General features: G+C 44.7%; 1 protein-coding gene across 4 annotated transcripts; it reads left to right on the plus strand.

The window, feature by feature from the left end:
- The first annotated feature begins 3,606 nt into the window (after nt 1–3,606).
- On the plus strand, nt 3,607–58,819 carry SNPH (syntaphilin). 4 transcript variants are annotated; one of them, XM_067468265.1, is made up of 7 exons: nt 3,607–3,756; nt 3,877–3,984; nt 38,182–38,272; nt 44,217–44,423; nt 51,208–51,357; nt 54,048–54,907; nt 56,038–58,819. In XM_067468265.1, the coding sequence occupies exons 3-7, from the start codon at nt 38,229–38,231 to the stop codon at nt 56,415–56,417; spliced, it is 1,641 nt and encodes a 546-aa protein (XP_067324366.1). In that variant the 5' UTR covers nt 3,607–3,756; nt 3,877–3,984; nt 38,182–38,228; the 3' UTR covers nt 56,418–58,819. The 4 variants fall into 4 exon arrangements, with proteins under 4 accessions (XP_067324366.1, XP_060627851.2, XP_067324367.1 ...); XM_060771868.2 differs by having other exon boundaries at nt 56,041–58,819; XM_067468266.1 differs by having other exon boundaries at nt 44,316–44,423.
- Nucleotides 58,820–67,290: the final 8,471 nt, after the last annotated feature.

Consider the following 67,290-nt stretch of genomic DNA (forward strand, 5'->3'; position numbering starts at 1 on the left):
TGATAGAGGGAGCACATCTGCGCTCGCCCCCGATTTGAACCTGCGACCTCTCACAGTCAGGAAGTTCTTCCTCATGTTCAGATGGAATCTCCTTTCTTGTAGTTTGAAGCCATTGTTCCATATCATGCCTCTCTCTGTACATTATCAGCATGTGTTAGCTATAGTGCTGCTGCCATTGTCTTTGAGGGATCTTCTATTAGTTTCACCTTCCATTTCTGCTACTGCCCAGTTGCCATTTGGCACATTTAGTTTGGCTTCTCTGCAAAAGCCTATCAGACATGGGAGACCCTACAGTGAGCGACGGCATAGTTTCTCGCACACAATGAGCACACAGTGCCACCACCGCAAAAAAAGTCGTGCCACCAGGAATAGATAACTAACTAAAAATAATCCTCCAGCCCACAGTTGGGATAAGTCCTATATCTTTAGAGCAGGATCCACTCCTGCATATATTCCTGTGCAGAAGGCGTTCTGCATGCAGGAGAGGGAAAGGGGAATGAATGCAGCAAGAGGCTGTGAGTCATCCTCTTTGTCAAATCATTTTTCAAACAAGGGAAGCTTAACAACCAAGGTCTATGTGTTTGGATGCTGCCCAGTGCCCACTCCTTTTGGAAATGGCCTCACTCAACTCAAGAGAACATGCTACATACCTTGTTGGGTTGTGATTCTCTCCTAGGGTTTTCTTGGCAAGATTTGTTCAGAGGACATTTGCCACATCTTTCCTCTCAATCACTATGACTTTTTCAAGGTCACCCAGTGGGTTTTCGTGGATGAGCAGGGATTCAAAACTTGGCCTCAAGAGTCATAGCCCTGGACTTAAACCACCACACACTGGCTCTTCAAAAGAGCTTACTTCTGAGTAAATATGCACAGGATTGGACTATTCAGTGGCATTTAGCTGTCACAACTGTTGTTCAAAGAAAATGTAAGACAGCTAGGAATAAGTGTTCTGGGTTGTTGTGGGTTTTTCCGGGCTATATGGCCATGTTCTAGAGGCATTCTCTCCTGACGTTTCGCCTGCATCTATGACAAGCATCCTCAGAGGTAGTGAGGTCTGTTGGAAGTAGGAAAATGGGTTTATATATCTGTGGAATGACCAGGGTGGGACAAAGGACTCTTGTCTGCTGCAGCTAGGTGTGAATGTTTCAACTGACCACCTTGATTAGCATTTAATGGCTTGGAAGTGCCTGGGCAGAAGTGTTCTGTTGTTGTTTATTCATTCAGTCACTTTCAACTCTTCATGACCTCCTGGACCAGACCAGACCAGAGCTCCCTCTTGGCCATGGCCACCCCCAGCTCCTATTCAACTTGTATGCAGAACACATCATGCAACGTGCAAGGATTGGTGAATCCAAGGCTGGAGTTAAAATTGCTGGATGATACATGAACAACCTTAGATATGCAGATGACACCACTTTGATGGCTGGAGGAGCTGAGGAGTCTTCTAACCAAGATGAAGGAAGAGAAGGCAAAAGCTGGGTTGCAATTAAACATTAAAAAAAACCAAGATTCTGGCAACCGGACTGATTGACAACTGACAAATAGAGGGAGAAAACGTGGAGGCAGTGACAGACTTAGTATTTCTAGGTGCAAAGATTACCGCAGATGCAGACTGCAGTCAAGAAATCAGAAGACGTTTCCTTCTTGGGAGGAGAGCAAGGACCAATCTCGATAAGATAGTGAAGAGTAGAGACATCACACTGGCAACGAAGGTCTGCAGAGTAAAAGCAATGGTATTCCCCATAGTAACCTATGAATGTGAGAGCTGGACCAGAAGGAAGGCTAAGTGAAGGAAGATAGACGCTTTTGAACTGTGGTGTTGGAGGAAAATGCTGAGAGAGCCTTGGACCGCGAGAAGATCCAACCACTCCATACTTCAGGAAATAAAGCCCGACTGCTCATTGGAGGGAAGGATATTAGGGGCAAAGATGAAGTCGTTTGGCTACATCATGAGAAGACAGGAAAGCTCGGAGAAGACCATAATGCTGGGGAAAATTGAAGGAAAAAGGAAGAGGGGCCAACCAAGGGCAAGATGGATGAATGGATGGAATCCTTGAAGTGACTGGCTTGACTCTGAAGGAGCTGGGGGTGGTGACGGCTGACAGGGAGCACTGGCCTGGGCTGGGCCAGGAAGTCATGAAGAATTGGAAGTGACTGACTGAATGAATAAACAACAACAGAACACTTGTTCCTAGCTGTCTTACATTTTCAGTGAACACCAGTTGTGATGGTTAAATGCCACTGAACAGCCCAATCCTATGCATATTTACTTGAAAGTAAGTTCTGTTGGAGAGCCAGTATGTGGTGATTTAAGTGCTGAACTATGACTCTTGAGATCAAGACTCTTGAGGGCAAGCTGGATGGATGGTATCCTTGAAGTGATTGGCTTGATTCTGAAGGAACTGGGGGTGGTGACAGCTAACAAGGAGCTCTGGCCTGAGCTAGTTCATGAGGTCATGAAGAGTCGGAAATGACTAAACCAATAAACAACAACACAAAAGAACAGGCATGGGCCAACGTGTGCCCTCCAAGTGTTTTAGACTCCAACTCCCACAATTCCTAAAGTGGCTGAGAGGGAAAAGGAAAGGGACTGAGGCTGTTAGGAATTGTGGGAGTTGGAGTCCAAAACACTTGGAGGGCCCAAATTGGTCCTAGAACGACATAGAATCATGAAATCATAGAGTTGGAAGAGACCTCATGGGCCATCCAATCCAACCCCTGCCAAGAAGCAGGAATATTGCATTCAAATCACCCCTGACAGATGGCCATCCAGCCTCTGCTTAAAAGCTTCCAAAGAAGGAGCCTCCACCATGCTCTGGGGCAGAGAGTTCCACTGCTGAACTGCTCTCACAGTCAGGAAGTTCTTCCTCATGTTCAGATGGAATCTCCTCTCTTGTAGTTTGAAGCCATTATTTCGTGTCCTAGTCTCCAAGGAAGCAGAAAACAAGCTTGCTCCCTCCTCCCTGTGGCTTCCTCTCACATATTTATACATGGCTCTCATCATATCTCCTCTCAGCCTTCTCTTCTGAAGGCTAAACATGCCCAGCTCCTTAAGCCGCTCCTCATAGGGCTTGTTCTCCAGACCCTTGATCATTTTAGTCGCCCTCCTCTGGACACATTCCAGCTTGTCAATATCTCTCTTGAATTGTGGTGCCCAGAATTGGACACAATATTCCAGGTGTGGTCTGACCAAAGTGGAAAAAGCATGGGGAGCATGACTTCCCTAAATCTAGACACTATGCTCCTATTGATGCAGGCCAAAATTCCACTGGGTTTTTTTGCTGCTACATGACATTGTTGGCTCATTGTTGGTACATGCCAATTTAAAATGATTTGACTAGGTCTCCCTAATTCTGTTGTCAATCTTGACAGAGTAATGTGAATGGTCCCCAGGTTGCCACAGTTTAAAGCATCTCCACTCCTGTGCGTGCAAAGAATGACAGCAGGGATGTTGCCTGGTGTGGAAGACGAAGGCGTGCGAGAAACCCCTTTTATAAATATGTCTCAAAGCCGGTGATGAAGGCAGGATCTCTCCCAAGGAGAAGGGGAAGTGGTCCAGCTCCTGCCCAGGCCAATCCCTGTGCTCTGTCTCTTTAAGAAGGCAGCGCAGAGAGAGAGAGAACCGCAAAGTACGCAGCTGCTGCTGGCGCCTGGGCAGCCCTGTGCCCATCCCCTCCCATCAGCCCAGCCTCCTTTCCCACAAGGTTGCAGGGGAGCATCACCGGCTGAGCAATATGGAAGAAGACATTGGAGCAGGTGATGGGGATGGAGGCATGGATCTCTCCCTTCTCCTCTCCATCCTCAGCTGGGATGCTGGGCTCTTCTCTCTCTCTCCCTCTAATGCTATTTCCTCTGTCTTTCTTGGCTTGGTGACAGGACGCTGAAGAGAGACCGCAGACTCTGCTGCACCTTCGGCCATTGGCCCAAAGCATCGCCAAAGAGAGGAGGACACCGGAGGGCTTCTCGGCATCACCCTTGTTCCAGGTGAGGAGGACCAAAGAGGGGGAAATACATCCTGCATCCCTCCTTGGAGGCAGGGATGCAGCTCTGGAGCAAATCAATGTGCTGAGTGAGGAGGCTCAAGCTGTGAATCCAGGGCATCTGGCTCAAGGGTTAAATAAGCATGACTCATATGCATTCCCTCTTCAGCCTCTTTGGCTTGGGAACTCAAAAGGTGAGGCGTGAAAGCTGGGCACATTCTGTGCAAGAGGGTGGTTTGTGGTACATGGATGCACCGTGCGTCCCTCCCCTTTGGATGAAAGCAGCCCCTCTTTGGGGATCAGACACACCCGGCTGCTCAAATGGCAAGCCGGCTTCTCTCTCTGCACCGGGTAGAGCAATTTTCTGCCAGGGCGTGGGCATCATTGCCATCTTCTGAAGGGGAGGACGAAACACAGAAATTAGGCCGGCCGTAGAGGGTGTGGACTGCCTCTCTCTTTTCCTCCCTCTACCAAGGTCATTGCTAGATTTCCTTTAGAGTCTTTCCCTTTTTGGTGAAACGAGATGGGTATAACATTGCCTGGTGTCGCATTTTGCTCCAGTCTCCAGAATGCTCCATTTTGTGCAAAAGAGACTCCCCGTTCCAGCTGGGCCTTGCCTGGAGGCAAAGGGCTTTTCACCAGGTCAGACCCCACTCTGACTTCTTGTTGTTTTGCTGGAATGGACTATTAGGATTGTCTATCTCTGTTGGCAGCAGTTGATCATTTGGGTCTCTGATTTCTTTAAATGTTTGCTTCCTAACTCCTTGTCTGAATGGAATATAGCATCTTTCTCCCACATCATTTATTTATTATTTATTTATTTACTATATTTATATACCACCCTTCTCAGCTCGCAGACCACTCAAGGCAGTTCACAAGGCAACGATTCCATGCCTAACAACATCATAAAAACATTTAAAACACTGGCATCTATATAAATAAAAATGTAATGTTCGTTTGTGGGATTAACATAACTCAGAAACCACTGGACGAATTGACACGAAATTTTGACACAATACACCTAACAGTCCAACAAGTGCTCATCACCCCTAAAATACAAAAAACCCTCAGCAGAACAGACTTAAAACCCCCCAAAATACACCATACACACACACACATATATACATGCACACATACATACACATACATATATACATACCCAAGCACACACATACATCTACATACAAACCTAGAATCATAGAATCCAAGAGTTGGAAGAGACCTCATGGGCCATCCAGTCCAACCCCCTGCCAAGAAGCAGGAATATTGCATTCAAATCACCCCTGACAGGTGGCCATCCAGCCTCTGTTTAAAAGCTTCCAAAGAAGGAGCCTCCACCACACTCCAGGGCAGAGAGTTCCACTGCTGAACAGCTCTCAGGAAGTTCTTCTTCATGTTCAGGTGGTATCTCCTTTCTTGTAGTTCGAAGCCATTGTTCCATAGCATCCTAGTCTCCAAGGAAGCAGAAAACAAGCTTGCTTCCTCCTCCCTGTGGCTTCCTCTCACATATTTATACATGGCTATCATATCTTCTCTCAGCTAAACATGCCCAGCTCCCTAAGCCACTCCTCATAGGGCTTGTTCTCCAGACCCTTGATCATTTTAGTTGTTCTCCTCTGAACACATTCCAGCTTGTCAATATCTCTCTTGAATTGTGGTGCCCACAATTGGACACAATATTCCAGGTGTGGTCTAACCAAAGCAGAATAGAGGGGTAGCATGACTTCCCTAGATCTAGACACTAGGCTCCTCTTGATGCAGGCCAAAATCCCATTGGCTTTTTTTGCCGCCATATCACATTTTTGGCTCATGTTTAACTTCTTGTCCACATATATACATATACACATGCATACACAAATATGAGTTTACATACTCATATATAAACACAAATATGCATAAAGACAAGCACACACATATACACAATATACATATGCACTTATAAACACACAAATATATACACACATATATACACATCTACACACACATATGCACACACATATATACACCCACACATACCCCCCACACACATATCTATCTCTATCTATCTATCTATCTATCTATCTACATAAACAAACACACATATATACACAGATACTCAAATATATACACACATATAAACAAACACACACATATCTATATATACATACACACACACACAAAACACATATACAGACTGGGCCACAGCAACGCGTGGCAGGGGACAGCTAGTATAATATAAAACCATAAAATAATGCAACACAGACTTTGCTATATCCTATGGGGTTTGGTTCCAGGGCCTTAAGGATACTCAAATCCCATTATAGAGATAGCAGAAAGGTATTCCTTATATAGGTAAAGGTAAAGGTTTTCCCCTGACATTAAGTCCAGTCGTGTCCAATTCTGGGGGTTGGTGCTCATTTCCATTTCTAAACTGAAGAGCCAACTTTGTTATGTGGCCGGCATGACTGCATGGGGCACATTTCCCTTCCTGCTGGAGCGGTACCTATTGATATACTCACATTTGCATGTTTTCAAACTGCTAGGTTGGCAGAAGCTGAGGTTAACAGCGGGAGCTCACCCCGCTCCCTGGATTCAAATCACCAACCTTTTGGTCAGCAAGTTCAGCAGCTCAGCGGTTTAACCTACTGCGCCACCTAGGGGCTCTATATAAAATGGGAAAATCAAATTTTGCTTTTGAGGTTTTGCAAATATATATCTATTTCAAGTCATTTGCAAATTTATATATATATTCAAATCATTGGCAGAATCAAGGTTGGCTATTTAGACGTCCTTTTGAATATTATCAAAGCCTTGGATGACTTAATCTGTGGATGCAGAATCCGAGGATACAGAGAGCTGTCTGTCATCTGACCATGTCTTTGAGTTTTCGAACTTTATTGAATAAAAAAAAACACCATATTTAACAGAAAACATGTTAACATTTGGATTAAGAGACATTTTTCACATTCATATTGTCATTCCCTTTATAAAGCAAAGCAAAACTACATTAAGTGTATAGTTTCCACTTATTTATTTATTTATTTGCCTCATTTGCATACCGCTTTTCTAATCCCAGGGGGGACTCGAACACAATTAGGGAGGCCTATTCATAGAATTATAGAATCAAAAAGTTGGAAGAGACCTCATGGGCGATCCAGTCCAACCCCATTCTGCCAAGAAGCAGGAATATTGCATTCAAATCACCCCTAACAGATGGCCATCCAGCCTCTGCTTAAAAGCTTCCAAAGAAGGAGCCTCCACCACACTCCAGGGCAGAGAGTTCCACTGCTGAACGGCTCTCACAGTCAGGAAGTTCTTCCTCATGTTCAGATGGAATCTCCTCTCTTGAAGTTTGAAGCCATTATTCCGCATCCTAGTCTCTAGGGAAGCAGAAAACAAGCTTGCTCCCTCCTCCCTGTGGCTTCCTCTCACATATTTATACATAGCTATAATATCTCCTCTCAGCCTTCTCTTCTGAAGGCTAAACATGCCCAGCTCCTTAAGCCGCTCCTCATAGGGCTTGTTCTCCACATTGTCAATATCTCTCTTCAATTGTGGTGCCCAAAACTGGACACAATATTCCAGGTGTGGTCTAACCAAAGCGGAATAGAACATAGGGAGCATTACTTCCCTAGATCTAGACACTATGCTCCTATTGATGCAGGCCAAAATCCCATTGGCTTTTTTTGCCTCCACATCACATTGTTGGCTCATGTTTAACTTGTTGTCCACGAGGACTCCAAGATCTTTTTCACACGCACTGCTCTCGAGCCAGGCATCGTCCCCCATTCTGTATCTTTGCATTTTAAATTGGAATGGTGTTGTAGAACAGGCTTTTGCTGGAGTCTTTTTTTTATGGCCTCATAAATTAGTTAATTTAGCCTCCCCACACTTTAAGGTGGTACCTAATTTTCCTACTTGACAGATGCAACTGTCTTTTGGGTTGCAAAGGTCGACAACAGGCTACACAATTGGTTGGAATCATAGGATTTGTAGCTTGTTGAGGCACTGGCACTCTTTGGCAGAAAATGGTAAAGAGCTTGTAAAACTCCCAGGATTCCATAGCATTGATCCATGGCAATTCAAGTGGTGTCAAACTGCCTTGATTCTCCAGTGTAGCTGCACCCCAGTCTTTTCAGCTTTTATTGAAAGCCGGAACAAGTGCAAATCTTATTCCTTTACTGTGCATTCTCTATAACACTGTTATACAGTGTTATCTCACTACTTCACAGTTCAGTTTTCGCGGACTTGCTGCTTTGTGGGTTTTTGCCTCCCAGTTTATGAATAGTTGCCATTGCCCAGAGTTAGGAGCCCCCGGTGGCGCACTGGGTTAAACCCTTGTCCCGGCAGGACTGTAGACTGACAGGTTGCAGGTTCGAATCCAGGGAGAGTGTGGATGAGCTCCCTCTGTCAGCTCCAGCTCCTCATGTGGGGACATGAGAGAAGCCTCCAACTAGGATGGTAACACATCAAAACATCCGGGTGTCCCCTGGGTAATGTCCTTGCAGACGGCCAATTCTCTCACACCAGAAGTGACTTGTAGTTTCTCAAGTTGCTCCTGACATGACAAAAAAAATTGCCCAGAGTGGCATTCTAGTTCCGCCTCCTTGCAACGATGGAGTGTGGAAGAGGGTTTCACCCTCCCCTTGCCAATCAAGAGAGATTGCAAAGCAAATCAGAGATAGCTAGTAAAAAAAAAAGGTGCATGGTGCCTTTAAATCTTTCCTCGCTTCTGTCTCACCCTCGGAACGCGATATACATAGCATCCATACTTTGCGGATTTTCACTTTTCGCGGTGGTCCTGGAACATAACACCCACAATAAGTGAGGGCACTCTGTACTACTATTTATTCCACTTTATCTGCTAGACATTTGAGCTAAGAGGATGTAAGTGCACTCCTTCAGGTAGGAATACACAAGCACCCAAACTATCCATTAACTAATTTGTTTATGAAATTACCGTATATACTCAAGTATAAGCCGACCCGAATATAAACTGAGAAAATGTATTGACTCGACTATAAGCCGAGGGTGGGAAATCTATATAAATAAAAATGTAATGTGCGTTTGTGATACCATCAGAACTCAAAAACCACTGGGGGAATTGACACCAAATTTGGACCCAAGACACCTAACAATCCAATGTACGTTCTCCACTCAAAAAAATTGATTTTGTCATTTGGGAATTGTCGTTGCTGTGATTTATAGTTTACCTACAATCAAAGAGCATTCTGAACTCCACCAATGATGGAATTGGGCCAAACTTAGCACACAGGGCTCCCATGACCAACAGAAAAACTGGAAGGGTTTGGTGGACATTGACCTTGAGTTTGGGAATTGTAGTTCACCCACATCCAGAGAGCACTGTGGACTCAAACAATGATGGATCTGGAGCAAACTTGGCACGAATATTCCATATGCCCAAATATGAACACAGATGGAGTTTAAGGGAAATAGACCTTGACATTTGGGAGTTGTGGTTGCTGGGTTTTATAGTTCACCTACAATCAAAGAGCATTCTGAACTCCACCAATGATGGAATTGAACCAAACATGGCATACAGGACTTCCATGACCAACAGAACACACTGGAAGGGTTTGGTGGGCATTGACCTTGAGTGTGGGAGTTGTAGTTCACTTACATCCAGAGAGCACTGTGGACTCAAACGATGATGGATTTGGACCAAACTTGACACAAGCATTCCATATGTCCAAATATGAACACAGATGGAGTTTTGAGGAAATAGACCTTGACATTTGGATTAAACCCTTGTGCTGGCAAGACTGAAGACCAAAAGGCCACAGGTCCGAATCCGGGGAGAGTGCGGATGAGCTCCCTCTGTCAGCTCCAGCTCCCCATAAGGGGACATTAGAGAAGCCTCCCACAAGGATGGTAAAGCATCTAAACATCTAGGCATCCCCTGGGCAACATCCTTGCAGACGGCCAATTCTCTCACACCAGAAGCGACTTGCAATTTTTCAAGTCACTCCTGACACACACACACACACAAAAGTTTTCAACATCACAAAATAGCGAAAACCAGTGATGATTGGATTGGGAGAAGCCTCATCATGTAGATCTGCTGGATTCAGGCCAGTTCAGGATTAAAAGGTCGCCTGAACTGGGCTTTATGCCACAAAGGCGAGCGAATAGCAGCAAAGCTTGCATTGCATGAAGGTCAGTCCCTGTGAAACGGATCACTAGCTTTTGTATTTAAAAAATATGCTGGAAACGGGCACTAAATGAGCAGAATATAGCAAGAGGGAAGATGCTATGACACACAAGTCTCGTGTGTTTACATCAGGCCTGGGCAAACTTGGGCCCTCCAGGTGGTTTGGACTTCAAAAAGGCACTTTCCTTTTTCCCCTCAGCTGCTGAACAGAGAGCTCTACTTTATATCTAGCTCTCTAGCTGATAGAGATGTCTTATTTGGAAACCACCTGCTATGCTTTTTGGCTTCAGGCCTTTAGCTTGATCATGATTGGGCAGGCTCAGAAATCCCTGTTTCAGCAGATCTCAATGCAAAAGTTCACGCAGGCAGCTGAGCGTGACAGCAGAGCGCTCGGGTTACGTCTCGCCAAAGAGGCCAACTTGCCCATTAAAAGAGAGCCCTGTTATGAAAACTTGGCCCCAGATTGCTCTGTGCGAACTCTCCATCAGCTCCTGCAATGCTGGCTTCAGTCAGGAATTGCATGCCATTGAATAGTCCAAGGAACTGCTGTTCTGCTGACAAATGTGAATAAGTCTGGCGCGTACCAGTCAGGAAGAAAACTGAATGCTGTGGTTTTTGGCTTTCACAGAGGAGAGGCCCACAAAGTGCCCATCAGAGATGGAATGGCTAGTTATACTTAGAACTGGGTGATCTCACTTTATTTATGGAAATGGTTCTATAGACCAGCTTGGACACTGTGGGAATTGTAGGAGGCCCACCTCTCAGTCCCACCCCCGTCCCAAGCATGGCTGGTGGGAACGAGAGAAAAGGCCTTCTCTGTTGCTGCCCCCCCCCCCCCCCCACACACACACCTCTGGAACTCCCTTCCTAAGGAGTTAAAGATTGCACCCTCCCTCCCCGCTTTCAAGAAACAGCCGAAGACATACCTTTGCTCACTGGCTTACGAGGAGGAGGAATAGTAGTCGGTAATACTACCATTTTACCTCTGATTAATAGTTGCTGCCTGGAAGTTATTGCTGCTGGTCCGAATTGGCAATATTAGGTGAGATATACCAATGTTATGAATCAATTGAAGATGTTTTTCATATGCTTCTTTGAGCTTGCATGGTGGTGCATGGAACCCAATTGTGCTGGTATGGCTGTACCTGGAGTTTCAGCTTCATTTTCTTTCTATTGAGTGTTTGCATATATTCCAAGGTTCCATGCATTTTGCAGTAAGGTGGCTTCCCTTGGTTTGCAATTATAAGGCCAATGACCTGTCTATCATTGTTAAGTTTTGGTTCCGCCCCTTTTTCCAGGGTTCTGGGAGGGAAAGGGAACCATTTTTAGTTCAGTCTTATAGTGGAAAGCTTAGCTACAGGACGTGGATCAGCTCCATCTGTAGACAAGCTTCATTTCTCACAGCATCCGGGGGGAACAGAAGCATCCGGGCGAAATAGTTCCACATCTTTCGTGGAAAAGATCCAAAAGAACTCCAGCTGGAGAATCTACAAAGCCTTGGCTGGTAGGTCTAGTCGGGTAACCAGAAGCAATTGGAGCCAGGAGTAGAGTCCACACCAGCAAGTATAGAAAGTAGATTGCCTGGGAGAGGTTAAAAGGGGTTTTCCTTTTAAAGAAAAGAAACAGTTCACAAAGCCAGTTACCTGTCCATTTGGGCAAGTTAAGCATTTGTTTAACTTGTTAAAGATCTGAGAAGTGTTTGTTTAAATTGTTGAAGATCTAAGCAATAATAAAGGACTTTGTTAAACTTTTCAAGCATCTAAAGACTTTTGTATAGGAAAATCCTTAGGGCCTCTCAGCCAAGGCACCCTGGCTTCCCTCTGGGCACAAAGAGCATGTCCTGTTCAAAAGACAATTATTATAGACCCAGCGCATGACAGTACAAATCAATCAATCCCATTTCTTCAAGCAAGAGGAGCTAAATGTAAAAGGTGCTTAGAGGAGGATGAGGAAAAGATAATTGTTGCATCCTGGCTTGTTACCCTTCCAACAAGCCATAGTTTGAAGCTCAATTCTGGATCTGGGCTTCTTTAAAGGAGGACAGACATCGATCTAGATGTGTACACAATATTCACTGTGGGTAAGCTCTTGGCTCATGGAGTATATGCCTTAAAAGCACCAGCTCCAAGCCCTTGATTGTCTGGAAATAACACTTTGTCTTTTGCCTTACATGGAACTGGACTCTTGAGTTAATCAAAAACTCATCAGCATACCTGCACCATTGTTTCCTCATGAACTGTGCTCTCCCGGGTGGCATCCCTGCAGTGGATTAGTTGCTTGAATAGACCAATCCCCAACTGTCATTCTTCCCGCCTGTCTTATCTTGGAAGCTGAGCAAGGTCAGCCCTGGTTATTACTTGGATGGGATACCACTAACAAGTACCAAAGCTGTAAACTGTGTTTCAGAGCAAGGAACTGGTAAAACTTGAGTATTCTTTACCTAAGAAAATCCTGTGGAATTCATAGGGGTTGGTTTAAGTCAAGAGGCAACTTGACGTCACATGCAAACGTAAGAACTGATCCTGGATCAGTTCTTTCCTTCAACGGCTGCTTGACAAACTCCCACAATTTATGAGAAATATGTCTTTTTTGGACTGGCACTCCAGGATTCTGGAAGAGTCAGTCCAAAAAGGAAAACCCTTTCCAAACCAAGAAGACATGCATGGAATCCCAGTTGCTGCAGGCTGTATTTCAGACGAAGCAACTGGCAAAACTACCTTATGGGTATTCCATGCCAAAGAAAATGCTGTCAAATTCACGAGGTCGCCATAAATCAATGGTGGCTTTAACACAGAGGTGGGCAATGAAAAAAGGGGGCTTATCGACCCCATGGTTTTTACCCAAAAACCTCAGAGACTATACTTGTTTGCTGTACACTATACTCTATACTAGTGCTCTATGTAGACTTCTACTCTGGCTAGTTGTTGAAGTGGTTTGCAATTTATAATGTAGATTTCGAAGTATGTATGTTTAAAATGCAATAGCTTTGTGCCGAATGTATTCCTGTGTAGAAAGAGTTAACTGAACCATGGAGGGAACGGAAATCCTAGAAAGATCATAAATCAAGTGTATAGAACAAATGGATGCAGCTTCATGCGTCATACGTCATATGTCACTCTGGAATGCAGGAGGTGTGGACTAGTACTGATAACAGGAGTTTGTGTGTTCAGAATGTTACGATCAGACGGTATGGAAGCAAGTTTATGATGTGCTGAGTGTTAAGTAGCTTCTAATGTATATAGCTGTAAAATAAAGTAGATTATAGCCTAAGGTGGCTGTGATCGATTTGATCCGGCCTTGCTGTGTGGCTGATGCCACTGACACTAGTAACTTTGATTCTCCAAGTGATCAAAATGCTTTTTAAAGCAAAGATGCAAGGGATTGAACCTTCTTAATGCGAGGTAGGTGGTGGCTCCTTCAAATCCATCTTATTAATGTATGGCTTCTTGGAATGCATATCAGACCCAAAGAGTTACTTCTCTCTATGCCCATCCTTTGCCTGGGTATTTGAGTGAGTGGTTGATTTGAAACTAGGGATCAGTGGCTGAATTATTGCTTGACTTGGACCAAGTTGGGAATCTCATCTGGATAGGAAATCCCAGCCAAACATGGAGTGTGTGGTAGATATGCTGATATGGTGAGAAGCAGAAATGGTAAAATGCAACAGTTTTGAAACAGAGCTTGCACTTGTTAGTAAAATATTTCTGATTCATAATACAACGAAATAGCTTACACCTTAAATTGGTAGACACATAAAACTGGAAATGCAAGTTTGTCTAAAAGGAAAGAAGTCTTTAATTGATGCATGAATAGTGTTGTTTTATACTGAAAGTTGGAGCCCCATGGTGGCGCAGTGGGTTAAACTGCTGAACTGAGTGTCAGAGCTACGCCTACTAAAACTTGCTGATCGAAAGGTTGCAAGTTCAAATCCGGGGAATGGCGTGAGCTCCAGCTGTTAGCCCCAGCTTCTGCCAACCTAGCAGTTCAAAAACATGCAAATGTGAATAGATCAACAGGTACCACTCAGATGGGAAGGCAATGGCGCTCCATGCAGTCATGCTGGCCACATGACCTTGGGAGTGTCTATGGACAACGCCGGCTCTTCAGCTTAGAAATGGAAATGAGCAACAACCCCCAGAGTCGGACACGACTGGACTTAATGTCAGGGCAAAACCTTTAACCTATACTGAAAGTTGGATGGGGTGTTGTTAGACCACATCTCCTAGCATCCTAACCAGCATAGCTAAGAATTCTGGGAACTGAAGTCTAACACCATTCAAAGAGCCATAGATTTCTCACATTTATTGTGAGTATGTTACATTGCATATTGTGAGTACATTTATTGTGAGTATATTATATTACATAATTCAGAAGAGAATCCTAAATTATTTTACCCGATTCAAAGACTGGATATCATTCACCAAATATGTCCAATTTCTCCTATTTTCAGTTTTTCACTACTTTCTTTAAATATCTGTTTTAGTAGGCGTAGCTCTGACACTCTGCATAAGCAGCTTATTCAGTCCCTGGCCTCCCCTTATAATTAGGAAGTTTTTCTTAATCCTAAATCATCAGCTTGAAGTTCAGGCCCATTGCCTCTCCTCTGAGCGGAGTGAAAGCCATTGGCAGTGCTGCAGCAGTTTTAGTTTGTGCCATGATTGTTTTCTTTGGTGTAGAAACATCAGGTAAGAAGAAGCCCGCCAGAAAGGGGAGCCGGGTAGAAACCCCCTCCCCCCATAATGGGCTGATAGAAAACAGATCTTTCAGCACCCCAGAGCAAAAACAGATATCTGCCCTCCCGATTTCAGGAGGCTCCCAAAAAACAGATCAGGGGGTCCACCGAAAGCCGGGAGAGGAAATGGGCCAAGGTTTACCCCAAATGCACAACCCTGCTAAGAACTATTCAGTAGTGAAATATTCTGTCTAGAGGTTTTTCAACAGAGGCAGGATAGCCATCTGTCAGGAGGGCTTTAACTGTGCCTTCCTACCTGTCAGAGTGACCAGATGGCCCTGGAGAAGGTTGTTGTGAATCAGCCTGTGTTTGTGTTTCAGGATCCTGATGTGGGAAATCATGAGAGAAATGATGGTGCCAAGGCTGAGGTACAAGATGGAGATGTTTTGGTCAATGATTTTCATGCAGACAATGACAGAGAGGCCCCATTGCAAAGGGCAGTTTCTCATGAGAATATCCCTGCTAGGCCTAGCAATGATGGTTCACTCCCTCTTTCTGTGAGCTCTCAAGATTTAGGTTTGGAAAACAATCTGACACCTTATATCTCTGGTGTGGACATTGCTTTGTGTTACTTCCTGACTGTGAGAGCCATTCAGCAGTGGAACTCTCTGCCCTGGAGTGTGGTGGGGGCTCCTTCTTTGGAAGCTTTTAAACAGAGGCTGGATGGCCATCTGTCAGGGGTGATTTGAATGCAATATTCCTGCTTCTTGGCAGAATGAGGTTGGACTGGATGGCCCATGAGGTCTCTTCCAACTCTATGATTCTATGACCTGGGAATTTTAATGAGTAGCCAGATAGGGAGCTGAAGAATAGGTGGCTGGAGATTAGCCAGGATCGACAGCAAACTCAGTGTTTATGTCGCTCTGAAATGCTTCTGCTGATAAGGGGTAAATGTGGGGGAAAGCAAAACCAATTTCTGAGTTTTGGGATATAAGGCTTGCCCCAAGGAAACACCTGTTAGATCAGGCATCATTTGGAAATCAAGTTCATGGGGCATGGAAATCCTGTTCAAGGGATCTTGTTCCTGTGGAGTTTTTAAGCCTTTTGGATTGTCTTTGCATCTTGTTGATTCCTGTCTGGATAAATGTTGCCTTGGATTGCTTATATCTCTGGTGTGGACATTGCTTGGTGTTACTGCCTTTTATGGACATTACTTTTGGAGCTTTCTTATTTTCCTACAAGCATTTATTTCTTATGGCTACTTAAGTCAGAGGGCTCTTCCTGACCTGGAGTGCAACAAAGGTTTCTTCTAACATTAAGATGCTATGATACCAAGATAACAGAAGCATTTGAATATTTTTTTTAAAAAAAAAACAACCAAGAGCAAGCAACAAATGTCATAACCTCCTGATACATTCTGCCCTACGCAGAGGAGCCTTTGAAGACTGTGTGAAATCGTTCAAGACGCAAAGCAGGCACTGATGAAGCAAAAGAGGAGATTGCTCCAATTACAGACGGTGGCTTGTTTGCTTTAAAACAAATATAACAAGTGACCGCCTATTAGTAATTGGCACTATCCCCAATTTGCTTTCTGCTCTATCGGGGGTTGCCATAGATTTGGATCCCAAAGACCCTTTGCTTTGTTCCACCAACTGGAGCATGCTTCTCAATGCACATTTGCATTAAACCTGCCGTGTGCCTCAGCTGCATCCACTGAATATTTCTCTCTTGCCATTAGTCTTCAATGCATGCCCTTGGGTCAGAATTTCCTAATAGCTTCCATCTCTAATGTTTTTTCTCTCATACATGTGTAATATCCTGCCATTTCTTTTGTAGTCCTCAAGGATACATGTGTGATCTGCCTTCTGCTATATGGCATACATTAATGTTGAGTCTTAAATCATATACTTTGAGAGAATATACTTCTGGCCATATGCCTTTTTAAAAATAATTGACTAAGAATTGATATTTTAGTGAGAATCCTAGCGTTAAGCTTCATAGAATCAAAGAGTTGGAAGAGACCTCATGGGCCATCCAGTCCAACCCCATTCTGCCAAGAAGCAAGAATATTGCATTCAAATCACCCCTGACAGATGGCCATCCAGCCTCTGTTTAAAAGCTTCCAAAGAAGGAGTCTCCACCACACTCCAGGGCAGAGAGTTCCACTGCTGAACGGCTCTCACAGTCAGGAAGTTGGGTTGTTGTAGGTTTTGTCGGGCTATATGGCCATGGTCTAGAGGCATTCTCTCCTGACGTTTCGCCTGCATCTATGGCAAGCATCCTCAGAGGTAGTGAGGTCTGTTGGAACTAGGAAAAGGGGTTTATATATCTGTGGAATGACCAGGGTGGGACAAAGGACTCTTGTCTGCTGGAGCTAGGTGAGGCCATTATATGCTAATCAAGGTGGTGAGTTGAAACATTCACACCTAGCTCCAGCAGACAAGAGTCCTTTGTCCCACCCTGGTCATTCCACAGATATATAAACCCATTTTCCTAGTTCTAACAGACCTCACTACCTCTGAGGATGCTTGCCATAGATGCAGGCGAAACGTCAGGAGAGAATGCCTCTAGACCATTGCCATATAGCCCGAAAAAACCTACAACATCCCAGTGATTCCGGTCATGAAAGCCTTCGACAGTACATTAGTCAGGAAGTTCTTCCTCATGTTCAGATGGAATCTCCTCTCTTGTAGTTTGAAGCCATTGTTCCGCGTCCTAGTCTCCAAGGAAGCAGAAAACAAGCTTGCTCCCTCCTCCCTGTGGCTTCCTCTCACATATTTATACATGGCTATCATGTCTCCTCTCAGCCTTCTCTTCTTCAGGCTAAACCTGCCCAGCTCTTTAAGCTGCTCCTCATAGGGCTTGTTCTCTAGACTCTTGATCATTTTAGTCACCCTTCTCTGGACACATTCCAGCTTGTCAATATCTCTCTTCAATTGTGACCAATTGTTGTGCCCAGAATTGGACACAATATTCCAGGTGTGGTCTAACCAAGGCGGAATTGAGGGGTAGCATGGCTTCCCTGGATCTAGACACTATATTCCTATTGATGCAGGCCAAAATCCCATTGGCTTTTTTTGGGGGGGGGGGGGTCACACTCTCTCAGCTACAAGAACAACATATTGTCAAGAAAACACTAAGTCGTGCAGCATAATAATGTGAGTGTTAGATCACAGCAACTGTGACTCCCAAATGTCAATGTCTATTTTCCCCTAACTCCACCAGTTGGTCATATGGAGTATTTGTGCCATGTTTGATCCAGATCCACCATTGTTTGAGTCCACAGTGCTCTCTGAATGTAGGTGAACTACAACTCCAAAACTCAAGGTCAATGTCCCCCAAACCCTTATGTTAGTCATGGGAGTGCCAAGTTTGGTTCACTTCCATTATTGGTGGAGTTCGGAATACTCTTTGATTGTAGGTGAACTATAAATCCCAACAACTGCAAAATCAACACACACACCCAACCCCACCAGTATTCATATTTGGGTGTATTGGGTATTTGTGCCAGATTTGGTCCAGTGAATGAAAATACATCCTGCATATCAGATATATTTACATGACGATTCATAACAGTAGCAAAATGAAAGTGATGAAGAAGCAACAAAAATATTGTTATGGTTGGGGGTCACCACAACATGAGGAACTGAATTGAGGGTGTTAGAGACCCTAAACTGGGTCTTCTTAGGTCCACGTTGTGGGAGCACGAAAGGAAGGAGACAGTCCCAATGAAAGATAAAACTATTTTTAGTTTCTTCATTAAGAAGACGGACAGCCTGGCAACATACACAGATGCTACCCTTCAAGTGACTGCCGTGTCCCCTTGGCTTTTGACCACTGTTATATAACCTCAAGTAAACAAGAACATTTTTTTCATGGAAAGTACTCTTTTTCCAGCCCCTCTCCCTTGACCTTTTGATGGAAAGAACCTTCTTGTACATGCAGACTCTGTGCTTAACCACAACCTTTGAAGTCAACCACAACACAACATCCTGTGTAAGAAAGTACCTTCTTGTACCTCTACATGTCACATCTTGTTTCTTAAAAACATTTTCTTCCGTATTGCTGTTTTTCTACAGAGAAAGGGTATGTTTCTCTTTTGCTGTTAATTTCATTCAAAACCCCTTGCTTAATTTCACTCAAAGACCCTTTCAAGGGGTCATGGCATTAGGAAGGTTGAGAAACACTGCCTTAGGCCATATCACCTTATCGAACCAAACAACAAAGTTTGATACAACTTAATAAAATTATGTGTAGTAAGTTAAATAAGACACATAATAATACAGTAAATATGTATAATAAAACTGAATATATATCCTATCTCCCTATCACCTCCTACAATTTACCCTAATAAGCTACACATATTTGGCTGTCAGATGTATTGCTTTGCTTAAATACAGAGCTGTTTTATGTGTTATTTTTGGGTCTTGGCCACACATAAAATATGTTGCTCTGATGTGAGATTCCCAACTTTATAGTGTTTTCTTAGGCCAGTTATTTTTGCTATTCCCTTCCTCTGAAATATCACCTGCAGCAACTGGGATTCATTGGGGGTCTCCCACCCAAGTACCATCCAGGGCTGACCCTGCTTAGCTTCCAAAATCAGGTGGGATCTGCAGCCTTTTAGGGTATTCAGGCATACCTCAACCCTATTGACTATTGTTCTCGGGCGCATTTTGGAGGCTGCCACATTTCTCATGCAAATTCCATACAGAATCGAGCCCATCTAGGGGTGACAAAAGCAGTATAGAAATACTGTAAATAAATAAACTGTAAATAAATATTCCTGCCCCTGTGCATTGCATTCCTGCTGCATCCAAAACCATGACAAGACATCCCGGGCTGTTACAAAAGGGTTGCCACAGCAACACGGACCGGGATTAAGAAATTATCCCATGCTGCTGCGAATGGCCTAGCATTGGCAATTGCATTGTTTGGTGACTGCATTGTTTACATTTTCCATTCTGAGTTGTTGTAGGGTTTTTCGGGCTATATGGCCATGGTCTAGAGGCATTCTCTCCTGATGTTTCGCCTGCATCCATGGCAAGCATCCTCAGAGGTAGTGAGGTTGGTTGCCAGAATTCTCCATTCAATTTGGAGATTCTCTCTCTTTTTTTGGAAGAGATGTCCTCTAATTCATTCAAGTGTTCCTCTGCCTTGAAATATTGAGACTGGAAGCTTTTTTTCTCTCTCTCTTTTTCTCTCCTTTCTTTCTTCTTTTGAATCTCTAAAACTTGATAATTCCAGGATGGAAGCTGAGGTCCTCTAGCACAGCATTTCTCAACCTGGGGGTCAGGACCCTTGGGGGGTTGCAAGGGGGCTTCAGAGGGGTCACCAAAGACCATCAGAAAAATATATTTCAGATGGTCTTAGGAACCCCTTTGGCAGAGAAGGCTGATGATCTCTCCGCCTGTCCTCTTCATTTTTGGAAACAGACAGCTAATCCTACTACCAACAGCCCTCCTTTGCATTGATTGGCCAACCTCTCAGCCAAGGGGAGGGCTCTTTCTGAGACTCGAAGTGGGGAGGGGAGAGCAGGCGTGCTTGTTGCATGGAAGTATAGTGAACATGTGTGAGCAAGGGAGAGGACGCAAGGCTGGAGGAAGGCTTGCACCAGTGAGTCCCTTCAAGGCATGGGAGTTCTGTGTGCCAAGTTTGGTTCAATCCCATCGTTGGTGGAGTTCAGAATGCTCTTTGATTGTAAGTGAACTATAAATCCCAGCAACCACAACTCCCAAATGTCAAGGTCTATTTTCCCCAAACTCCCCCAGTGTTCACATTTGGGCATATTGAGTGTTCGTGCTAACTTTGATCCAGATCTATAAATGTTTGAGACCACAGTGCTCTCTGGATGTAGGTGAACTACAACTCCAAAACTCAAGGTCAATGCCCACCAAACCCTTCCAGTAGTTTCTGTTAGTCATTGGAGTTCTGTGTGCCAAGTTTGGCCCAATTCCATTGTTGGTGGAGTTCAGAATGCGCTTTGATTGTAAGTGAACTATAAATCCCAGTAACCACAACTCCAAAATATCAAGGTCTATTTCCCCAAACTCCACCAGTGTTCACATTTGGGCATATTGAGTGTTGGTGCCAAGTTTGGTCCGGATCCAGCATTGTTTGAGTCCACAGTGCTCTCTGGATGTAAGTGAACTACAACTCCAAAACTCAAGATCAATGCCCACCAAACTCTTCCAGTATTTTCTGTTGGTCATGGGATTTCTGTGTGCTAAGTTGGGTCCATGGAGTTCAGAATGGTCTTTGATTGAAGGTGAACTATAAATCCCAGCAACTACAACTCCCAAATGACAAAATTCATCCTCCCCAAACCCACCAGTATTCAAATTTGGGCGTATTGGGCATTTGTGCCAAATTTGGTCCAGTGAATTTGGTCCAGTGAAAATACATCCTGCAGATCAGATATTTACATTACGATTCATAACAATAGCAAAATTACAGTGGCGAAGTAGCAACGGAAATAATGTTATGGTTGGGGGTCACCACATCATGAGGAACTGTATTAAGGGGTCATGGCATTACGAAGGTTGAGAAACACTGTGCCAAATGCTTCCTCAACAGTTATTTTATAAACATTCACATTCGCAAGTGAAATAACCAATCTTTGGATGCTGTTGTCTGGTCAAATTATATAACAAACGAAAGAGACGCATCCGAGTGCAGATCTGATACTAATCTGTTTTGTTTCTCTAATTAATTAAAGTCTAGTCTGATCTATCTGCAGACACTCCAAAGGTGGACGTTTTAATTTGTAACTATGGCATCCTGACAAGATAAGACCCGTTGTCTCTGGGGCTGGCGTTCCCTTTAACTTAATTACGTCTTATACAGAAACGGCAATATGTTCGAACTCAAAAGGGCAGCTGGCTGAATCCAGAGCAGGCAAAACCAGCAGGGAGTCATGAGACTTTGGGAATTAGTTCCAAAACAACGGTCAGATATACAGTATATTCTGGCGTATAAGACTACTTTTTAACTCAAGAAAATCTTCTCAAAAGTCAGGGGTCGTCTTATACGCGGGTGTAGTCATATGCATGGGAGTCGTCTTAACTCTATATTTTAACTGGAAAAGTTGGGGGTCGTCTTATACGCCCAGTCGTCTTATATGCCAGAATATACGGTATATATTTGGCATACTGTCTCACATGTCCTTTCTCTTTCCCTGAAAGCCAGATTTAAAACAATCACAATAACGCAATGTATAATGTATTGTCGAAGGCTTTCATGGCTGGAATCATTGGGTTGTTGTAGGTTTTTTCGGGCTATATGGTCATGTTCTAGAGGCATTCTCTCCTGACGTTTAGCCTGCATCTATGGCAAGCATCCTCAGAGGTAGTGAGGTCTGTTGGAACTAGGAAAAAGGGTTTATATATCTGTGGAATGACCAGGGTGGGACAAAGGACTCTTGTCTGTTGGAGCTAGGTGTGAATGTTTCAACTGACCACCTTGATTAGCATTTGATTGCCTGGCAGTGCCTGGAGCAATCTTTTGTTGAGAGGTGATTAGATGTCCTTGTTTGTTTCCTCTCTGTTGTTGTGCTGTTGTAATTGATTAGCATTGAAATCCAAAAGCATGTGGACAATTTCAACAGAAAGGAGGAAACCATGAAAATGAACAAAATCTGGCTACCAGTATTAAAAAACTCTAAATTTACAACAGCACAACAGAGAGGAAACAAACAAGAACATCTAATCACCTCTCAACAAAAGATTGCTCCAGGCACTGCCAGGCAATTTAATGCTAATCAAGGTGGTCAGTTGAAACATTCACACCTAGCTCCAGCACACAAGAGTCCTTTGTCCCAACCTGGTCATTTCACAGATATATAAGCCCTTTTTTCCTAGTTCCAACAGACCTCACTACCTCTGAGGATGCTTGCCATAGATGCAGGCGAAATGTCAGGAGAAAAATTGCCTCCAGAACATGGCCATATAGCCCGGAAAAACCTACAACAACCCAGAGGCTGGATGGCTATCAGTCAGGGGTGATTTGAATGCAATATTCCTGCTTCTTGGCAGGGGGCTGGACTGGATGGCCCATGAGGTCTCTTCCAACTCTTTGATTCTATGATTCTATGACATGATAGCCATGTATAAATATGTGAGAGGAAGCCACAGGGAGGAGGAGGGAGCAAGCTTGTTTTCTGCTTCCCTGGAGACTAGGACGCGGAACAACTTCAAACTACAAGAGAGGAGATTCCATCTGAACATGAGGAAGAACTTCCTGACTGTGAGAGCCATTCAGCAGTGGAACTCTCTGCCCTGGAGTGTGGTGGAGGCTCCTTCTTTGGAAGCTTTTAAACAGAGGCTGAATGGCCATCTGTCAGGGGTGCTTTGAATGCAATATTCCTGCTTCTTGGCAGAATGGGGTTGGACTGGATGGTCCATGAGGTCTCTTCCAACTCTATGATTCTAAGGAAAAGAGATCCAACCTCAACATTTGGAAGACTGCCTGATGTTGAGAGCTCTTCTGCAAGGGAAGATTTCGGTGCAGTTCTCTGAAGGTTTTGAATTAGGAGCTAACTGGCTATCTCTTGGGAGTGCTTTAATTGTGTTTTCCTACACAGCAGGGCATAGGACTGGATGGTCTTTGAGGTCTGTTCCAACTTTGTGATTCTATGAATTGGACCCAACAATGAAATGGCTAGGGTGCGTGGCTGAATAAGTTAGAGGGTTTTCTTGGCAAAGACTTCTGATATATATTGGCAGTGTCTTGTCTAGATTTGTGGCCATATGTAACAGCCAGCCAGGGTACCGTCGTCTCCTATGGCTTCTGCAAATGCATCCTGACACCATTCCTTCTCTATCAATTTGCTTGCGGCTTCAGGGATGGAGGATTCAGAGAGCTGAGTCACGGCTCTGTCGGAGAGCTCTTCTTGCCCCGCAACACAGCCAAAATCCTTCCGGTGATTCCTTCCTTCTCCCTCCTTGATGTGTGACATTCATCTGTCTGGTTCTTGTTTTTTGAGGAAGCACAGGCAAAATGCTCAGCAGAATACAATATTTGGAAAAGTGGTAAAGGTAAAGATATCCTCTCTTGCTGGAGGTCATTCTGAGGAGAGAGAAAGCTAGTTTCCTGCTGCTCCAAATGAAGCAAAGCACAATTTTGGGGGCCCCTGCCTGAGCAGAGGCTGGCAAAGACCCAAAAGGAGGGTCTGCTATGCCTGGCGAGACAATAAGCACCAATAAAAGTTTCCCTATTTCATAGAATCATAGAATCAAAGAGTTGGAAGAGACCTCATGGGCCATCCAGTCCAACCCCATTCTGCCAAGAAGCAGGAATATTGCATTCAAATCACCCCTGACAGATGGACATCCAACCTCTGTTTAAAAGCTTCCAAAGAAGGAGCCTCCACCACACTCCGGGGGCAGAGAGTTCCACTGCTGAACGGCTCTCACAGTCAGGAAGTTCTTCCTCATCCTCCCTGTGGCTTCCTCTCACATATTTATACATGGTTCTCATATCTCCTCTCAGCCTTCTCTTCTTCAGGCTAAACATGCCAGCTCCTTAAGCCGCTCCTCATAGGGCTTTCCCAATAAATCTCAACAGGATGAAGCAAGGCCACCGAAGTTTATTTACTATTCCAGCTGGATCATTTTTGGTCACCTTGGTGGATGACCTCCACAGGGAACTGGACAGGGGGAGTGTGACCCTGCTCATTCTCTTGGACATCTCAGTGGCTTTCGATACCATTGACCATGGTATCCTTCTGGGTCGACTCTCCGGGATGGGACTTGGGGACACAGTTTTACTGTGGCCCTGGTCCTTTCTGGAGGGTCATTCCCCATTTACGAAGCTTGGCAACTCCTTCTCAGCCCTTGACATGTGGGGTCCCGCAAGATTCCATTCTGCCCCCCATGCTCCGTGGTCATCCGGAGTTTTGGAGTTGGGTGCCATCTCTATGCGGATGACGCCCAACTCCATTACTCCTTTCCACTGGAATCCAAGGAAGCCCCGAGGATACTGGGCCAGTGCCTGGCTGCTGTGATGATCTGGATGAGGGTGAATGGGCAAAGGTCCTCCAGGTCAGTCGTACATCTGACTGTGGTATTGGGTGGCAACCTGTGCTGGACGGGGTTGCACTCCCCCTGAAGTCACAAGTCTGCAGCTTGGGGTCCTCCTGGATTCAGTGCTGACGCTTGATGTCGTGTCGGCGCTGGCTGGGAGGGCCTTCGCACAATTAAAACTCGTGTGCCAGCTGCGACCATACCTCATGAAGTCTGATTTGGCCACGGTGGTCCACACCTTGGTTACCTCTAAACTTGAACTATTGCAATGCACTCTACGTGGGCTTCCCTTGAAGACGGCCCGGAAACTTCAATTGGTCCAACGTTCAACAGCCAGACTACTAATTGGGGCAAATTACAGGGAGCGATCTACCTTCCTGTTTAAGGAGCTCCATTGGCTGCCGTTCATTTTCTGGTCCCAATTCAAGGTGCAGGTCATCACCCATAAAGCCCTGAACCATTTGGGACCTGCCTACCTTTGCGACCACACCTCCTACCATGAACCTGAACGATCTCTTCGATCTTCTGGAAAGGCCCTCCTTTCGCCCCTTCCCCTATCACAGGCACGGCTAGTGGGTACAAGGGAGAGAGCCTTCTCTGCTGTGACCCCCCAACTTTGAAACTTACTACTAGATGAGATTAGCCAAGCCCCCACCCTAGCAGCTTTTAAGAAAGAGCTAAAAACTTGGCTTTTCCAATGTGCCTTCGGAGAGTGACCACCCAACTCATTTTTGTAAGTCTCCACCTACAGTTTGTTTACACGATGCACTTTCCCCTACCCCTAATGATGCCCAAGCCCCATTGCTCCCCATCTCGGGCTCCTCTGTTACAAATACACTTTTTTCTACTTCCTATCTCACCCAAGGTTTTGACGTTTTTAGCATTTTATCTTGCACATTTGGCCCACTCTTTGTGACTGATTTTATTATGTTATTTTGCATTATTTTATTTTGTTGTATTATGTATTTGTTGTGTTTATTTTCCATTGTCTTGTGTATTATTTTGTTGTATTATGTTTGGGCTCTGCCTCATGTTAGCCGCCCCAAGTCCCCATTGGGTAGATGGTGATGGGGTATAAATAAAATTTATTATTATTATTACTATTATTATTATTAGTTTCCATTGTTTCAGATTGTTATGATCTGCTTATATTGATATTTATATGGATCTAGACCAGTCATGGGCAAACTTCAGCCCTTCACTTGATTTAGTTTTGATTGAAGTTTAGGACATTAATTTAGAACCCATTGGAGATGGGCAGAAGTTTGTCATTTTATATATATTACTCTGTGATAGCTCCTTTGGGACGTATAAGTAGCCTTTTACAGCTTCATAGCAGGACCATATCGAATAGTTACCAAGGGCAACAATTTTGTCCTTGGCAGAGAACTCAAAGCACAACAGATGCGGAGAAATGAGCCGAATCGCAGATGGCAGTGCAAATTTTAGACATCAGTTTCTACAATATACAGCCTGCAAGTGTGGCAATCTCTCTCTCTCTCTAGAGGATTTTAAATATAACCTAGATGGCCATCTGTTGGGAGGGCTTGAATGGTGTCAGATGGGATGGTCTTGAGCAGTGGTTCTCAACTTTTTCCTCATGCTGCCACCCCTTAATACTGTTCCTCATGTTGTGGTGACCCTCAACCATAACATTATTTTCGTTGCTACTTCATAACTGTAATTTTGCTTCTGTTATGAATTGTACTATAAATATCTGATATGCAGGATGTATTTGCATTCACTGGACCAACTTTAGGACAAATACCTGATACGCCCAAATGTGAATACTGGTGGGGTTGGGGGTGGAGATTGATTTCGTCATTTGGGAGTTGTAGTTGCTGGCATTCTCAACTCCACCAATGCTGAAATTGAACCAGACTTGGCACACACAGAAGTCCCATGACCAACAAAAAATACTGGAGGGATTTAGTGGGCATTGACCTTGAGTTTTGGAGTTGTAGTTCACCTACATTCAGAGAGCACTGTGGAGTCAAAACAATGATAGTTCTGGACCAAACTTGGCACCAATACTCAATATGCCCAAATGTGAACACTGGTGGAGTTTGGGGGAAATAGACCTTGACATTTGGGAGTTGGCATTGCTGGGATTTATAGTTCACCTACAATCACAGAGCATTCTGAACTCCAACAGCGATAGAATTGGACCAAACTTCCCACACAGAACCCACATGATGAACAGAAAGTACTGGAAGGGTTTGGTGGGCATTGACCTTGAGTTTTGGAGTTGTAGTTCACCTACATCCAGAGAGCACTGTGGTGTCAAAACAATGATGGATTTGGACCAAACTTGGCACGAATCCTCAATATGCTCAATGTGAACACTGGTGGAGTTTGTGGAAAATAGACCTTGACATTTGGGAGTTGGAGTTGCTGGGATTTATAGTTCACCTATAATCAAAGAACATTCTGAACCCCACAAGCGATAGAATTGGGCCAGACTTCCCACACAGAACCCACATGATGAACAGAAAATACTGGAAGGGTTTGATGGGCATTGACCTTGAGTTTGGGAGTGTTAGTTCACCTATATCCAGAGAGGAGGAGGAGGGCTTTTGGTGGGAGGATTTGCTGTCTGTTTTCAAAAACGAAGAGAAGGACAGGCAGAAAGATCTTCAGCCTTCTCTTCCAAAATGATTCTTAAGACTATCAGAAATACATGTTTTCTTAAGGTCTTTGGTGACCCCTCTGAAACTCCCTTGCGACCCCCTCAGGGGTCCCGACCCCCAGGTTGAGAAACACTGGTCTTGAGGGTCCCTTCCAATTCTTAGATCCTATGTAATCAAAGAAACAAATTGTCTACAAAATGTGATAAAGAGGACCAAACAAGTCAGGAATCGCCTGGTTTCATCCATCAGTGCTCTCCAAACTGGGAGAAAGGCATCTGTTCTTATGGCACATGATTGCCATTGCTTTCGTATCTTGCGTTTGGTGTTGCTTTTGTTTTGAGATTGTTTTGGTGGAAGGGAAACATTGGGCTTTAATTGTGGGAGGAAAATGGGCTAATAATAAGAAGTATGCTTAATTTCTGAGAGAATAAAGGAAGCAGGTGAATCCATGGCACAGCAGTGAAGGGTAACAAAGCTTTAGAAAGGAAGCAAAATAGAGCAAAAAAGTAAGGCACTGGGTTGTTGTAGGTTTTTTTGGGCTATATGGCCATGGTCTAGAGGCATTCTCTCCTGACGTTTCGCCTGCATCTATGGCAAGCAGCCTCAGAGGTAGTGAGGTCTGTTGGAACTAGGAAAAAGGGTTTATGTATCTGTGGAATGACCAGGGTGGGACAAAGGACTCTTGTCTGCTGGAGCTAGGTGTGAATGTATCAACTGACCACCTTGATTAGCAGATAATGGCCTGACAGTGCCTGGAGCAATCTTTTGTTGAGAGGTGATTATATGTCCTTGTTTGTTTCCTCTCTGTTGTGCTGTTGTTAGTAAGGCACAGATTGTGTGTTTGCTCTCTCTCTTGCTTACACACATATGCCTTTCTTTCTCCCCCAAATATTTGAAAGAACTTCCAAGTATGCTTTAAAAAAAAGCCCTACAAATATAGAACAAACTATTTTTGGAAAAGACAGCAAGACAAAACAAAAGATTATCATACATTCTACATATATAAAATCTTGCTTCTGCAGCTACAAATTGCTGTCATACATTCCTTCTGAGAATCCAAACCTACTAAAAATCAAACACATGATGATATCATTGCCTTTTTTTGCAGTGAGTTCTCAATGCTCCGAAAATGTCTTCAATGACTCTTCTCTGATCAAAGAGAGTTTATTCATTTCACCTGACTTTCAGTTTTGACAACTTGTCTTCATTTGTTGGTGTTTATTGCATTCTTCCTATTACTAGTTACTACTACTTAGGCAATCCCTCATTGTCTGAGTAAGATTGTCCTCCAAGTTCATTGTTCTGGCGGTGGGTCCATAGGTGATAGTGGAGTGCTATTCTTGACCTTCATGTTCTCCCACAGTGAAGGCATCGGTTTCCAGGTGGAAGGCGGTCTCAGTTGGGGTTGGCTTGACACGGCTTCCTCTTGGCTCGTTTCTCTCTTTCACCCTCCATTCGTGCCTCTTCAAATTCTACAGCACTGCTGGTCACAGCTGACCTCCAGCTGGAGTGGTCAAGGGCCAGGGTTTCCCAGTTCTGGGTGTTTATGCCAGAGTTTTTAAGGTTGGCTTTGAGCCCATCTTTAAATCGCCTTTCCTGCCCACCAACATTATGTTTTTCATTCTTGTGTCCGGAGTAGAGCAACTGCTTTGGGAGACGGTGGTCGGGCATTCGGACAACATGGCCGGTCCAGCGGAGTTGATGACGGAGGACCATCACTCCAATGCTGGTGGTCTTTGCTTCTTCCAGCACACTGACATTTGTCCACTTGTCTTCCAAAGAGATTTGCAGGATTTTTCGGAGGCAGCGCTGATGGAATCGTTCCATGTGACATCTGTAGATAGTCCATATCTCGTAGGCATATAGCAGGGCTGGGAGGATAATAGCTTTATAAACAAGCACCTTGGTATCCCTACGGATGTCTCGGTCCTCAAACACTCTCAGCTTCATTTGGAAAAAAGCTGCACTCACAGAGCTCAGGTGGTGTTGTATTCCATTTTCCATTCTTGAGTTCGGAGTAGAGCAACTGCTTTGGGAGATGGTATTCAGACAATGTGGCCAGTCCAGTGGAGTTGAGTCCATCGCTTCAATGCTGGTGAATTAGCAACGAAAATAATTATATGGTGGGGTGGGGGTCACCACCACATGAGGAACTGTATTAAGGGGTCGCGGGATTAGGAAGGCTAAGAAACACTGATCTAGATGCTTATTTGATCCCAACTTATCCATCGAAACTCACTGGACAGTTTAGAGAAGATCACATTCTTTCAGTCTGAGAAGAAGGCAATGGCAACTCTCCTTTGAAGGTTTTAGTGTTTGTTCGTTGCCTCGAGTAACAGATTGTGGAAACGGAACAACATTATGGCTCTGATAACAACACCTTTTCCCTAGCAAATATCCATACAATATATGGATATTCTCATACCACCCAGTGTCCAAAGGAGAGAGTTGATACAATGTATTGTCGAAGGCTTTCATGGCCGGAATCACTGGGTTGTTGTAGGTTTTTTCGGGCTATATGGACATGTTCTACAGGCATTCTCTCCTGACGTTTCGCCTGCATCTATGGCAAGCATCCTCAGAGGTAGTGAGTTGATACATGTTGCAAAGTGGCGACAGGAAAGTCCATGTGAGTCCAAGCCTTCAGAGAAGTGTTGTCCTCTGCAAAACAACAACAGAAAGACAAAAAAATCAAACCAACCTCGAATCCTTCTGTGATACTAAGTGGCATTTAAAATAAAACAGCAAGAGTAAAAAGAGTATCGGAAGAGCTTCTCCATGGTAACAAACACCATGTAGGAGGACTGAAGAAAGAACTCAGTTGAGAGTCTAGCACGATTGTCACAACAAGGCGAAGTCAAGCGAACAAGGATAAAGAATTCAGGAAGAGGGAGAGCCCAGAGGGAAAGCCACCCCTTTGGAGGTCTCCAAATGCTAGATTTATGGACGTCTCCTAAATCATAGGCTTCTGGAAGATGATGTGAATGCAGCAGCACCTCTGAGATGAAGAGGGTTTATTTTAGCAAGAGCTTTCGTGGCTGTACACTTCCTAACAGCTTAAGTGACTGAGGGGTGAAAGGAATGGGCCTGAGGCTGTTAGGAATGGTGGGAGTTGAAGTCCAAAACACCTGGAGGGCGAAAGTTTGCCTATGCCTGGTATAGATGCACCCTGGGCACCTTGGAGATTTCTAAATAGTAGGATTGCTATGCTTCAATGATTCCTAAACTCCTCCCAGGTGTTTTGGACTCCAGCTCCCAGCTGTCTTGGCCAACAGTTGGGGATTCTGGGAGCTGAAGTCCAAATCACCTGAAAGACCAGACTCTGAGAAACAACTACTAGAAATAAAAGCTGACTTGAAGGCAAACACCATTAAATTGACAGATGCAAAAAACAAAACGCTTGAGCGGTGTCCTATTGGAAAGCAATAAAGATGAATCACACAGTGGATGTTGGATAGAGAGTTTATCAAGCTGGAAGCAAATGCTCAACACGCTTATTTTGAAAACTTCCAGAGAAGTAAGCACTGTAGTCTACTGCAGCAAAATCAATGAAGAAGAGCCTTGTATTGCGGAGAACTGACCCACTTTTGACTGGTACAGCTGGCTTCCACCTTTCGTGCCAACTAAGGAGAACTCAGATGGGAAAAGCAGATCACTGATAATTATTTTTGTTCTCTTTCATTTGTAAGGTTTCTTTTCTGTTTTGTGCAAGCCTGCAAAAGCTCCCAAAATGCAGCTGTCCTGCTGGTCACAAACTACTGCATACCCCATGGTCCTGGGTATGATGAGAGTCAAAGGACATTGACAGCTGTAAAAAAGATCAACGACACCTGGGCAAGGGGGACAAGCAATCCCACCACTGCCCACCAGTTTAAAGGGTTATCGTTCAGCTGGACACTACTTAAACGACGATAAATGACTATGACAAGGGGGAAAGACTCTCTTATCCCACCTCAATAATATTGTTGAGTGACCAACTGTATTAACGTTGTTAATGACTGATGTATTAGGTAGATTCGCCGCCACCACCTCAATTAATGTCTGAGGAAAACATAAGTGTGAATGTGAAATAGATAAAGTTTGTTCAAGCCCTTGGTTCTTCTTCAATGGCTGCTTTTTTCGCTGACTGGACTGAAATAGATTTATCTTTAGACTTGCTGAGATCTGGTGATTGTGGCAGACCGAGGCAGACACCAGTTTAAAGATGAAATACAAACAGGTTTATTTAAACTTGGTGAATATATCAACTCTTAATAAGAGTGGTACAAAAGCGTAATGTGGTTACTGAGGCTTAACTGGTTAGACAAGGCAGTCTTTTCTTAAGACTTTAACTTTTGTTTCTTGTGAGTCCCTTGCTTCACACTGTTCACCTCACTGACACATTGTGTCCCTGAGAACAGCCCACTGACTGCCTCACAGAGCAAACAGGCATTCCTTCACTGACCCTACTCTGTACAGTGAACCAGGAACCTTTGCCTTTCCTATGCTCTAACCCCAAGGCTCACTTCAAAAGTTTTCCCTCCCTGCCTAAAATCTTCTCAGCTCCCTCTTCCTAACTATCCTTCTACACTCTTCGATGTTTAAAGCTCTTCTCTCCAGCTTGTCAAAAGACACAGTCTTTTCCCTCTCAAACCTAACTCCTCCCCTGACTGCTCTAGCCAATCAGGAGTCAGCTGACTCCTCCCTCCTCCCTCTTAGCCTTCCTGCCTATCTCTCAACATGTCAGCTACTGACTTTCCAGGCTTCGGCCTTCCTGGCAAAAGGTTAGATTCATCACAGCAGCATATTAGATTTAGGTGCATCTGCACCCGTGTTTCCCAACCTTCCTAATGCTGTAGCCCCTTAATACAGTTCCTCATGTGGTGGTGACCCCCAACCAGAAAATTATTTTAATTGCTACTTCATAACTGCAATTTTGCTACTGTTATGAATTGTAATATAAATATCTGATATGCAGGATGTATTTTCATTCACTGGACTAAATTTGGCTCAAATACACAATACACAATACACCCAAATTTCGAATACTGGTGGGATTGGGGAGGATTGATTTTGTCATTTGGGAGTTGAAGTTGCTGGGATTTATAGTTAGCCTACAATCAGAGAGCATTCTGAACTCCACCAATGATGGAATTGAACCAAACTTGGCACACAGAACTCCCATGGAAGGATTTAGTGGGAATTGACTTTGAGTTTTGGAGTTGTAGTTCACCTACATCCAGAGAGCACTGTGGACTCAAACAATGATGGGTCTGGACCAAACTTGGCACAGATACTCAATATGCCCAAATGCGAACACTGGTGGAGTTTGGAGAAAATAGACCTTTGGGAGTTAGAGTTGCTGGGATTTATAGTTCACCTAGAATCAAAGAGAATTCTGAACCTCACCAAGGATAGAATTGGGCCAAACTTCCCACACAGAACCCCCAAGCCCAACAGAAAATACTGTGCTTTCTGATGGTCTTTGGCAACCCCTCTGACACCCCCTCGTGACCCCTCAGGGGTCCCAACTCCAAGGTAGAGAAACTCTGATGTAGATTAAGGCAGTCATAGTCTGTTGTGCTTTGGTCCAACCTCTCCTGGACTAACAACCCTATGTCCAGTTCTGGACAAAGTAATTCAAGAAGGAGATGGAGAAGATGGAAGAGGTCCAGAGAAGGGTGATCAAAATGACATTTGTTACTCAAGGCATTTTACAGTCATTAAGACCTTCAGAGGAGGTTTGCCATTGATTGAGGCTGAGAAAGTGTGACTTGCCTTGCCCAAACTCATCCAATGGTCTCTCTGACTACTTCATCACGCTAAAGAATGAATCCACTTGAAATCTGGTTTCTGCCTCCTGCAGAATTCTGGGATTTGTAGTTTAGTGAGACTGTTAAAGGCTCCTCGCTAAACTACAATTCCCAGAACTCTGCAGGAGGCAGAAACTGGATTTAAAGTGGATCCATTCTCTAGTGTGATGAGGTCCTGATTCCTATACTTCCTGCACCAGACTGGCTCTCATTAGAAATTGCACATTGCACAGCAGCTTAGGGTAATGTTATAGACAGAATGGGATGTTGGGATTTTCCTGCATTGTTTCACCTCTGCCTCTCCTGTGAGCTTTTGTGTGACCAAACTGCAACAACATGCATGCATTCCTATGCCATTGCCTTCTACGCTGACAGGGCAATAGGATCTTCCCTGTTCTATGCTGTAGTCAGCTGAGAGTTTGCTTTGGCGAGGACTCTCTCTGCATGCTGTGTGATGACTAATCTTTGCGCATTAGCCGAACCCCCTGTAGGTTTGCTTCTTGGGGAGGCAGACACCGCCGATTAGGGAGCTTTTATCTGGAATGGCACCCAGCTTTGCCGCTTTCAGGAAAGTGAAGGGGTGGGATTGAGATTTCTGCACAGAAGCATAAACTCTCTTTCTGCCCCTTCCCTGCACACTGCGAAGCTGGAGATCAACGCAGGGCAGTTATGCTGAGAGCTGCTTAAAATAAAAACAGATTGCATGCCTGCACATCCCGTATGCCAACCTGACTTGAAATGCAGAAACCTGGAGAGATTATCCTTTCCAAATCTCTCCAAATAGGAACTTGTTTGAATTTAAAGATCCGTCATTTCAGGAGGCAAGAGAGGGCCTTCTGGGTTGTTGTAGGTTTTTTCGGACTATGTGGCCATGGTCTAGAGGCATTCACTCCTGATGTTTCGCCTGCATCTATGGCAAGCATCCTCAGAGGTAGTGAGGTCTGTTGGAACTAGGAAAATAGGTTTATATATCTGTGGAAAGACCAGGGTGGGACAAAGGACTCTTGTCTGCTGGAGCTAGGTGTGAATGTTTCAACTGACCACCTTGATTAGCATATAATGGCCTGACAGTGTCTAAAGCAAACCTTTGTTGAGAGGTGATTAGATGCCCTTGTTTCCTCTCTGTTGTTGTACTGTTATAATTTTAGAGTTTTTTAATACTGATAGCCAGATTTTGTTCATGTTCATGGTTTCCTCCTTTCTGTTGAAATTGTCCACATGCTTCTTGTGTATTTCAGTGGCTTCTCTGTGTAGTCTGACATGGTGGTTGTTGGTGTGATCCAGCATTTCTGTGTTCTCAAATAAAATGCTGCGTCCAGGTTGGTTCATCAGGTGCTCTGCTATGGCTGACTTCTCTGGTTGAAGTAGTCTGCAGGGCCTTTCACTTCCACTTCTGGAGGAGTCTACCGTGTACCATGCAGCTGTGGACAAGTCTTCAGAGGGACCACCAAACCCAGCAGCATTGCCCAGACACGAATCAAGGAACATGAAAGGCTCTGCAGACTACTTCAATCAGAGAAGTCAGCCATAGCAGAGCACCTGATGAACCAACCTGGACACAGCATTTTATTTGAGAACACAGAAATGGTGGACAACTCCAACAACCACCATGTCAGACTACACAGAGAAGCCATTGAAATCCACAAGAAGCATGTATACAATGTCAACAGAAAGGAGGAAACCATGAAAATGAACAAAATCTAGCTACCAGTATTAAAAAACTCTAAAATTACAACAGCACAACAACAGAGAGGAAACAAACAAGGGCATCTAATCACCTCTCAACAAAAGTTTGCTCTAGGCACTGTCAGGCCATCAAATGCTAATCAAGGTGGTCAGTTGAAACATTCACATCTAGCTCCAGCAGACAAGAGTCCTTTGTCTCACCCTGGTCATTCCACAGATATATAAACCCATTTTCCTACTTCCAACAGACCTCACTACCTCTGAGGATGCTTGCCATAGATGCAGGCGAAACGTCAGGAGAGAATGCCTCTAGACCATGGCCCTATGGCCCAAAAAAAACCTACAACCCAGTGATTCCAGCCATGAAAGCCTTCGACAATACAGAGGGCCTTCTCTTTGGCTGCATCCAGGTTGAGAAATTCCTTCCTTTATGACAGTGCTTCTCAGCATTCTGAATACCGCAATCCCTTAATACAGTTCCTCATGTTGTGGTGACCCCCAACCATAAAAATACTTCATAACTATCATTTTGCTACTGTTATGAATCGCCATGTAAATATCTGATAGGCTGTATGTATTTTTATTCAGTGGACAAAATTTGGCACAAATACCCAATACGCCCACATTTGAATGCTGGTGGGGTTAGTGTGGATTGATTTTGTCATTTGGGAGTTGTAGTTGCTGGGATTTATAGTTCATTCTGAACCCCACCAACGATGGAGTTGAGCCAATCTTGACACACAGAACTCCCATGACCAACAGAAAATACTGGAAAGGTTTGCTGGGCATTGACCTCCAGTTTTGGAGTTGTAGTTCACCTACATCCAGAGAGCACTTTGGACTCCAACAATGATGGATCTGGAACAAACTTGGCACGGATACTCAATATGCCCAAATGTGAACGCTGGTGGGGTTTGGAGGAAATAGACCTTGTCATTTGCGAGCTGTAGTTGCTGGTATTTATAGCTCACCTACAATCAGAGCATTCTGGACTCCACCAATGATGAAATTGAACCAGATGTGGTGCACAGAACTCCCATGATCAACACTAAATACTGTGTTTTCTGATGTTCTTTGGCGACCCCTCTGGCTCCCCCCTTGTGACCCCCCAAGGGTCTCGACCCCCAGGTTGGGAAACACTGCTTTATGAGATGTTAACCTTATCACATTAAGAAATTTCCCAGTTGTAGGACACTTCAGGCTCTTTTCAAGCATGGAGAGGCATGGAGCTCATCACACATTCCAGAAGCAGAAATGTCCTGAAAGGAGGGAACTCTGAACACGGGCCAACAATCCTGTTTTAGCACCATTGTTCATTGACTCATTTTACTTTTGTATTGTGCCATTCTGTTTGCTGGGCTGCTCACTTCCCTGCCTCTTTTTACGTGCCGTTCCCTGGAGCACGAGTTAGTGTTAACCGATTGCCTATTGATTATTTAATGGTTGTGTCAATTGTCAACATTCTCTTTGTATTGGCTGGAGGGGGATGGGATATGGACTCTTCCATGTTGCAACGGGAAGAATATCGGGAGATATTCTTCCCACCATTAATCATAAAATATTTTGTTTCTCCAAGGATTGTGTATTTCTTTGCCTTCAAGTTATGTGTTGACTTACGTTGATACATGAATTTCATAGGACTTTCTTAGGGACCAGGATTCCATAGCAATGGCAATGGTAGCTAAAGTAGTATTGATGAAGTCGAATTTAGACTATGGACCACAGTTAAGGAGGGTCCTGCCTGGTGAGCTATGCTAACCACCAATGTATTGTTGAAGGCTTTCATGGCCAGAATCACTGGGTTGTTGTAGGTTTTTTTTCGGGCTATATGGCCATGTTCTAGAGGCATTCTCTCCTGACGTTTCGCCTGCATCTATGACAAGCATCCTCAGAGGTAGTGAGGTCTGTTGGAACTAGGAAAAGGGGTTTATATATCTGTGGAATGACCAGGGTGGGACAAAGGACTGTTGTCTGCTGGAGCTAGGTGTGAATTTATTTTGAGTATTTTTACCCCACCCTTCTCAACCCCCAAGGGGGGACTCAGGGCAGCTTACAAAAGGCACAATTCGATGCCTGCACAGTAATACACATACGTATAAAAACAGCAATTAAAACAATTATAACAGTTAAAACAATCAATATAAACACAATTAATAAAACTAATCTCATGCTCAGCATTCATCCTTTAGAGTTCCATAATTCCATTCCACTTTGTCAATTCTTGTCAATTGCCAAGTCCTTTACTTATCTGCCAGATCGTCCGAATGCCTGGTCCCAAATCCATGTTTTCAATTTTCTCCTAAAGGAAAGGAGGGGTGTCGCTGATCTAATTTCCCCGGGGAGTGAATTCCATAGGTGAGGGGCCACCACCGAGGAGGCCCTGCTCCTCGTCCCCACCAATCTCACTTGTGATAGAGGCGGGGTCGAGAGCAGGGCCTCCCCAGAAAACCTTAAACTCCGAGGTGGGACATAGAGGGAGATCCATTTGGACAGATACACTGGACCAGAACCTTATAGGGTTTTGTAGGTCAAAACCAGCACTTTGAATTGTGCTCGGAATTGGATCGGCAGCCAGTGGAGCTGATGTAACGGGGGGTGGTATGCTCCCTGTATGACGCTCCTGTAAGTACTCTGGCTGCCTCCCGCTGGACTAGTTGGAGTTTCCGAACAGTCTTCAAAGGCAACCCCACGTAGAGTGCATTGCAGTAATCTAATCAGGATGTAACAAGAGCGTGGACCACCGTGGCCAGATCCGACTTCCCAAGGTATGGGTGCAGCTGGCGCACAAGTTTTAATTGTGTTTCAACTGATTAAATGTTTCAACTGACCACCTTGATTATCATATAATGGCCTGACAGTGCCTAGAGCAAACTTTTGTTGAGAGGTGATTAGATGTCCTCTAGACCATGGCCATATAGCCCGGAAAAACCTACAACAACCCAGTGATTCCGGCCATGAAAGCCTTCGACAATACAAACCCACTAATCACCAATGTTTCCCAAATAGAGAGAGACCCACCAGGGTGAAGATAGGCGACCGAGGCTTTAATACGATCTGTAGAAAGGATTGCAAAAGGTGTCCAAAATGTACATACAAAAACATACAGAGAATTTACAGGATATCTTATACATTTCTGATAGCATTGCAAACTTGGAACTGCTGGTCATGGTTCTCACTACACCATCTCCTTCTCTCTTCCTTCCTTCCTGTCTTTCTTTCCTTTCTCTTTCTCTCTCTTTGCCTCCTAGTTGGAGTTGCCGTTGGCTCCACCACCAAGCCCTGTGGCTCCATTGCTATGTCCCTGCCTGGAAGCAGAAGACCCTCCACGGGATCCCGAAGGTAAACAGGATTTGAATGCTTCCTCCTCACTTATTATTTTGCCAGTGGGGCTTCCCCACGGCCTTTCTGCCAGTCTGCAGCAAAGGCCCTTCCTTTGTGCACTCCTTCAACGCCTTGCTCGTGTCAAGCCCGGCAAAAAGAGCAAGAGAGCTTCCCACCAGCCACAACAGGACAGGAGGTCTCTTCCCGTGTGCTTCGTGACAAACGCAAAGCCCTACACAGTGCCTTTTGGGGAACCATAGGTACCTGACCCTCTCTCTGAAAAAGAAGGGGAAGGTGGCTTCTCATGGCTTCCGCAAAGCTGCATGTCTGTTGTTTACACGCCTGTCCAGTCCTTGTGCATGTACTAACGGCTCACGCTAGCCTTCCATTGCAATGACTGAGGTTGCAATTCACACTTCCCTTCTGCAACATCAAAGGCAGATGTTGGGGGTCAACAGCAGGGGGTTTCTATTAATCTTTAAGGTTTTTTGGGAAGGTTGCTATTTTCCTTATTGTTTTTTTGCCAGGGATGTGTTTGACTACTCTCAGTCTTCTGTATTTGCAGGAGAATATGTAACACTATGTAACAAAATTTGGAAACTTTTATGTTCCTGGTTTGAAAGTGTTATTTCCTCCGCAATACCTACTTATTGTTGGAATTCAGCACCACACAGCTCAAGTACGCAGTCCTCAATGAGGAACAGTTTAATGTATTGTCGAAGGCTTTCGTGGCTGGAATCACTCAGTTCTTGTGGGTTTTTTCGGGCTATATGGCCATGTTCTAGAAGCATTTCTCCTGACGTTTCGCCTGCATCTATGGCAAGCTTGCCATAGATGCAGGCGAAACGTCAGGAGAAATGCTTCTAGAACATGGCCATATAGCCCGAAAAAACCCACAAGAACTGAGGAACAGTTTAGTTAGTTTAGTATAGACTGTGCTGGTGCGGCTGTACCAGGAGCTCCAACTTTATTTTCTTTCTGTTATCTGTTTGCAGTCATAGGGCAGGCCTCCTGTCCATCATAATTAAGCTTTGGTTCCACCCCTTGTTCAGGGCTCTGGGAGGGAAAGGGGCCATTTTTTGGGCAGACTCACACAAGGAAGCTAAACTATAGGATGTAGACCAACTCGTCCCCTAGAAAAGCTTCTTTTCTCAAGAGCTTCCAGGGAAAAGGAACATCCGGGGAAACAGAAACAGAAATTCCAGGGGAAAGGTCCCAAGGCTCTGGCTGAGAGCTCACAGCCTCTCAGCCTCACAGTAAACAGAGGGAAAACAGCCCTGAAGTTCTCAAAGAATTCTCTGAGGGAGGACAGCATTACAGATCCACAGAACTCCAGCTGAAATATCTTCAAGCCTCGGCTGGTAGGTCTACTCAATACCTAGACGCATTTGGAATTGGTAGTAGGACCCACACCAATGAGGCATAGATAGAAAACAGCCTGGGAGAGGTTAAATAGGGTTTTTTCCTACAGTTAATTATAGTCAGGTACCAGCCCATTGAGGACTAGACTAAGAAAGCCTTGAAGTGTTGTTTGAACCATCGAAGATTTGTTGTTTTTTTCATAATTAAGACTTTGTTGTATCATTAAAGACTCTAAAGACCATTACTTCAGAAAAATCCCTGAGAACCTCTCTTTGAGGCGCCCCTGACTTCCCGTTGGGCTTAAAGTATACGTCCTATAGAAAAGTACAGCTGTTACAGGCCCAGCGCATGACAGAACATAGACTAAGGGTTTCCCTTCCCTCATGTCTCCTATATGACAGCTTGGAAGGTATCTATTCTTTCTCTCCTCTCTGTTTCTGATCTCATTCTGATTGGTTGTGTAGAATGACTTCTGTTTCTTACATTGGAGTATGTGCTGTGTGCTTTGAGATCTCTCTCTGCGTATGTGACAGAGATGTAGTGATTGGTGTTTTTCCCCTTTCTTTGAAACATTAGAAGAGATGGGTGTTGGAGTAGCTCAGACCCAGTTCTTTACTATTAAGAAATGCAGTTACTGTTTATTATTGTAAATAAACCTTTTGGGATTTTTAAGATTGAACTCTTGGCCTGCCTAAGCTCCTAATTATTTCAGCCACAACCAACACCACTTCACACTTTGCTTGCTAGTGAGCTGTTGCTCAACTTTAAGTATCCTGTTTGATTTTGGATGCTCTGCTATATTTTAGGGTAGTTTTCCTTAACACTTTGAAAGTTTATTTATTTATTTACAGTATTTATATACCGCTTTTCCCACCCCTAGGGGGTCTCAAAGCAGTTGTTATACTCCATAAACATTTTCTTTGTGGCACGAACTATGTTGAGTTGGTTTATATGTCGTGTCAGGGTAACCAGTCAATTGTATTACATTTCTAACAGAACAAAACAAACAAACAGACAAACACAAAATTTGCAAGCTTGGTAGTTGATTAAATGTCCTTTGACCAGTATCTGGCCACTTAGAGTGCCTCTGGTGTTGCCGCAAGAAGGTCCTCCATTGTGCATGTGGCAGGGCTCAGGTTGCATTGCAGCAGGTGGTCAGTGGTTTGCTCTTCTCCACACTCGCATGTCGAGGATTCCACTTTGTAGCCCCATTTCTGAAGGTTCGCTCCGCATCTCATGGTGCCAGAGCGTAGTCTGTTCAGCGCCTTCCAAGTCGCCCAGTCCTCTGTGTGCCCAGGAGGGTGTCTCTCATTGGGTATCAGCCATTGGTTGTGGTTCTGGGTTTGAGCCTGCCACTTTTGGACTCTCACTTGCTGAGGTGTTCCAGCGAGTGTCTCTGTAGATCTTAGAAAACTATTTCTTGATTTAAGTCATTGACGTGCTGGCTGATACCCAAACAAGGGATGGGCTGGAGATTTCTCTGCCTTGGTCCTTTCACTATTGGCTGCTACTTCCCAGCGGAGGTCAGGTGTATTTTTTCCAGTGGTGTAGGGCGCAGACACCCTGTGATAATGCGGCATGTCTCATTAAGAGCCACATCCACTGTTTTAGTGTGGTGAGATGTGTTCCACACTGGGCATGCATACTCAGCAGCAGAGTAGCACAGCGCAAGGGCAGATGTCTTCACTGTATCTGGTTGTGATCCCCAGGTTGTGCCAGTCAGCTTTCGTATCATATTGTTTCTAGCACCCACTTTTTGCTTGATGTTCAGGCAGTGCTTCTTGTATGTCAGAGCACGGTCCAGAGGGACTCCCAGGTATTTGGGTGCGCTGCAATGTTCAAGTGGGATTCCTTCCCAGGTGATCCTCAGAGCTTGGGATGCTTGTCTGTTCTTGAGATGAAAAACACATTATTGTGTATTAGATGGGTTGGGGATCAGCTGGTTTTCCCTGTAATAGGCAGTAAGAGCACCTAGAGCTTCAGAGAGCTTCAGTTCAACCATCTCAAAGCTCCCTGCTTGAGCAGTAATGGCACGATCATCAGCATAGATGAAACTCTCTGTCCCTTCTGGCAGTGGCTGGTCATTTGTGTAGATGTTGAACATGGATGGAGCAAGCACGCTTGAATTGGTTGAGACTTGATGAAATAGTCATTTAAAAATTATTGCAAAATATGCTGGATGCCCCAAAGGGTTTTTTATGTTGTTGTGATAGAACCAATTAGGAAAGGGCATTTATAACCCAGGAACAAAAATGGTGTTACATAGTGTTGCTATTATTATGATTATTATTAATCTGCATTATAATTATAATGCTGGACCAGCATAACTAGAGGTCAACTCAAGAGTTGGATGGCAGCCATATTGCTGAGTGGTGCTGGAACTAGTTTGGCACTGCTTGACCATAATCATATCGTGTCTCTGTCGGTTTGGCATTTGCAGTGCCCACTGGGCACAAAAAGGGCACTGGACGCTGTTCGTTGCAGTGAAAGGGAAAGGAGGAAAGGAGAATCACTCCCCTCTTTCTCTTCTGCAATTGCCTCATCACTTTGGGTATCATAGAATCATAGAATCATAGAGTTAGAAGAGATCTCATGGGTCATCCAGTCCAACCCCATTCTGCCAAGAAGCAGGAATATTGCATTCAAATCACCCCTGACAGATGGCCTTCCAGCCCCTGTTTAAAAGCTTCCAAAGAAGGAGCCTCCACCACACTCCGGGGCAGAGAGTTCCACTGCTGAATGGCTCTCACAGTCAGGAAGTTCTTCCTCATGTTCAGATGGAATCTCCTCTCTTGTAGTTTGCAGCCATTGTTCCATGTCCTAGTCTCCAGGGAAGCAGAAAACAAGCTTCCTCCCTCCTCCTCCCTGTGGCTTCCTCTCACATATTTATACATTGCTATCATATCTCCTCTCAGCCTTCTCTTCTTCAGGCTAAACATGCCCAGCTACTTAAGCTGCTCCTCATAGGGCTTGTTCTCCAGACCCTTGATCATTTGAGTCACCCTCCTCTGGACACATTCCAGCTTGTCAGTATCTCTCTTGAATTGTGGTGCCCAGAATTGGACACAATATTCCAGGTGTGGTCTAACCAGAGCAGAATAGAGGGGTAGCATGACTTCCCTAGATCTAGACCCTAGGCTGCTATTGATGCAGGCCAAAATCCCATTGGCTTATCATCAGTAAAGACACCGCACAATGTCCAGTGCCATTTTTGTGCCCAGTGGGCATCTCAAACACCAGATCTATGGGGCAAGATAAGTGTCATTCCCTGTTGGGGTGGTGATGCCAATGGCAGCGGCCACTTCCCAAATAGGAAACGGCACAGCTGTTTGCATGGTCCCAAAACTCATACTTTTTCTGGATTTGAGGGAAACCTACAGAGGATCCTGCAAATTCTGTTAATGCAGTTCAAAGTTCAATTAAATGGTCTTTGTCCAAATTATGCAACTGCTATGGAGCTGTTTCAGCCTCCTTTCAGGATAAGTGCCAATGAAAATGCACCCACTATAAGTTTAAATCTGCATGAAGTCAAGCCAATCTTGACAGATTAGAGAGATGGGCCAAAATTAACAAAATGAAGTTCAACAGTGACAAATGCAAGATACTCCACTTTGGCAGGAAAAACAAAATGCAAAGATACAGAATGGGGGACAATGCCTGGCTCGAGAGCAGTACGTGTGAAAAACATCTTGGAGTCCTCGTGGACAACAAGTTAAACATGAGCCAACAATGTGATGTGGCGGCAAAAAAAGCCAATGGGATTTTGGCCTGCATCAAGAGGAGCCTAGTGTCTAGATCTAGGGAAGTCATGCTACCCCTCTATTCTGCTTTGGTTAGACCACACCTGAAATATTGTGTGCAATTCTGGGCACCACAGTTCAAGAGAGATATTGACAAGCTGGAATGTGTCCAGAGGAGAGCGACTAAAATGATCAAGGGTCTGGAGAACAAGCCCTATGAGGAGCGGCTTCCCTGGAGACTAGGACGCGGAACAATGGCTTCAAACTACAAGAGAGGAGATTCCATATGAACATGAGGAAGAACTTCCTGACTGTGAGAGCTGTTCAGCAGTGGAACTCTCTGCCCCGGAGTGTGGTGGAGGCTCCTTCTTTGGAAGCTTTTAAGCAGAGGCTGGATGGCCATCTGTTAGGGGTGATTTGAATGCAATATTCCTGCTTCTTGGCAGAATGGGGTTGGACTGGATGGCCCATGAGGTCTCTTCCAACTCTTTGATTCTATGATTCTATGATTCATTGTTATATAGTATGTCCTGCCAGCATAATGGGTTGCATTTGCTGATTGCCATGGCTCCTAACCAAGAAAGTGTATCTCAACAGAGTGTACTCCCCATTATACAATATATTATATTATATTGGGATGGGGAGGGTTGGCCCCTTCCTCAGGCTTGCCTTTGCTACTGCTTCACTAACCTGTTTGCAGCGCGAGCTTTTGCCGTGTTCCATTTTGAACCCCTGCTTGTTTTGTTCTTGTCCTTTTATTTTTCTTCTTCTTCTTCTTTCTGTCTCGTGTATCTCTGTGTTTGTTTTGTTGGTCTCTCTGTGTGTGTCTTCTTTTCCTTTAATTTCTTTTAATTCCAAAGCCACGAGTTTTACGACAGGAGTGGCTTTGCCTCGTTCTTTAAGTCTGCCACGGCCCCTGCCACTCCCACCGAGAAACAGCCTCTTCTTCCTGCCTCCAGGCGTCCCTCCCCACCTGTCAGCATGCGGGACACCTACGGCACCTCCTCGCTCAGCAGCAGCAGCAACTCCGGCTCCTGCAAGGGCAGCGACAGCAGCCCCACCCCAAGGTAACCCTCGGCTCTGGCCAGGGACCCCACAGCGCCACCTCCGCCGCCCTCAGCCCCCCCCTGTTGCGCCTCCGCTAGGGTTCACCTTGCTCAAGCACTCACCAGGAAGCCAAACGTAGAAGTAAACAGTTTATTGAAAAAGTACACACAGTAAAAGAGTAAAAAATCCAAATAGGTAGGATAAAAGGAGTCTCAAAAACCAGTGCAAAGGTTAAAGCATGAACATAAATCCAAGGAGCAGGGTAAAATCATGAGCTTGAATAATCCAAAAACAAGGAATAAAACATCAACTTGAGTAATCCAAGAATCAAAGAACAATACATGAGCTTGAGTTCATGGCAAAATCCCCAAGACATAAAGCAAAACTTGACCAAGACATGGCTTGAAGCGAGAACCAAGGCAAGAGTTCCTTACTCTATCTGCCACGTTGCTTGATCTGAAAAGCTATTCTTTCCCTAATTAAGGACAGCAAAGCATTAAAGCAAGGGTCCTCAAACTTTTTAAACAGAGGGCCAGTTCATAATCCCTCAAACTGTTGGAGGGCAGGATTATAATTTGGAAAAAAAATGAATTCCCATGCACACTGCACACATCTTATTTGTAGTGCAAGAAACACTTTAAAACAATACAATAATTAAAATGAAGAACAATTTTAACAAATATAAACTTATTAGTATTTCAATGGGAAGTGTGGGCCTGCTTTTGGCTGATGAGATAGGATTGTTGTTGTTGTGTGCTTTCAAGTCAGTCGTTTCAGACTTAGGTTGACCCTGAGCAAGGGCTGGGTAAATGACCTTGGAGGGCCACATCCGGCCCCCGGGCCTTAGTTTGAGGACCCCTGCATTAAAGCATTCCTTCGACCTTCAGTAGTCCCTCTCGTTCTCACTTTCCCATGGCCTGGCTTGCACCTGGAATCAAAACTGCCAAGGCAACAGGCCACCATATTGTTTCCAAGAGAAATCACCTGCAAGATTCCAGCTGTGATCCTGTTTGTCACTTATGTTGACATAAGCACATCCTTTTTTGGACCAGGTGCAAAAGGATGCACCCTGGTGATGATGATGGTGATGGTGATGTTCCCTCCAGAAAACTCAAAGCTAACAATAGCATTCAAAACAAAATCATCAAGTCAACAGGCCACCATATTGTTTACAACAGAAATCAGCCACACAATTTCAGCTGAAATCTTGTTTGTGACTTATATGAGCATAAACACATCCGTTTTTGGAGCGGGTGCAGAGGGATACACAATGACGATGATGATGTTCCTGCCAAGAAACTCAAGGCAGCTCAAAACCACAACTAAACTAACAATAGCATTAAAATTAAAAACAAAACCACCAAGGCAAAAGGCCACCATATTGTTTCCAACAGAAATCACCTGCAGGATTCTAGCTGGCATCCTGTTTGCAGAGGGATGCTCCATAATGATGATATTCCCTCCAGGAAACTCAAGGCAGCTCAAACCCACAACTAAACTGACAATAGCATTACAAACAAAACCAACAAGGTAAGAGGCCACCATATTGTTTTCAGCAAAAATCACCTGCAGGATTCCAGATGGCATCCTGTTCCATACAGTTTTTTTTGAGAGTTGAAGTCCAAAACATCTAGAGAGCCAAAGTTTGCCCCTCTGAGTCTCAATGCAGCTTATCAAGGTTAAAGAGGCATTGCTATGAAATTTTCATCACCCAAAAATTAAAGTCACAGCCAAACTAACAATGAACCAACGCAACTGAACGCTATACTGTTTCCAACAGAAATCATCTTCAAGATTGCAGCTGGCATCCTGTTTGTGACTTTACATGGGCATAAGAGATCTTATGAAGATTAAAATAGGCACAGTTATAAAACTGGGATCATGCAAAAATTAGAAATAGAACTAAACTAACAATAGCATTAGAAATAGTACTTTTTAAAAGAAAACTGCAAAGCCAAATGGATGCCATATTGTTTCCAGGAGAAATATTTTGCAGATTTTCAGCTGGAATCTGGCTTGTGATGTACATGGGCATAAGCACATCTGTATGCCATTTTTGGAACAGAGTGCAGAGGGATGGATGATAACAATGCAACTTTTGTCATCATTAAGGTTAAATCCACATCGCTTTAAATGAAACTGCAGACACTGGATCATACTGTGTAGATAGATAGATAGATAGATAGATAGATAGATAGATAGAGATAGAGATAGAAATAGAGATATATGGCTACCATACTACAGGCAGTGTCTGAGGTACAAACATCCAACTTGCAAACAACTCATAGTTAAGAATGATGAGGAAACACCAGGAAGTGAGAGTAATCTTCCCCTTGGAAGGGAAGTTAACTCCAGAAAGAGCTATAATCATGGGGAAAGGGTGTCTCCACTGAAGCTTTATCTCTAATCCTTGTTCCCACAACAAGCATTTTTTTTCCAAAACCCATGTGTCCTGCAAGAATACGGTGGTACCTTTGTTTTGAATGTCTGTCTAACTCTTGCTTCCAGCCAGTCCTCTGTATCCCTCCATTTGCTGTGTGATTTGTCCGCTACACATCGCCGTATTATCCTCCCCTCTGGGCAAAAGGCACCGCTAAAGCATCCCATACAGAGACAGAAATCTAGAAGACAAGGGCAAAGTGTGTTGAACAAAGCACAATTTAAGCTCAAGAGTTACTGCAGGTGACGGTTCTGAAGTCTTTGGAGCAGTAAGTCCACTATGGACATTTCATGGAGCTTTCCAAGGTGCTGAACTGTTTCTCCCAAAGAGATTCAGCACTGTGAGTAACTCTTTGGAACTGCCATTGCACAAGTACTGATGCCCCTCCACATTTACGGTTTTGAATTTGGGGGATTTGATTGAAATGTTTTCTCTAAGAATCTCTAGGTCCTCTAGTGTGACTCTGTGCTCTACTTCCAGTGGAAGTTCACCATAGTTTTGCACTTTCATGGGGATCCTACACCCTTAACCCCAATGAATGTGGATGCTTGGCTGTTCTATTAAATTATCACTATGCAGATATTTGCCAAGAGAAGCAACATAGATCTGCTCTTGGAAGTATGGGAGCCTTGGTGCTGATCTTCCATTGTTTTTGTTTTACAGGTTGAGCATCCCTTATCTCAGTGTTTCTCAACCTGGGGGTCGGGACCCCTGGGGGGGTTGCGAGGGGGTGTCAAAGGAGTCCCCAAAGACCATCAGAAAAACACAGTATTTTCTGTTGGTTATGGGGTTCTGTGTGGCCTAATTCTGAATGCCATTCAGAATGCTCTTTGATTGTAGGTGAACTATAAATCCCAGCAAATACAACTCCCAAATGTCAAGGTCTATTTTCCCCAAACTCCACCGTGTCTACATTTGGGCATATTGAGTATTTGTGCCAAGTTTGGTCCAGATCCATCCTAGCTTGACTTTCTGGATATAGGTGAACTACAACTCCCAAACTCAAGGTCAGCGCCCACCAAACTCTTCCAGTATTTTCTGTTGGTCATGGGAGTTCTATGTACCAAGTTTGGTTTAATTCCATCGTTGGTGGAGTTGAGAATGCTCTTTGATTGTAGGTGAACTATAAATCCAAGCCGCTACAACTCCCAAATGACAAACCCAATCTGTCCCTCCTCCCCACCCCCCCCAAAAAAAAACAACTCACCAGTATTCAAATGTGGGCATATTGGGTATTTGTGCCAAATTTGGTCCAGTGAATTAAAATACATCCTGCATATCAGGTATTTACATTACGATTTATAACAGTAGAAAATTTACAGTTATGAAAGTAGTAACGAAAATAATGTTATGATTGGGGGTCACCACAATATGAGGAATGGTATATAGGGGTCACGGCATAAGGAAGGTTGAGAAACACTGCTTTATCTGGAATTCCAAAATCCAAAATTGTCCATGTGGGTGGTTGTGGCCCATGTGGCCACAATATTCACAGACTTTGTTTCATGCACAGCCTTACCAAAAATTTATGGACCCATCCCATGATAGGCAAATACAGGTACAAGTGTTCCCTCGCCATTTCGCTGTTCGCTTACCGCAGACTCGCTATTTCGCTGTTTTCTCTGAACAGCCCCCGAGGTTTTCCATGTGTGTCCCTCGAGGTAAGCCCAGCGTCCCCACATCCACCATCCTCCTTGCCTCCTCCTCCTCACCTTCACTCCCTCCTTGCCTTCCTTCAGCTGCCATGGTGCTAGAGGGGGCTTCTTCTTCCCTACCGCCCCCTCGACGGCGGGAGAAGTTCTAGTGCAGTGGCCACCCTCGACTGGCTGGACTGGCCACCCTTGGGAGCTCCAGACAGCCTTCAAAAGGACTGTGGAAAGCCACATTCAGGCAGTGTGCCTTCCCTGTGCCCGGCACTGGTTTCTCTGGTGGCGGCTGGAAGGGTTTGTTTGGGCCTTCGACCCAAGTTTTGACCGTATACATTTTTTGGCTGTATAACTATTACAATTTCAGTGACTATTCTAAAGCCTTTGACTGTGTGGATCATCATAAATTGTGGCAAGTTCTTGGTGGGATGGGCATCCCAAGCCCCCTTCCCTCTCTCCTGAGGAATCTGTACAAGGACCAAGGAGCAACAGTCAGAACTGACCACGGAACAGGAGACTGGTTCAAGATTGGGAAAGGCGTACGGCAAGGCTGCATCCTCTCACCCAACCTTTTTAACTTGTATGCAGAACACATCATGCAATGTGCGGGGCTTGATGAATGCAAAGCTGGGGTGAAAATTGCTGGAAGAAACATTAACAACCTCAGATATGCAGATGACACCACTCTGATGGCCGAAAGCGAGAAGGAGCTGAGGAGCCTTCTAATCAAGGTGAAAGAAGAAAGCGCAAAAGCCGGGTTGCAGCTAAACATAAAAATAAAACCAAGATTATGGCAACAAGAATGATTGACAACTGGAAAATAGAGGGAGAAAATGTGGAGGCCGTGACGGACTTTGTATTTCTAGGCGCAAAGATGACTGCAGATGCAGACTGTGGCCAGGAAATCAGAAGACGCTTCCTTCTTGGGAGGAGAGCAATGTCCAGTCTCGATAAAATAGTAAAGAGCAGAGACATCACACTGGCAACGAAGATCCGCCTAGTCCAAGCCATGGTATTCCCTGTAGTCACCTACGGATGTGAGAGCTGGACCTTAGGGAAGGCTGAGCGAAGGAAGAGAGATGCTTTTGAACCGTGGTGTTGGAAGAAAGTTCTGAGAGTGCCTTGGACCGCGAGAAGATCCAACCAGTCTATCCTCCACGAAATAAAGCCCGACTGCTCACTGGAGGGAAGGAGACTAGAGACAAAGTTGAAGTACTTTGGCCACATCATGAGGAGACAGCAAAGCCTAGAGAAGACAATGATGCTGGGGAAAGTGGAAGGCAAAAGGAAGAGGGGCCGACCAAGGGCAAGATGGATGGCATCCTTGAAGTGACTGGACTGACCTTGAAGGAGCTGGGGGTGGTGACGGCCGACAGGGAGCTCTGGCATGGGCTGGTCTATGAGGTCATGAAGAGTCGGAGACGACTGAACAAATGAACAACTATTACAATTAATATAGCATCCCTACTTCTCAGATTTTCACTTATCGTGGGTGGCCGTGGAACGGAAAACAAGCTATAAGTAAGGGAACACTGTATTCCAATACTTCCAAAATCCCAAATGCTTCTGATTCCTTGAATAAAGACTCCCTCTCTAAAAATGTCAAGATTTTCCAGAATATGATCAATTTTTCCTGGAACCTTCCCACAGAATCACACTGGAGGATATAGAAATCCCCGCAGAGGTGCTTTTACGAGAAATCTCTAGATCCTCTGGTATGATTGGAAGGCATTGGCCAGAGATTTCTAGAGAGAACATTTTAATCAAATCCATGGATGAGTCTCCTTGTGGAGAGAGAAAAACAGGGTATAAATAAACATAATAATAAAGCAATAATAATATCCCCAAAAGTCAAACCTGCAGATGTAGAGGGATAACTTCGTAATGCGCAGCAGGGAAGCGAAAAGAGAAGTGTGTCATGGACTCCAAACATTATCAGGGATTCCCAAAGTCATCCTGCTTATTGTTTATTGTTTGCACTGTTACACTGTTGTGAGCCACTCCAAGTTCCCTCGGCAAGATGGGGCGAGATACAAATAAAGTTTATTATGAATTGTCAAAGGCTTTCATGGCCGGAATCACTGGGTTGTTGTAGGTTTTTTCGGGCTATATGGCCATGGTCTAGAGGCATTCTCTCCTGACGTTTCGCCTGCATCTATGGCAAGCATCCTCAGAGGTTGTGAGATCTGTTGGAACTAGGAAAATGGGTTTATATATCTGTGGAATGACCAGTGTGGGACAAAGAACTCTTGTCATACCTACTGCCAGGCTATCAAATGCTAATCAAGGTGGTCAGTTGAAACATTCACACCTAGCTCCAACTGACAAGAGTTCTTTGTCCCACCCTGGTCATTCCAACAGAACTATCTTAGATGCAGGTGAAACATCAGGAGAGAATGCCTCTAGACCATGGCCATATAGCCTGAAAAAACCTACAACAACCCAAAGTTTATTATTATTGTTATCATCATTATTATCTAGGCCAACCACCTTCAGCCAGTCCCAGAAGCCACAGCCAAACTATCCCTGCCTGATGCCCATCCAACCACTGCTTTCAAACCTCCAACTCTGTCATGAAGATGAACCAAATAATGTGGGCCAAAGTGTCTGTGTGTTCCTAAGCGTCAAGGACACATTGTCCCCTTCTGACCCCCAGGTTTTTACTGGAGTCAGTGAGCCAGAACTTGGGGGAACTGAGCTCTCTCCTTCTCTTCCCAGGCGGCCCGTCAAGTACCTTTTGTGCAGCGACAACCATGGCATCAAGCCCCCAACCCCCGAGCAGTACCTCACCCCGCTCCAGCAGAAGGAGGTCTGCATCCGGCACCTGCGGGCCAGGCTGAAGGACACCCATGAGAGGCTTCAGGACAGGTATCCATGCTCAATTTGAATCGCAATCCAAATAGAAGTGAAATACAGCAACATCATCAACAAGATTTGGCTTGATGTATTGTCGAAGGCTTTCATGGCCAGAATCACTGGGTTGTTGTGGGTTTTTTCATGCTATATGGCCATGTTCTAAAGGCATTTTCTCCTGACGTTTCGCCTGCATCTATGGCAAGCATCCTCTGAGGATGCTTGCCATAGATGCAGGTGAAACGTCAGGAGAGAATGCCTTTAGAACATGGCCATAAAGCCCAAAAAAACCCCACAACAACCCAAGATTTGGCTTCTTTTGCATTCTGAATGGGGAAGAGAGAGCAGCCAGCCATTCCTGGATGAGATCCATTAGCACCATTGACACCAGAGGGGTATTGAAGCCATTCTGGTTTTTAGTCTGAATTTGAAATTTGCTCTCCAAGTGGACAGCACTCACCCCAAACAGGCTCAGCACCTTAACAGATCCTTTTAAGTTTGGATTAAAAGGCAGAGTGGATTCAACACCCTGCTGATGTGGCAGTCCTTCTCAAAGTAGTCCCAGGTGTTTATCATGGGGCTTCTCAGAGATGAATAGTAATTGCCCCTGATCAGTTGTGTTTCCCAAGCTCCTATTCTAGACTTGTTTTCCATTTATAGAATTTTACTCCATTTCCAATCCTGCATCCCAGAGTGGCTTGCAAATACTCGAGATGATAACTCCATTGTTCATTCCTTTGAAAATAATAGGGTTCACTATGATTTGCAATTTGCATGTAGGTAAAGGTTGTCCCCTGACATTCAGTCCAGTCATGTCTGACTCTGGGGTGTGGTGCTCTTCTCCATTTCTAAGCTGAAGAGCCGGCGTTGTCTGTAGACACCTCCAAGGTCATGTGGCCGGCATGATTGCATGGAGCACCGTTACATATGCACATATGCAAAATCCGGAGCAGCTTTTCTTATGAATAGGAGATTCCATCTGAAAATTACGAAGAATTTCCTGACTGTGAGAGCCGTTCAACAGTGGAACTCTCTGCCCCGGAGTGTGGTGGAGGCTCCTTCTTTGGAAGCTTTTAAACAGAGGCTGGATGGCCATCTGTCAGGGGTGATTTAAATGCAATATTCCTGCTTCTTGGCAGAATGGGGTTGGACTGGATGGCCCAAGAGGTCTCTTCCAACTCTTTGATTCTATGATTCTATGAATACTGGAATCAATCTATGTATCATTATAAAATTAGGAGTTACTGAGGCTGCTTCTATGAATGAAGCTTGACACCACTTTAACTGCAATGGCTCAATGCTATGGAATCCAGGGAGTTGTCGTTTGGAGAGGCATCAGCACTCTTTGACAGAGAAGACTAAAGACCTTATAAAACTACAACTCCCAAGAGTCCATAGCACTGAGCTATGGCAGTTAAAGTGGAACCAAATTACATATAACACAGATTCAGTGGTTCCCAAACTTTGGTTCTTCGGGTGTTTTGTACTTCAACTCTTAAGATCTCCAACCTGATTGGCCAGCAGTCAGGAATTCTGAAAGCTGAGGTCCAAAACATCTAAAAAATGAAAGTTTGGGAACCAGTGGTAGATGCACCCTAAAACCAGCTGAAAAGAAGCAGGGGAGCTGAGGGATGATTTATTGTTGCCACCAATTTGAAAGGAACCAGTATTCAGGAGATTTTACCCCAGTTCCCAATTTTAAAAAGACTTAGCCGATTTGCAATGGAGGTTGCCGATTAGGAACCAAATTTACCATCAAGTTAGGAGGGAGGCTGTTCAATTGCACCTCCTCCTTTATTAAGAAAGTAATAACTTAGTAGTAATTACACTGTATATACTGTAGCATGACTGGAGAGAAGAATGTAGATTTATTTGATTACTTTTCCCTACGTTTCTGCCACCACGTGAGGTAAGTTGTAATATTGTGAGAAATGGCACACAGAATAGACGGAGCTGAGGCAATCTTCAAATAAAAGGTAACGATTTTATTAAGTACACAGCGTGTGGTTGCAAGACGTAACTTTTCCTTGTTGCACTTGGAATAATACTTGTAACTTTAACAGTTCATTCTTTCAAGTAACACAGTATCTTTCTGACGTAGAGCACTTGTTTCAGACAAAGTTTCCATACAGGGATGTTTCCCTTAGTTGATCCTCCCTAGATCAAATACTAAGTAAACTATTCTTTAGCCTCTCCTTAGACTAAAAGAATACCAGCTATGTTTGACCATTCGGCTGCAAACCCAGCTTTTCAAAGCCTCAAAGCTTTGCTTCACAAGTCACTCTGCCACCTTTCCTTTCCTTCTCTCCCAATTCCTAACTCCTCACTCCTCTGAACCTAACTCCTGACTGCTCACTCCTCTAAACCTAAACCCCTAACTGATTTTTAACTGTCGTTTTTTCAAACTCTCCCCTCTAAGCTCCTCCCACTTCCCTCTCTCCTGCATCGGTCTCCATGGCAACGCACATGGAGGACTCCTCTGACTTAGGCCGCTCCAGCCTTACTGCAGCCAATCTAAATACAAATACAGTTAAAATCATACAATTTATAATCAACTCCTGTACACAGCCAATAAAATCTAGTTTGTAGAAATTAAACCTCTGGTGCCAGACATTTGGATTTGTTCTTGGTATGGAACAGATATGGAATGGCTTTTATTTGTGATGGATTGGGATAAAGAACCATGACTTGTGTGTCTGCCACAGGGATTCTGAGATCGACGACCTGAAGACCCAACTCTCCCGGATGCAGGAGGACTGGATCGAGGAGGAATGCCATCGGGTGGAGGCCCAGCTGGCTCTGAAAGAAGCCCGGAAGGAGATCAAGCAGCTCAAGCAAGTCATTGACACGGTCAAGAACAACCTGATCGAGAAGGACAAGGGCCTCCAGAAGTACTTTGTGGATATCAACATCCAAAACAAGAAGCTGGAGACCTTGCTGCAGACCATGGAGGTGGCCCAAGACGGGAAAGAGGAAGGGGCGGCAGAGTCGGCAGGCGGATCTCCAGCCCGATCCTTGACCCGCAGCTCGACTTACACCAAGTTGAGTGACCAAGGGGCTGCCGACCGGAACATCGGTGGCTCCCAGACCATCTCGGTGGATGATCCAGCAGATAGTGGTTTCGCCGCGGCAGACGACACCTTGAGCCGGACGGATTTCTTGGATCAGAGCAGCCTCATCTCCTCTGGTGTGGATTGTGGCACCGATGAACTCTCCCTCCAGACCAACTCTACTTTGGGCTCCCGAGTCCCGACCAGCTCCACGTACGAGAAACTGATGGGGTCCCAGCAGAGCGTGGAGGCCGCCGTTCAAGCCAGCTGCATGCAGGAGCAAGCCATCCAGACGGACTTTGTACCTTACCAGCCAGATCTCGACACCATTGTGGAAAAGGTTAAGAAATCCCAAGCCTGTGCCATGGCCAATCCAACCATGGCACGGGACTCTGAATTAGAGGATGCAACGGAGGCAAAGAGCGCCGAGGTTCATTCCCAAACACTCCCAGAGACGAGGGACTTTGCAACGGATAACCCCAGCTCAGATATTATCATCAACGCTGGGGAAGAAGGTGATAATCCTTTAAAAAAATAATATTGCATTTATATTCATTTCATTACAAAACAATCTCTATAATTCATATAATTACTTCTTTTCCTTTCCCCAGTTGTGCCACCCCTTGTGCTCCCCATCTCCAGTCCTTTTTTTCTTTATGTTCTCACCAGAACCTCATTTCTTTTGGTGGGGATTGGATCCCATCTTCTTTCCTTAATGTTTCCTCAATAAATATTTTCCATATATTTTCACAATCATTATCCTTCCTTAGGCCTTTTTTGGCCTTTAGATTGCATGTTAATTGATCATTTATTGGGTTGTTGTAGGTTTTTTTGGGTTATATGGCCATGGCCTAGAGGCATTCTCTCCTGATGTTTCGCCTGCACCTATGGCAATCATCCTCAGAGGTTGTGAGGTCTGTTGGAACTAGGAAAATGGGTTTATATATCTGTGGAATGACCAGGGTGAGACAAAGGACTCTTGTCTGCTGGAGCTAGGTGTGAATGTTTCAACTGACCATCTTGATTAGCATTTGATTGCCTGGCAGTGCCTGGAGCAATCTTTTGTTGAGAGGTGATTAGATGTCCTTGTTTGTTTCCTCTCTGTTGTTGTGCTGTTGTAATTTTAGAGTTTTTTTTAATACTGGTAGCCAGATTTTGTTCATTTTCAACAAAATGTAAAATTAAAAGTGATGGGGCGTTTGTGGAAAACATACAAGCAGACCTAAAAATGTAAAGTGCTTTGGAGGACAAAGTGCTATGGGATCATTATTCTGGGAAGGCACACTGGAACAGTCACATCTTCATGCTCCTCCTAAAGACTGCCAGAGTTGGGGCCTGCCTGATGTCCTTAAGAAGTGAGTTCCAGAGTCGGGGGGCCACCACCAAAAAGGCCCTCTCTCTCGTCCCCGCCAATCGCACCTGTGATGCAGGTGGGATCGCGAGCAGGACCTCTCCAGATGAACGGAGAGATCGTGTGGGTTCGTATACCAAGATGCGGTCACGCAGGTAGGCGGGTCCCAAACCGTTCAGGGCTTTGTAGGTGAGAACATTTCCATACCATCTTGTGGTAGTTTTTTGTTATCCTAATTGATAAATTCTTGAGGTGTCTTGCTCTCCATAATTTTTCCCAATTCCTTTCTCCTAGAAGGTGATAATCCTGATGGGCAATCGGTGTCCAAAGCATGTGGCAGTCCTGCGGTGCAGCAACCGGAGAGCCATTCGGTGAGCATCGACTGTGCTCCGGAAGAGGAGACTTCGGAGGCATCCCCAGAGGCATCCGCAGCAGCATCCACCATGGAGCCCAGAACGTATTGGAGCCGCCACTTCATCGTTGATCTCTTGGCCGTGGTGGTCCCGGCGGTGCCAACGGTGGCCTGGCTGTGCCGTTCCCAAAGGAGGCAGGGTCAACCCATCTACAACATCAGCTCCCTGCTCCGAGGCTGCTGCACCGTTGCTTTGCACTCCATCCGCAAGATCAGTTGCCGCTCCGTAGCCGCCCCCAGCAGCTCCTGCCCTCAGCCGTGATCCCAGTTGCCGTCCAATCCAAAGGTCACATCGCACGCACAGGCGCTGATCTATGCGGGAAGGGAAACAGTTCAGATTGAGCTGACCGCTGATTGTAAATTCCATCCACGCACTTGAAACGTTTTTTTAAAAATATCTTTATTTGGGGGCAACTTGAGGAGAGTTCTGACCTGCTGCAACTTCATTTATGCAAAAGACTTAGGAGGAAACATGGCTGCTGTTTCTAGATTTGTTTTCTAGACATCCGTAATGGAAGAGAGTGGTTTTCTCCATTGTGCCGAAGGATGTTTACCTTCCAGGGAACTTGACTTTTCACTTGAGGAGAGTTACCGTCATTCTATTTTCCTTGAAATGCTGGATGAGCCAAACTTTATCTCCTTTTCACTCTTGACATTTTGAAGCACGCTTTCTGCATCCTTAGCCCAAATCTTTCCCTTTTCTCAACAGCTGGCCCTGAGATTGTGTCCATACTGCACAGTAATACCACTTCAATACCACTTTAACTGCCATGGTTCCATACCTGATAATTCTGACCTTCAACTACTTAGAAATCTGGGTTGTTGTAGGTTTTCTCGGGCTATATGGCCATGGTCTAGAGGCATTCTCTCCTGACGTTTCGCCTGCATCTATGGCAAGCATCCTCAGAGGTAGTGAGATATTCAAAAGTTTTAATTAAAATATATTTCAACAAAGCTGTATGCACCAGCTCCTGCCCACCTAGCAGTTCAAAAACATGCAAATGTGAGTAGATCAATTGCTCCGTGCAATCATGCTGGCCACATGACCTTGGAGGTGTCTATGGACAACACCAGCTCTTTGGCTTAGAAATGGGGATAAGCACACATACCCCCACCAGAGTCGGACTCAACTATACTTAATGTCATGGGGAAACCTTTATCTTGACCTTACCCCAAAGGATCTGGTGGCATGCAGTGTCCAGAAGTGGACGGAGAGAAGAAGCAATTGGGTGTGGAGCTAGGTGCACTGTCATGCCATTATATGCTAATCAAGGTGGTCAGTTGAAACATTCACACCTAGCTCCAACAGACAACAATCATTTGTCCCACCCTAGTCATTCCACAGATATATAAACCCATTTTCCTACACAGAGAAGCCATTGAAATCCGCAAGCATGTGGACAATTTCAACAGAAAAGAGGAAACCATGAAAATGAACAAAATCCACATACCAGTATTTTAAAAAAAACCTCTAAAATTCTAACAGCAAAACAACAGAGAGGAAACAATCTGGGACATCTAATCACCTCTCAACAAAAGATTGCCCCAGGCACTGCCAGGCCATCAAATGCTAATCAAGGTGGTCAGTTGAAACATTCACACCTAGCTCCAGCAGACAAGAGTTCCTTGTCCCACCCTGGTCTTTCCACATATATATAAACCCATATTCCTAGTTCCAACAGACCTCATTACCTCTGAAGATGCCATAGATGCAGGCGAAACGTCAGGAGAGAATGCCTCTAGAACATGGCCATATAGCCCGAAAAAACCTACAACAACCCAGCTGGATCTCTCTTGCAAAGCAGGCTTTGGAGCAGGAGAAGGGAGAAAAAGCATGTTGCCTCGCAATGGCAAGGTATATTTTCATCTGTAGGATCTATCCATCTGTCAAAGCTGAGAAAATTATTTATTTTTTTAAAGAAACCCTTAGTTATAGTTCCAAAATCCCCTCAAAAGTACTCATTGTTGTAGTCAAAAGTTTTTCAAAGAAAAGCTTTCATTTTAAATGACTCAAATAGTTACTTGCTAGTTACTTTTTTATAAAAAGAGCAACTGAATAGTATAAGTTAAGGGTTTAGCTATAGATGACCCCTCCACATCATCTCAACACCCAGAAACGACCACGAGGCACAGCACACGCCAGCACTTGAACCATGTGATCTTCCTCCTCCACATTCACACTCATAGAATCATAGAATCAAAGAGTTGGAAGAGACCTCATGGGCCATCCAGTCCAACCCCATTCTGCCAAGAAGCAGGAATATTGCATTCAAAGCACCCCTGACAGATGTTTGAAAGCTTCCAAAGAAGGAGCCTCCACCACACTCCGGGGCAGAGAGTTCCACTGCTGAACGGCTCTCACAGTCAGGAAGTTCTTCCTCATGTTCAGATGGAATTTCCTCTCTTGTAGTTTACTTATATCAATGTCACACTACAAAAAGGAAATAATTCCATGTTGCAACCATAATGTATGTAACTGAGTGATGCCTTAGTTGTTGCAAAAAGGAATTAGTGATAAATATCTAGTTGGGTGTAGCTTCTTTCTTCTACAGTACAAACAACCCTTCTATTGATTATCATGTAATAGCAGAACTTATTGATGGTTATGGCAGGCATGGGCCAACTTGGGCCCTCCAGGTGTTTTGGAGTCCAAGTCCCACAATTCCTGACAGCCTCAGGCCCCTTCCTTTCTTGGGCTGTTAGGAATTGTGGGAGTTGGAGTCCAAAACATCTGGAGGGCCCAAGTTGGCCCATGCCTGATCTACACTGTCAAATTAATTCAGTTTGAGACCACGTGAACACTCATGGCTGAGAGTTAATCCTGTGAGTTGTAGTTTTACATGACTTCTCTTTAAAAAAAATCACAACTCCCACTTTTCCATTGCATTGAGTTAAAGCGACCTCAAACTACATTAATACTACACTATAGATAAAATCTTAAATATCATGAATGGGCCAGATTTTGTTCGGACTGGGTTGTTGTAGGTTTTTGTCGGGCTATATGGCCATGTTCTGGAGGCATTCTCTCCTGACGTTTCGCCTGCATCCATGGCAAGCATCCTCAGAGGTAGTGAGGTCTGTTGGAACTAGGCAAAAGGGTTTATTTATTTATTATTTAGAGCTTTTATAACCCGGTCTTCTCGACCTCCAAAGAGGGACTCAGGCCGGCTAACAACAGGAAATTCATATACAAAAAAGCTAAAACATAATAGCATCATAGTACATTAATACATTACAATACATTAAAATACAGATCAAATAATTACATAAAGCCAAGTCGTCAAGGTAATCACAAATTCATCATCATCCGCCCGTGTGGTCAACAGTTATTGACTCGATCATCATTCTGAGAATGCTATGTTCCAAAGCCAAGATTTTACCAGCTTTCTGAAAGTCAGGAGGGAAGGGGCAGATCTGATCTCCATCGGGAGAGAGTTCCAAAGACGAGGGGCCACCACCGAGAAGGCCTTGTCCCTCATCCCCACCAGATGCAATAGCGAAGGTGGTGGGACCGAGAGCAGTGCCCCTTCAGAAGATCTTAACAACCTTGATGGTTCGTAGGGGAGTATCCATTCAGACAGGTAAACTGGGAGGGACAAAGAACTTTGGCATGTCCAGGGTGGGACAAAGGACTCTTGTCTGTTGGAGCTAGGTGTAAATGTTTCAACTGACCACCTTGATTAGCATTTGATGGCCTGGCAGTAGGTGTGACAAGAGTCCTTTGTCCCACCCTGGTCATTCCACAGATATATAAACCCTTTTTCCTAGTTCCAACAGACCTCACTACCTCTGAGGATGCTTGCCATAGATGCAGGCGAAACGTCAGGAGAGAATGCCACTAGGCCATGGCCAAAAAAACCTACAACAACCCAGTGATTCCGGCCATGAAAGCCTTCGACAATACATTTGTTAAGACTGTCTGTGCAGTCTCAGAAACACTCACTCCCAAGCTTTACATCTTCCTAGGGCTAAATGTTTAGCTATATCTTCCTCTTTAGGTCCTTAACCCTTCTATCTATCTATCTATCTATCTATCTATCTATCTATCTATTATCTATCTATCTAGCAGAGATTGCTAGGGCACTCCATGCAATCTCGGAAACACTCCCAACTTCCACATCTCAATGTTCAGGTATCAGCCTCAAGTGAAAACCTAACTTTTTAGGTCCTTGAACCCCAAAGCGATTGAGGTTTTCCAATGGCAAAACGTAACTTTTTAGGTCCTTGAACCCCCAAGCAATTGAGGTTTTCCAATGGCAACATGTAAGCCGAAAGATGCCGAGGATATGCAACGTTGAACCTTGAGCATGGACTCGCTTTGACTTACTCCGAACTCAGCTCCAAACAAGAAGGGAGTCGGAGACTACGGAGAAAAAGAGAAAGGCAATCCGGCACTTCTGCTTCGTTTACTCCCTGTTTTAGAGTGTTGTGGAATGTAGTGGCTCACGAATGCAAAACATTTTTGAAAAAATCACTTTTGACGACCACGGAAATGTCACTTTCCCGTATCCTCTTCCTCCACCACCCCCAGAAACCACATCCATGAGACTTTTTGTGGGACTCTGCTCTGCCAACCGGAGAGGAAAAGAACTTTGCTTCTTCTGCTCCGTTTCTTGGACGCTGCTCCGGCGAAAAGAGAGGGGAAAACAAAAGACTTGGAGAAGCTTAGATATATATACCTCGGATAGCGAAACCCGCCATGCCCCCGTCTTGGGTGCCGTGGCGAAGAAGTCCTTAAGTTTGTTCCTGTCTCGCTTTGCACTATGTTCACTTTTTTTTTGTTTTGGCAAACTTGAACCTTTTCGGACGAATGTCCCGGCTGCACCCGTTTGGGTGGGTTTTGTGTTCCAATGGGCAGCCTTCTTTGGTGCTGCTGGTCAGACAGATTCCTTTTTTAGGACCGAAGAAGCAAAGCAACCTTAAGTAAGGTACTTGGATGATGTCTCTCTTCAGTCCCACAGCTGCTTTTTTCACTCGTCTTGCAAGCTTTGGAGAAAAAGCCAGAAGGCTGTTTGGTTGGAGGCTTCCTTTGATCTCACTTGAGGTTTGGGTCATGGCTTAGGATAGGTATGGGCAAACTTGGGCCCTCGAGGTGTTTTGGACTTAAGCTGTTAAGGGGGGAAAGGAAGGGGCCTGAGACTATGCTTGTTTGAACCAAAAAAGTGGTTCAAAACTCATTTCGGATGTAGTTCGAATTCGGAAATCAATTCCAATTTTCATAGAAAAAACATGTTCAAAACTTTTTGAAACTTCCAAGACTTCTGAATTCCAAGTAATGGTTTGAAGGTGTTATTTCCTGTTTCATTGGGTGGTCTTTACTTTGAAAGTAGTTGTTTTACTCCAGAAAGCGGGGAGGGAGCAAAGCGAGGAAATTCATCCACGCTGGTTTGAAATGCTTGCCAAACTCCAGACAGAAGCAAAGGGAGAGGAGAGAGAGAGGAAATTCACCAATCTGTTTTGAAAATGCTTGCCCAGACTCCAGATGGTCACTCAGCCTCAATAATAATAATAATAATAATAATAATAATAATAATAATAATAAATCCCTTTCTGCCTTTATTTATTTATTTATTATTCAAACTTATATGCCGCCACTCCCCTGGGGCTCGGAGCGGTTTACAAGAATGGCTAAAATCTAACACAATTTAAAAACAATTTAAAAACAGCAATATCAAAGATCAAAGGCCTATCGAAACAGGTATGTCTCACATGCCCTGCAGAAAGCTGATAAGTCCCGCAAGGCACGGACTTCAGGTGGCAGAGTATTCCAGAGTGATGGTGCCACTGCTGTGAAGGCTCGGCGTCTGGTTGCTGTTAGACGCAAGGTCTTGACACTGGGGACTTCCAATAGATCTTGGTCCTCAGAATGGAGGGATCTCTGGGGTTGGTAGGGGGTGAGGCGGTCCCTCAGGTACATCGGCCCCAGACCATGCAAGGTCTTAAGGGTGAGTACCATCACTTTGAAAGTGATCCGGTGCTCAATTGGTAACCAATGCAGCTGCAGTAAGATTGGTGTTATGTGGCATCTCATCGGAGTTCCCGCAAGAAGCCGAGCAGCTGCGTTTTGTACCAACTTGAGCTTCCGGATCACTGACAGAGGGAGGCCAATGTAGAGGGCGTTACAGTAGTCTTGAGATGACCGTAGCCTGGATCACCGTAGCTAGGTCGTCCCTGGACAGGGAGGGGGCCAGCCGTCTAGCCTGCCGCAGATGAAAAAAGGCGGTTCTGCTAACGTCGGAGACCTGGGTCCATCGTCAGCAGAGGGTCCAAAAGGACTCCCAGACTCTTTACCAATGATGACGGACATAGCGCCTCGCCATCCAGGGTAGGCAACTGGATATCCCCACTGCCCGGTTGACCCAGCCATAGGATCTCCGTCTTTGCTGGATTCATGCAGGGAAAGCACAATCAAAGCACCCCTGACAGATGGTCACTCAGCCTCAATAATAATAATAATAATAATAATAATAATATTAATAATAATTCCCCTTCTGCCGTCATGCAGGGAAAGCACAATTAAAGCACCCCTGACAGAGGGCCACCCACCCTTAATAATAATAATAATAACAATAACAATAATAAGAGTTTTCACCACCTGGCCCAGGAAGTTTAGGCAGGCAGGAAGGCAGGCAGGTCCCTGTGAGCGGAGGTTCATCCTCCGTGCCCAGTGAAGGCCAGCATGATAAAGGAGGCCAAAGATGACTTTCGGGGGCGGTGTGGCATAGGCCAGATGCTCCATTGGTCCCCAGCTGGGCCCAAGAAGGACGGAATAAGCATGAGGAAGGAGGCGGGAAGCAGTGGCGGGCACACTCACCAACTGCTTCACTCAGCCAGAGGCAGCTTCGCCATCAGCGATGTCGACTGGCTGAGGAGGCCCAGTGTCTGGGCAGTGGAGCACGACCCCTGAATGAACGCTCCCAGGGCTCTTCCCGCGCGCACTTCCCAATGCTGGGAGAGAGAGGCACCCCAGCATTGGCGAGCGCACGGAGAAAAGAGGGCTGCACTTGAGCCGAGGCCAGGGACCAGAAGTGGGGAAACATCATTTCCGACTCACTGCTTCAGAACAGAAATGGCGGAAAATGTTTCAGAAGGGCAAAGGGACTTCCAGTTTCCTTAAAAACTTCAAAATCGCTTCAAAAAGCAAAGCATTCGAAAATTTATCTCCCATGTCCAATTCTTGTATTAGAGTCTTTTAAAAATCCCAATTTAGGTTATCAAAAGCCTTCTCTGCATCCAAGGCTCGTATGGCAAATTCTTTTTGATGATTCTGTTCATAATATTCTATTAAATCCAATACCAACCTTATATTGTCCTTCATAAATCTATTTGGTAAAAATCCTGTTTGGTCTTCTTCGATCCAGTTTCTTAAGAAATTTAAAATTAAATATTAAAAAATAAATAAAAAGCAAATCATTCCGAATTTATTCCGAATTACGAAGAACCAACCGAACCTAACCATGCCTACCTGAGGCAGTTAGGAATTGTGGGAGTTGAAGTCCAAAACACCTGGAAGGGGGGGGGCAAGTTTGCCCATGCTTGGGTTAGGGTGAGAATAAGAATTCTGAACTTCCTGTGAAATTTTCCTGTAGTCCTCAAGGTTAACATTGCAGTACCAAGAGTAGGGACAGGCGGAAGGGTTTTGCTTGCTCGTGCATCTTTGTGGGAGAAAATATAGCAAGCATTTGTTTATGCAGGAGGAAGGGACAAACAGGTGCATACTTTGGAGATGGAGGCTAACAGTGCTTCTGGGGATGTACAAACACTGAAGGAAGCCTTGCGTTGCAATGGCCTCATGTTAGGTCCCACTTCAGGGTTGAAAGTTTTCTGAGATGTTTCTAATTTATCAGCCTCTTAGAGAAAAAAGAACACACGACAGCATCTCCCACTACTCTCCATCTACTTGTTCGGTGCTTCAAATATTCTCCATCTCTTTGGCGGCTAGTGTTTCACTCTCACAATCCACTGACACAATGCTAAATGTCAGCTTTGGGTCAAAGATGTTTGGGGAGTGTATATTCCCTGCAGTTAACTTCTTTTTCCCTCCCACCATCACTTTCCCTTTGCAGTAGTGACCTCAGAAGTCATCCTTGCCAATTAGGCCTGCATTTAACTTTCAAAACCCATAAGAAATGCAAACTGTGCCAAGCGCAAAATTCCTAAATGAAGGGAAATGAAGTGGTATGGCAAACAGGCATCTTGATTGATTGATTGATTGATTTACAGTATTTATGTTCCGTCCTTCTCACTCCACATGGGACTTAAGGTGGATCACAATGCACGTATACATGGCAAACATTCAATGCCATAGACCAGGCGTCCTCAAACTAAGGCCCGAGGGCCAGATGCGGCCCTCCAAGGTCATTTACCCGGCCCTCACTCAGGGTCAACCTAAGTCTGAAGTGACTTGAAAGCAAACAACAACAACAACAACAACAACAACCCTATCGCATCAGCCAAAAGCAGACCCACACTTCCCATTGAAATACTATTAAGTTTATATTTGTTCAAATTGTTCTTCATTTTAATTATTGTATTGTTTTTAAATGTTTTTAGCACTACAAATAAGATAAGTGTAATGTGCATAGGAATTCGTTCATTTTTTTTCAAATTATAATCCGGCCTTCCAAAACTTTGAGGGACTGTGATCTGGCCCTCTGTTTAAAAAGTTTGAGCACCCCTGCCATAGACACACAACATATATAGACAGACACACAGAGGCTATTTAACTTTCCAGCTTCATGAGGGTATGCTTTTTGAATTCTGACCACCAGGGGAGCTATTGCTTCACCCTCATGAAAAAGCTGGAGTGTTAAATAGCCTCTGTGTGTCTGTCTATGTATGTTGTGTATCTATGGAATTGAATGTTTGCTGTGAGGGCACGTCTGGCCCCACTTATATGTAAATGAATAGCTAAATTTATTGTTGAAGGCTTTCATGGCCGGAATCACTGGGTTGTTGTAAGTTTTTTTTCGGGCTATATGGCCATGGTCTAGAGGCATTCTCTCCTGACATTTCGCCTGCATCTATATCAAGCATCCTCAGAGGTTATTTATTTGTCGTGTCAGAGCAACCAGTCCATTATATATTACATTTCTAACAGAACAAGCAAACAGACAGAAAAATACACAACTTGTGAGTTTGGTAGTTGGTTAAATGTCCTTTGACCAGTATCTGGCCACTTGGAGTGCCTCTGGTGTTGCTGCAAGAAGGTCCTCCATTGTTCATGTTGCAGGGCTCAGGTTGCATTGCAGCAGGTGGTCAGTGGTTTGCTCTTCTCCACACTTGCATGCCGAGGATTCCACTTTGTAGCCCCATTTCTGAAGGTTGGCTCTGCATCTCGTGGTGCCAGAGCGCAGTCTGTTCAGTGCCTTCCAAGTCGCCCAGTCCTCTGTGTGCCCAGGGGGGAGTCCTCAGAGGTAGTGAGGTCTGTTGGAACTAGGAAAAAGGGTTTATATATCTGTGGAATGACTAGGGTGGGACAAAGTACTCTTGTCTGCTGGAGTTCCAACAGACCTCACTACCTCTGAGGATGCTTGCCATAGATGCAGGTGAAACGTCGGGAGAGAATGCCTCTAGACCATGGCCATAAAGCTACATTGTTTGGTTACCTAAAGCTGTCAATCAATGTTATTTTGCACTGGTTGAATTGCTCCTCCTGCTCAATTGTTTGACTCCACCCCGTCCTGGGGAAGAGGGCAGTGCTTTCTTTTCATTCCATCATCAAACAACTCAGCAGATGGATGTGAGAAAGGCTTGGCTCTAAAGCCCTCAATTAAGTCATCTCTCATCACCAATTCTTAAGCTTCATACTTCATGCCCAGCTCACCTGGACGACGTTGGGGAATCTTAAGCGCCTTCAAACCAGTCCTTTGGCACCAAGAGGAAGACTTTGTGCCTTCAATATAGGTCATTAGACTGGGGTTGTGAATGTTCCGACTATCACAGCCATTGAGAACGAGGGAACTTAGAAAGCTTCTCAGCTGTAAAACTCCGTGGACCCAAGACTCCCAAAGACCGCAATGTATGTTTTCTTTACCCCCTTTGAATATCAAGTTTATGCCTAAGGAAGATAACTCATTGTGAACAATAAAGACTATTTCGAGTTATCTACTTGATCCTTGAGAGTTCCAGTTCTCTAAAGGAGGGCAAGAAGCAATCCCCTGGGGAAAAGATGCCACGTCCATGTTTCTTTCACTAAGAACTATAGCTCCCAGGCGCGATGGCATATTTGCCATGTATATGTACATTGTACATATACATTGTACATTGTAGGAGCCCCCGGTGGCGCAGTGGGTTAAAGCACTGAGCTGCTGAGCTTGTTGATCGAAAGGTCGCAGGTTCGATTCCGGGGAGCGGCGTGAGCTTCCACTGTCAGCCCTAGCTTCTGCCAACCTAGCAGTTCGAAAACATGCAAATGTGAGTAGATCAATAGGTACCGCTCCGGCGGGAAGGTAACGGCGCCCCATGCAGTCATGCCGGCCACATGACCTTGGAGGTGTCTACGGACAGCGCTGGCTCTTCGCCTTAGAAATGGAGATGAGCACCACACCCCAGAGTCAGACATGACTGGACTTAATGTCAGGGGACTACCTTTACCTTATGTACATTGTAATCCACCCCATAGTCCCCTGCGGAGTGAGAAGGGCAGAATATAAATATTGTAAAATAAATAAATAAATAAATAGGAGATCCACTTGTACACAAGTATATACTGTAATTAACCTGAGAGCCAAAGATCCAGAAGCTGGCCCAAGTGGCTCCCAAGGATTTGGAGAATGTGGAGAAGTTATACCTTTTAGGATAGATTTCGAAGCTGCCATGGGTGTTGGGTCCTTCAGTCCAGCTTGCCTTAACCAGGACCCAACTGCATGCAGGGCAATGTTGGGTAACGCACAGCACTCCCTTCTTCACACAGGTGTCATGGTTTGCATACCCACAAACGCGCACACAACCTTCCGCTTGCATGGCAACGAGGGTACCTTTAAGCAAACCTTCCGCTTGAGCAACCTCGTCCCTTCATGGCAAGCTTGGGAGGGCACCTGCTTATTTCACGCTGGGCACAAAAGGTAATAGTAGTGAACCCGTGCAATTATAGTTTGTCACGAGGAACAAAGGAGAGGGGTTTTCGTGGGGCC

The sequence above is a fragment of the Anolis sagrei genome, chromosome 4 (assembly GCF_037176765.1).
Source record: "Anolis sagrei isolate rAnoSag1 chromosome 4, rAnoSag1.mat, whole genome shotgun sequence".
In the NCBI taxonomy this organism is placed as follows: Eukaryota; Metazoa; Chordata; class Lepidosauria; order Squamata; family Dactyloidae; genus Anolis; species Anolis sagrei.

Bases quoted from the DNA above. Each gene is read 5' to 3' on its own strand.
- SNPH (XM_067468265.1), top strand. From the start codon at position 38,229: ATGTCCCTGCCTGGAAGCAGAAGACCCTCCACGGGATCCCGAAG. The intron at 51,358-54,047 runs GTATCCATGCTC...TGTCTGCCACAG, and splicing joins CATGAGAGGCTTCAGGACAG to GGATTCTGAGATCGACGACC. The intron at 54,908-56,037 runs GTGATAATCCTT...CCTTTCTCCTAG, and splicing joins CATCAACGCTGGGGAAGAAG to AAGGTGATAATCCTGATGGG.